At 33.6% G+C, this 60968-nt stretch overlaps 9 protein-coding genes across 11 annotated transcripts in view; 5 read left to right on the top strand and 4 right to left on the bottom strand.

Moving 5' to 3' along the window:
- The first annotated feature begins 6488 nt into the window (after window positions 1–6488).
- Window positions 6489–11296, top strand: LOC11416731 (probable lactoylglutathione lyase, chloroplastic). 2 transcript variants are annotated; one of them, XM_003630709.4, is made up of 9 exons: window positions 6489–6727; window positions 6869–7073; window positions 7175–7299; window positions 7960–8024; window positions 8232–8444; window positions 8542–8589; window positions 8822–8929; window positions 9160–9300; window positions 10978–11296. In XM_003630709.4, exons 1-9 carry the CDS (start codon window positions 6631–6633, stop codon window positions 11017–11019), a joined length of 1044 nt encoding a protein of 347 aa, XP_003630757.1. In that variant the 5' UTR covers window positions 6489–6630; the 3' UTR covers window positions 11020–11296. The 2 variants fall into 2 exon arrangements, with proteins under 2 accessions (XP_003630757.1, XP_024629553.1); XM_024773785.2 differs by having other exon boundaries at window positions 6502–6727; window positions 6866–7073.
- Window positions 11297–14082: 2786 nt separating this feature from the next.
- LOC11412377 (probable RNA methyltransferase At5g51130) lies at window positions 14083–17881 on the top strand. Its single transcript, XM_003630706.4, has 8 exons — window positions 14083–14365; window positions 14448–14562; window positions 15101–15148; window positions 15678–15951; window positions 16356–16443; window positions 16649–16714; window positions 17113–17181; window positions 17307–17881. Exons 1-8 carry the CDS (start codon window positions 14234–14236, stop codon window positions 17394–17396), a joined length of 882 nt encoding a protein of 293 aa, XP_003630754.1. The 5' UTR covers window positions 14083–14233; the 3' UTR covers window positions 17397–17881.
- A 2263-nt stretch (window positions 17882–20144) lies between these two features.
- LOC11412198 (casein kinase 1-like protein 3) lies at window positions 20145–26554 on the bottom strand. 2 transcript variants are annotated; one of them, XM_003630704.4, is made up of 17 exons: window positions 26356–26554; window positions 26226–26266; window positions 26007–26076; window positions 25770–25918; window positions 25578–25673; window positions 25292–25362; window positions 25081–25142; window positions 24935–24998; window positions 24748–24832; window positions 24527–24653; window positions 23702–23784; window positions 23500–23557; window positions 23092–23204; window positions 22770–22961; window positions 21863–22666; window positions 21422–21513; window positions 20145–21320 (listed from the first exon to the last, which is right to left on the bottom strand). In XM_003630704.4, the coding sequence occupies exons 1-14, from the start codon at window positions 26429–26431 to the stop codon at window positions 22782–22784; spliced, it is 1275 nt and encodes a 424-aa protein (XP_003630752.2). In that variant the 5' UTR covers window positions 26432–26554; the 3' UTR covers window positions 20145–21320; window positions 21422–21513; window positions 21863–22666; window positions 22770–22781. The 2 variants fall into 2 exon arrangements, with proteins under 2 accessions (XP_003630752.2, XP_024629044.1); XM_024773276.2 differs by having other exon boundaries at window positions 21422–22666.
- A 791-nt stretch (window positions 26555–27345) lies between these two features.
- LOC11408104 (transmembrane protein 234 homolog) lies at window positions 27346–28006 on the top strand. The gene has a single exon (XM_003630703.4). It carries the CDS (start codon window positions 27439–27441, stop codon window positions 27838–27840), a length of 402 nt encoding a protein of 133 aa, XP_003630751.1. The 5' UTR covers window positions 27346–27438; the 3' UTR covers window positions 27841–28006.
- Window positions 28007–28069: 63 nt separating this feature from the next.
- Window positions 28070–29737, bottom strand: LOC11407576 (probable xyloglucan endotransglucosylase/hydrolase protein 26). The gene is made up of 4 exons (XM_003630702.3): window positions 29413–29737; window positions 29065–29165; window positions 28747–28940; window positions 28070–28640 (listed from the first exon to the last, which is right to left on the bottom strand). The coding sequence occupies exons 1-4, from the start codon at window positions 29579–29581 to the stop codon at window positions 28232–28234; spliced, it is 873 nt and encodes a 290-aa protein (XP_003630750.2). The 5' UTR covers window positions 29582–29737; the 3' UTR covers window positions 28070–28231.
- Window positions 29738–31740: 2003 nt separating this feature from the next.
- On the bottom strand, window positions 31741–33851 carry LOC11406020 (aldehyde oxidase GLOX1). The gene is given in 3 exon segments (XM_024773157.2): window positions 31741–32922; window positions 33199–33355; window positions 33454–33851. Coding segments are annotated over 3 exon segments (1521 nt in total). The 5' UTR covers window positions 33653–33851; the 3' UTR covers window positions 31741–31757.
- Window positions 33852–36096: 2245 nt separating this feature from the next.
- LOC11406019 (protein SPEAR1) lies at window positions 36097–39239 on the bottom strand. Its single transcript, XM_024772289.2, has 7 exons — window positions 38898–39239; window positions 38699–38779; window positions 38400–38455; window positions 38203–38281; window positions 38003–38082; window positions 36570–36628; window positions 36097–36489 (listed from the first exon to the last, which is right to left on the bottom strand). The coding sequence occupies exons 1-7, from the start codon at window positions 39150–39152 to the stop codon at window positions 36323–36325; spliced, it is 777 nt and encodes a 258-aa protein (XP_024628057.2). The 5' UTR covers window positions 39153–39239; the 3' UTR covers window positions 36097–36322.
- Window positions 39240–53241: 14002 nt separating this feature from the next.
- On the top strand, window positions 53242–53607 carry LOC112417455 (uncharacterized). Its single transcript, XM_024773156.1, has one exon. The coding sequence runs from the start codon at window positions 53242–53244 to the stop codon at window positions 53605–53607; it is 366 nt and encodes a 121-aa protein (XP_024628924.1).
- A 5685-nt stretch (window positions 53608–59292) lies between these two features.
- LOC11412882 (sugar transport protein 14) overlaps window positions 59293–60968 on the top strand; it is a 3584-nt gene continuing 1908 nt past the window's right edge. Inside the window, exons 1-2 of the mRNA XM_003630698.4 lie at window positions 59293–59491; window positions 60705–60968. The exon at window positions 60705–60968 is cut by the window's right edge and continues 59 nt beyond it. Of these exons, the coding sequence (XP_003630746.1) occupies window positions 59350–59491; window positions 60705–60968 (406 nt within the window). The 5' untranslated portion in view covers window positions 59293–59349. The remainder of the gene's footprint in view (window positions 59492–60704) is intronic.

Here is a 60968-nt window from a genome sequence, read left to right as displayed (position 1 = left end):
TCCACTTTCAATAGACATGAGCTTTTGGAACAACTCATGTTGATCCAAATACTCATCTTCCCAAGTCACCGCATCTTCTTTCTTGTGATTGTGCCACTCTGTAGATGATGGAGGTAGTGGACAATCATTCTTCAAATAAATAAGCACGAAATGATTCGGAATTGCCCCAAGGCACAAGATGAGAGTTTTTTGATTACCCGGCGGTGGTGGCCCTCTTAGTGGGAAAAAAAGATTCTGAGTTTCCAACTTCAAGATTTGCCAACACGACTACACACCTTTTGTAATAATTAGCAACAATGTGTCCTGTAACACTCCTATTTCTATCAAAGCAATTAAACATGCAAATAATATATTTATTCAATAAATAGAGGTTACGCCACATTCAAAATTCAAAAACCAATAAGCATGTATATAAACCTCAACAGTTGCAGCGGAATATAAACCAGAGTAATCAAAATATGTACATGTCATGAATCAATAAATTACATCACATAGATGCATCTCAAAATCTAAAACAAAACGGGTAATCTCCAACAAAACAAATCCAAAAATAACCTAATCTAGACCGACACAACAAGTCAAGATCAGAGCCGAGTCAACACCGATACCGGAGAAAGCTTCCGATATCACCAAGCACAAACTCACCAAACACTACTCCTGCACAACGTCTATCCATCCATACAGACAGGTAGGCGGTTAAAACCACTGGGGGTAAGTATTACATTATCATAATCCAAATAACAGTTAACATGAATATTTCAATATAAACATCATGCATTTGATCAATAATAATCACACATTAATACTTACATCACACCCCAATATCCCACATCAATAATCATCAATCATATGAACAATTATCAATTCACAAATATTCATTCACAATCACCAATCACATTTATCATGAATAATCATTAATCACATTTCATGAACAGTCACCAATCACATATATCAATAAGACTCATGCCATGATATGCACCTATTGACACATATATGCATGTGGTACCAAATCTCCAAAAAGGGTCGTCGCCCAAATCCAGATCTCAAAAGATCTCTGCCAGGCCGAAGCCCTATAACTAGATCTCAAAAGATCTCTGCTAGGCCGGAGCCCAATAATGAATAAAACATCATTTCATCTCGACTATGATGCATGGACATGTATAAGGACTCGATAATGCGACAACAATCCACAATTTCAACCTCAATATATAGGACGACACCCAATTATATTGATTATCTCCACACATTGCATTATCAAGAAAACATGCCCACACACAATTAAATCATAGTATTCATCAACACACATCAACATGATTATCAATAATCAACAATGTCATTCAACATCAACTATCACATATAGTTTCACCATTCAAGCATTCCTTACATTCTAAGTAAGATAACATACATATCTCATGATAAACATCATATCCAAAATATAACCATTCAACATCTTCACTTAGTTATATATACATAGTCACCACAATTCTTAGGACAATTGGTTCAAGAAACGTTTTCGACTAAAAACCATGTCAAGTGGCTACCGGCCAACATTAACAAATCCCAAGACAAAAGACAAGTTGAAAACCTTCAAACAATCTTAATCGATCACATAATCATGAAGTTAAGTCGCCTTCGGGTCATTAATGTTAACCCAAGCACAACTTAGTTCATATGAAAATCCCATTTTTCACAACCTTTCACTTTCCCACCCGAGATATCACTTTCTACATGATTAAGATGTTTGACCACTCTTGCAAGTATTACCTAAGCCTATATGAACTGTAGGTTCAACTTGCAAGCTTCATTAGTTTACAAAAATTATTTTTCGACAAAGTTGAATTCCCAAAATTTCCCAAGTTAAGACTCATTTGAAGAAATTCAAGTTTAGGCAAGCAATCATTGTTCCAGTAGGTTTTACAGGATTAACAGTAGTTAAACATGCTTAGAGAATCATTTAAGAAAACTCGGATTGACCCCCAAAGACCCGGAACAAAAGATCAAAGTGACTGAAACTGGACATGTTCGCTTAAGCGACCACCTGGTTCGCTTAAGCGAACAAGTTACAGTAGCAACTCACTTTGTTCGCTTTCTGGTCGCTGACTGGTCACTCACCAGTTCGCTTAAGCGACCACATGTTTGCTTAAGCGAACGAGTTCCAGTAGCAACCAGAAATCTTCGCTTACTTGCTCGCTCACAGTTCGCTTAGGCGAACTGAACCCAGAAAAACTATGAGTGTTCGCTTACCAGGTCGCGTAAGTGAACCTCTAAGTGAACCTTCACAGGTTTGCAGAAAAAGTTATGGGTTTGGACCCCTTTTCACTCAAAATCCCCAAATTTGATCCCTCATTACCCAAATGTGTTTCCAGAACGAATTTATAGGTCAATATGACTAAAAAGACTCACAAAGACACAATCAAACTTGAAAACACTTACATTTGGACTAACTCGTCATTTTCACCAAAACACCAACAATTCAAATTCTCATCATCAATTCATGAATATGCATACCCAAGCAATTATTCATCAACCACAACATCAATTAACAACCATAGCATCAATTGAACAAGAATCAAATCTCAAATTAACAACAACTTAGCAAAATTCACCAATTGAGCACAATTTTCACAACTTATCATTTTTACATATTTGAACATGTAATTTCACCAACAATCATATAATTATCATCAATTCATGCATACAAACGTATCATCACAGTTGGAGCACGAATTTAGCATTAATTATCCATTATACAAAAATTCATACAACATTTGAAATTTCACAAAATGATGATGATTATGATAAAGACTAACCCCCTTACCTTAGATAAAGATTAATCCCAACTTAGGCTTCACTTTAGCTCCTAAGCTCACTCCAATCTTGATTCTTCAAGCTCTCCTTCTTCTCTTTAACCCTTGTTCTTCTCTTCTCCCACTTTCTCTCTCTAGAAAATATCTTATGAAATGAATGAATGATATTTTCCTAAGACAACTCATTAGGTATAACCCTTAATGGGCCTAACCTAATTTCTAGTGGGCTTAACCCATTTCTATTCAAACCAAAAAATATTTCTACACTCCAAACGATATTTAACTAATAACGGTAAAATGTCAATAACGGTCACTAAACGGTAAAATCTCAATTTACTCTAGTAACTTAATGAAATAACTATTCTCACTAAACACTAAAAGTAATTCCCACCAAAAATTATAATTTTACCCGTTCTCACAAAATGACCAAAATACCCTTAAGTCTAAAATGACTAAAATACCATTCTAACACGGAAACCCATGAAAATGCACCCAATGATGATTAATCACACACAAACACATATATACACATAATAAAAGTAATTAAAATAAATCTAGCTAAAAATCGGGCTGTTACATGTCCCATGTCCGGAAAAGTCAACCACTTATCAACAAGATGTGCACAACTTTTAGTATTTGCGGGAGGATGTAAGCCATTTAAAATGTAGTTATAACGATCCTCACCCGCAAATACTTCAACATAATCATCTCTATGATCTATCAACTTTTGAATAAGATGTGTACGGATCATATGATGATTTTTTTCGGTCAAGCCAATGAACTCCGCTATATCCCGGAATCCACAATGTCCATCGCCAATAACATCCACCACTTTTTCAATAAATGGAAGCATGAAGCGTGACATATAATCAATAGGCCTCATAACCGGGATACCCTTAGGCTTTGGATACCGAGAAGGTGGTGGAAGTGGATTAAGCGATGTTTTACCAAGACGAGCACCTTTTTTCCTTTTATATGACGATGTTGTTGGTGATGGTGACGGTTGACTATCCAGATTTTGGGAATCAACAACCTCCCACGAAGAAGGGATCCGACTAGTCGATGTAATTTTTCCTTTAGTCCTCGCAATGTCGACTTTTTTCTTGGCTCCCTTGGTTGGTACTTTTCGTCGTGGTGGAGACATCATGGTGGTTTAAGGAAATGCCAACTGCCGCAAACCCTCTTTGACTTCAAGATTCATTTGGAAAGGGAGTTTCTTGAGACGTTCTAGAATAGCCTTCAACTCAACCTTGACACAAAAACCAACTTCATTACTTTCTTCGCCCATACATAACCTATGCCAATGGTGGTATATCTCATCCAATAAAATTGGCTTCTCTTCAAGGAGCTTAGTAGCAATTTCGCATGCACATGGTAGCTCGTAAGATGTCCTTTGAACACAACCACAAATGTCATTGTCCATGCACAATGTTTCCCTACAACGTGTCTCTTCCAAAGCAATGTTGTCCAAAGCATATCTAGACACATGACCACCTAACCCGGAGTACAAAGTGACATCTTTGAATCTATGTTCCAACACGCTAACGCTCTGACCAAAGGTTGTTTGTATCGCAGTGAACTGAAGCAACAACATGTCATATATTTTCTTCCAACAAGTACCCAAATCACCCACACTATTGTCCAAATATTTCTTCAATAAAGCATGAGCCGATTCGACCCTATTGGTGGTCCTGCAACCAAGATGCATCACATGGTCTCTCCATGCCCTCACAATTTTTTCCTTCACTTCATTCAAGGTGGTCATGGCATAATTTTTGAAAAGTGGGAAATCACTACATGAATCTTGGAACTCCACTAATGCATTTGCATATAACTCTTGAGTGGGCGATTCAACCATAGCTTTCCATGCCCTCATTATCTTCTTGCCAACATCGCGATTACTCACCTCTTTCCCATCCTTTTTTCCCAAAGGATATTTACAATCTAAGACGCACCTTTGTTTAACATTTGCTTGCACATAAAAGTAACAATTCATTGCATAACTTTCTGGGAAAACATTTGCAACCGCTTTCATCAAAGACATATCCCTGTCGGTCACAATCACCTTAGACATATTTATCTTTGACGTAAGAAGTTTACGCAACATTTTTAAAACCCAAACAAAGTTTTCCTCTTTCTCATGTGTCACAAATCCAAACCCAACCGAATATGTCAAATCGGTCGAAGTGACCCCAACTACCTCAAACGTTGACATCCTGTACATGTTGGTTTTGTAGGTGGAGTCCATAACCAAAACCGTTGGAAAATTGTTAAACAACTTAACGGATGTTGGATGAGCCCAAAAGATATCTTCGATTGTAGTACTTTCACTTTGTGTTCTTGAGTAATAAGTATAGCTGTGCTCCTCCAACTTCGAGATTAGATATTGCAACGACTTCTTGTCAGCTCTATTTGCCTTCCATATTTGTTGACGTTCATTGTACACTTGCTTCACATTTGTCATGCAATGTGGTCTTTTGTTCTTCAAATGTATCAAAATATTTCTTGGAAGCATCTTGCTCTTGGTCAAGTCACGTACAATCTTCTTGTCGTCCTCCTTTAGTCTACCGGCAAGAATGTGTCCTTCTAAAGCCGACTCCATCGCATGGTTGTGAACTCCATTAAGAATGTTCAAACCCCATTCCTTTGTTTGCTTACTTTGATATCCACTAATCATGAACAAGCATCCACATTTTCTTGAGCCCGTTTTCGCATGCTTCGATTTTTTTTTTCCGGCACATTGTGAGCTCCACTTATTTCACACACTAGGCGGAACATTGGATTGATCAAGCTTGATCTTTGTGTAACAATTGTAAATCCCGCCTTATTTTCTTGACGACGCGCCCACTCAAGCAATTCTTCTCTATCTTTCGACTTAATGTCGTCCGAAAAAAACCTAGCCGTGTCAACCTCATGGGCTTGAAGTGGGAAAACACCGGAGCCGCCAACATACTTTGAAGCTTCAACATGGACGGAAGCTCCATCAATGTTTGGTTTCGCTTCAACCTTAGACAGTTTGACATCTCCGAAAAATTCGACAAAATTTGATTTTGTCTCTCCCGGAACATCTTCCGTGTTCTCTACCATTACTATAATTAAACAACATATAAATATGAATTAACAACTAACTAATACATAAACATCAATGCCATAATGAATTAAAACAAAAAACAAAAAGAATTTTTTTTTGAAAAACTGGCAGTAGCTGCCATTTTTTCGTTGTGAAAATTTTTCACAAGAGTTCCTCGGCACCTTACTACCGAGGTTTTCCTCGGCACTACACTACCGAAGTTTTCCATGACAGAGTTCTACGTAACTAACGTAGATACTCATAACAAAACCAAAAAATGAACGGATTAAAATGTTCAATACCTGTTTTTTTAGGTCAAAAGTGTGTTGATACCTCCTATGCTTCATGCTTGAATGATTTTGGATCAAGATTTGTTGAAAAAAATATTGGATTTGGGGATTGAATGGAGGTGGTATTGAAGTTGATGATGAAAATAGTATATAGGGAGAGCAGGTGACTGTTTCATCTGATGAGACATATTCCTCGGTAGTTAACTGTCGAGGATTTCCTCGGTAGTTAATTGCAGCCGATTTTTGAATTCCTCGGCCTTATGCAATGTGTTAATAGCAATTCTTAAAAAAAGAGTTAAGCACCTACCTAAGCTGTAAAGTTTTGTTTGGGTACTAAACTAAATAATATTCCATTCCTTTCTTTTGTTGTGCTCCTCATACATAGTTCATCATCCACAACACTTCCCTCACTCACTCACACTTCACAATCATCACCGACTCGACTCAACTCAACTCAACTGCTATGGTGAGAGTAATTCCCATCGCTAGTTCTTCAATTCTACCCACTCTTTCTCTCTTCAATCGCACTCCACGAATCTCTTTCTCTCATTTTTCCACCGGTAATTTCTCCCTCTCTCTCAATTTATTCTTAATTGCAACCTTTCTTTACTTCTCATAATCATATAGTTAGTTTTGTTTTCTGAACTAAAAATTCTGTTTTTTTTTTTTTTTTTTTTGGGATTTTTTTTATTACTTAGCAGCAGTTCCACAATCGCATAATTTTGGCTTGAAAGCTTGTAGATTATTCAAACAAAATGGAAACTCTCTGAAAGTGATGTCATCTGGGAACGTGTCATCATCAGTCACTGCTGCTTCACCAGAAAATGTACTGGAATGGGTCAAACAAGATAAAAGAAGAATGCTTCATGTTGTTTATCGTGTTGGTGACTTGGATAGAACTATTAAGTATATACTATAGTATTTTCATATTCAATTTATTATATTGGAATTCTAATTTAATCATCAATTTCTGCATATTTAGTTTACTATACTCTTTGTGATTTCAGATTTTATACTGAGTGTCTCGGAATGAAGCTGCTTAGAAAGCGTGACATACCGGAGGAAAGATATACTAATGCTTTTCTCGGATACGGACCTGAAGACTCACATTTTGTTATTGAACTCACATACAGTAAGGCTCGTTTTTTATACATATTTCAATAAGCATTTCTACAGAAATAAGGTCCTATTTGAATAAACAATTAAGTTAAGTGCTTATGTATGACCTATTTCGATAAATAAAAATAAAATGAAGTCAAACAGTTTTCATATCAGTTATATCTTGGTTTAATAAGCTGTCCTAAAGAGTTCATGAAAATAAGTTGAAAATAGCTAATGAACATGTCATAAGTTGTTTTCATAAGCTGTTACAACCAGTCTCACAAATGCTTATGTTAGTAGATAAGATCAAATAAGTCAATCCAAACAGGTCCTAAATGCTAAACCAGGTTTGATATATAACTTTGAGTTCTTTAAACAATGACTTTTTGTATAAGTTCAAATTAGCTTTTGCATCTCAATATTTTCAATAGCTCTCTCGTTTAACTTCTTCATTAACATATAGTATAAGCTTATAAATACTTTTTCTTTAATGAAGAACCATAAACTTAATTGGATTGAGAAGGTTCTGTAAGTTAAAAGCTAATCCAAATTGACGTATGGGTTTTGACTATGTTGACATTCCTCTTAAGATGTTAGAATTATTAAGAATTTAGACTTTATGAAGTAGGTTTTTCATGCTTGTGCAAAGAAAGCTTCTAATTAGTATTTATTTTTCATTTAACAATAACAGATTACGGAGTTGATAAATATGATATTGGAACTGCATTTGGCCATTTCGGCATTGCTGTTGATGATGTAAGTTTTCCAAACTTTATTATCACTAGTATCAGTCATTAACATCTTGACCTCTCATACAGTGTTCATTCCTGTTGAGTTGGTGGCCTTGATCCTCAATCTCACATGATGTGGAGGTTCTGTTTTGGTCATTATTTAGGATTTTCTTTCTATTGGCCTTTTGACAAACATGATGCTGGGATTTCTGTCTATATGATTCTTTATTAGATTACAAAAACAGTGGAACTAATAAGAGCTAAAGGTGGCAAAATAACTAGAGAGCCTGGTCCTGTCAAAGGAGGCAAAACAGTAATTGCATTTGTTGAAGATCCTGATGGTTACAAATTTGAACTTTTGGAAAGAGGTCCCACTCCTGAGCCATTGTGCCAAGTGATGCTTCGAGTAGGTGATCTTAACCGTTCAATTGAATTTTATGAGAAGGTGAGGATCAATCCTATTCTGTGTCAGCTCAAGCTTCAAAGTTTTTTTATTTTATGTACACAACATTAAATCAATTACGTGGTTACCTGCCATTTAGGCTTTTGGTATGGAGCTGCTTCGTACGCGAGATAATCCAGACAACAAGGTACTATTGCTCACCTTTTTTATATATTTTTCACTGCCGTCTGCCTTTTGCTTTTATGTTCTTTTGATGTATACTTGTTTTGAAATATTGGTACACTAAATATATTTTGCAAGTCTTAGGTTTCATCTTGCTTGCTTTGATGGACCAAAGTTTTTTTTCCCAAGAATTGACACTTCGGCATGTGCTTTGTGTACCTTCTCTCACGTAATATTTTTTTTTTTTTTTTGTGCAGTATACCATAGCAATGCTTGGTTATGGTCCAGAAGATAAAAGTACTGTTCTGGAGTTGACTTACAATTATGGAGTCACTGAATATGATAAAGGAAATGCTTATGCTCAGGTAAACAGAAGTTCCTCTTTTCTCTTGTTCTTTTTTGATGGAATCTTGTGAAGAGGTTTCCAGTGCTGTAGTTACGATATGAACGTTTTTTGTGCTAAAAGAAACTACAGCAGTTTTCATTTTAAAAATAATTGAAGTGCTTTTTACCATGAATATTTATTTCCGTAGTTTCTTGCCTCTATTTGAAGATGGTTTTTTTATCAGTTATATTTCATTTCCCCCCTTTACAGATTGCAATAGGTACAGATGATGTGTACAAAACTGCCGAAGCGATTAAACTATCCACGGGAAAGCTTACTCGGGAACCTGGACCATTGCCTGGTATCAATACAAAAATTACTGCATGCTTGGATCCTGATGGATGGAAGACGGTATGTCTCTTTGAACTTGTGATTTGATTTTTTAATGAACAATTCACTCAAAGGTTTAACCTGTGGAAGGGAAGGCTTGTGAATGGTTTTGTACCTAACAGATTGCCACATGCAAGAGGTTGAAGCTTATAATGCAAACTCATTTTCCTGTGTGTTGAAATTTTTTGTATATAAAAGAATGAGGATAACAAGGATCCAACTGTTAACTATTTGGCCATAAAGTTTCTGATACTATATTAAAGACACTCTTAAAATGTGAAGCTATTTGGATATAACGCATCAATAGACTTTTTTATTCTGAAAAGCCTTATTCTTCTTTACACAACAGACCCTATTTTTGTGTATTAAATTTTAACTATTGAGATCACACATCGGCTAGAGATGTGACCAAATTAGTCCTTGTTAGGCTTGAGCAGTCCTCGTCTTTTGAGTTAGCTTTTGAGGGTGAGTTAGGCCTAAAGTCCAAATTCTAAGATTGTATCAGATTCCATTCTAGATCTGCTCTTAGGCTACCCGTATCTGTCCATGCTCCAAGTGTGGGCTTTCCCTTTAAGCAAGCAGCTTGGCACTAATTTACGAGTCTTGTTGAGGAACTCTTTACGAGCCTTCTAGGTACATATATTTGTTTAGTGTGGGCTTGGCCAATTAAGGCTAGAAGCATACCCGTTTTGCGGAGTACCGATTTTGTCCATATATACTTTTCGGCTACTCCGTTGGTTCCACGTTGGTTCTACCTGTAAGCTCCACTTCATTCTAGCTCTCTCATAAACTGTCTCTCCATTATTCTTGATCTATAGTTCTTTTTCTTTATCCAAGGTGTTGGTGGATTTTTTAACGTGGCTCCTCCCTCTCAGGTTGTCCTTGCCTTTCTTCTTATTTTCTTTGGCATCCGACTCAATATGTGTTTTCCATTAAAATCAGACAACTCCTCCATCGTCACCTAAGAGCATAATTAATTTATTCCAAACACCCTTTCATCTATTTGTTTTCTTTGCTGCATGCTTGATTGTCATGCCCACTTATGTGCTTCTGTCTCCTCTTCATTGATATCAATTACCTGACTATTCAACATATGCTTTATTTTTCTTTCAACTTTGACTTTGAAATCTTCTTATTTTGGTACCATATGATATTCAAAATAATCAATTATCAACGTTGTAATATTTTGAGATTGTAGAACATATCACAATATCCATATTGGTCTTGTGACATAAAACTTCTCAATTATCGGTTCCTTTTTAAAATCCATAAATTGGATTTTGAGTGTTATTGTGCCAAGCGCACTAGTTAAAATTTGTTCGGTATGATTTGTCTCCCAAAGTTTTTACAGGTCGCATTATTAGTTTGTGTTGTACGTTTACATTCAGTTTATTGCCTCCCTTCTGTTTGCTTTGGTGTGTGGATTCCATCTTACATAAGAACATACAATATAATATTGACTGTTTTATTTTTTATTTTTCTGGGTATAATGCAAAAACAAGCCTTATTGATCCATTTTAGACAAATGTAAGGTTTCATCTGTAGAGTGTAAAGCATGCATGTTTCATTGTGTTATTATTTTTTTTTATTTAGTACTTCTATTTGTCAATTGGAAATCTAGCACTGTTCTGTTGTTTGTTCATTTTTAGTAATCAAGCATTTGTGACTAACTTGTTTTTTCCAATCTCTAATGTTCAGGTTTTTGTAGATAACATTGATTTTCTAAAGGAGTTGGAGTAGAAGAGTATTTAGGTAGGTCATCATCACAGCAATCTTGTAAGATCTGTATCAAACCTCTGCCAAAGAATTGGAATGTCCATATGAAGAAAAAATATTGAGAATGCATCACATCCAAATTCGATTTTGTAGAAAATGTAATAATGACTCTAGCGATGATGCTTGTAACAAATGCTAGAACAGCGTAGAGTGATTGAATTACAATGCTTATAAAAAAAAGTGGTTGAATTACAAATACAGTTATTTATTCAATATATTGTTTGATGGTCTATATACATAACAAGTTCGTTTTTTTGTATCTTACGTTATTTGATACGCATGCATATAATGAACAAACAATCTTGATTTTACAATAATAAATTTGTAGTGCAATATTTGTTTCATTACAACATAAGGATCAATGTTCAAAAAATACACATAGATCAAGTTTTTGTATATTTTTAAATTATTTTAAGATTTATAGTTAGATTACTTTAGTACTCCTCTTATTTATAAATGATTAATTATTAATCAGAGAGGAGGAAGAGGTTGGAGACGACAATGTTGGTTGTGATGCTTCGAGTTGTACTGTCGGGGTGGTTTATATCGGGCATAATTAATGAATAACATACACATTTATAACTTGACCGAAAAAAACAAAAAAACATACACATTTATAAACTGTTATGATGTTATTAAAAGGATGACAGTAGTGTCATGGTGGAATCAAGAGATTACACGGAAAGCTAATGCTTAACAGCAGTAATAATTTGTCTATGAAGGCAGAACATTGATATTCCGGATCCTGTACAAGCACAGCAATTTTTATCTTCTAGAACTAGAATGGGTGGCATGTTAAAATACACATTACATATCAGCTTAATATGTAGGCAGAAGTGCTGCAGATGTGTTGGATTGTGAAGAGTGAGTGTAAGAGCTGCTTGATAAAGGCTCAGTTTGGGGCAAGTCTAAGAGCATTTAACACTAGAAGATGTAGGTGCCATAAATGTAGGATAAATGGCATCTTTGATGCGAGATTAGACAATGGAGCTTCAGAATTAAGCACATCCACTGCTTGCCTAATTGTGTTGTAGGCCTCAAAAGTATAATCTGGAGGAGCACACCATGACCATAGGCCAATAATCATCAACCTTCCCATTTCATTTTCATCAAAATCTTCACACGGCCTTGAATCAGCTGCTTCTATTAGATTACTCATACCATAGAGTTCTCAAACCCATTCTACCAAAAGCACTTGTTCTTCGCTAGCTTTTACTCAAATTGGTTTTCTTGCACATGCTTGCTATCTCCAAAGCAGCAGCACGAAAACGGTACACATCAGACTCTGCTAGCCTTGCCTCTTGTAGCAGATTCAGAAGGCAGATATCCTCCTATTGTTCCTGCTAAAATTGTTGTTTGTGACCCTTTTCCATGATCCATCATCATTCTTGCTAATCCAAAGTCACCAAGCTTAGCATTGAAATTTGAATACAACATAACATTACTTGATTTTATATCCCTATGAATCCAACATTGAATGATTAATATGAATACTCGTTACAAAAATTAAATTTAAATATTTATAAATCCATTCAAACTAAACCGCATAAAATTGATATGATGATATTTATTCTTAGAAGTCATCAAATCAACTAAACCGCGAATATTTAAAAATTTTGATCGAATGACTTTTTTTCATCCAAATATAATTCAGTAATGACTGGTTTATTTTCTATCTGCAACATGATTATGATTTCCACCGCATGCTTGTGAAGCCACAACCTTCTGGCTCCATGAATCTTTATACTCAATCTTAGATGAGAATTGATGTTCCCACTTTTGGTTTGGCTGTGCCACACGAGTAAATTACTCAAATACCTCTCGGCACTTAACTGCCGAAGTTTTAGAAATACGGCTGCAGTTAACTACCGAGGAAAACTTCGGCAGTAAACTATCGAGGAAAACTGAAAACTTTGGCAGTTAACTGCCGAGGAAACCTCAAACCTGTTTTTTTTTTTTTTTGACGAAATCCATAAATTGTCATTAATAACAAACCTTTTTTTTTTTTTTTGACAAAAACCATAAATTATCTTTAATAATATTTATTGATTTTGAATGTTTCAATCATTATTTTGGTACGTTTTAAACAATTGCAGTATTATACTTATGTGTGTATATCTTAATAAGAATAACATTTAAATCAGTGTAAAAATTAAGCATTTGAATATTATTTTGCACATTACTTAAATACAAATAACAATAAAAAAATCGTTAAAATACAACGATTTTTTTTAAGGTATAATATGTTGTTATATTTTCTACATTAAAATAATTGTGTACAAAGATTTTTTTTTATTTAAGTAATTTGCAAAACAATATTCAAATACTTAATTTTTACACTTATTGAAATGTTTTTTGAGAACTTAAATGTTAAGCCTAAAACAAAGAAAAAGGAAATAAAAGAAGAAAATTTCGTGAAAGTTCTTTGGAAATAAAATAGGCAAAAAAAGAAGAAGATCAAATGAGTAATACAATTAAAATAATTGTGAATATTTCCGTAAAAAGGAAATAAAAGAAGAAAATTCCGTGAAAGTTCTTTGGAAATAAAATATTCACTATTGTTGAAGATCAAAGCAGTTATAACAAAAAAAAAAGATTTAAAGGAGTAATACAATTAAAATAAATAAGGAAGGCAAATCATTAAAATTAAAAATGAATTATTAAGAAAAATCAATCAAAAATGACCGCGGAATATTCTCAAAGAATTAAAAAAAAAAAAAAAAACCGATTTGAGGTTTCCTCGGCAGTTAACCGCCGAAGTTTTCAGTTTTCCTTGGTAGTTTACTGCCGAAGTTTTCCTCGGAAGTTAACTGCAACCATTCAGCAGTTAACTGCCGAGAGGCATTTGAGTAATTTACTCGTGTGACATAGTCAAACCAAATGTGGGAACAACAATTCTCTTCTTACATTCAGTGAAACAAACCATCAACTTCAGCGGTAAAAGTGCAAAAAGCGTGGGCCTCACAATAATTTTATCTCTCGCATCTTTTTCTTTCTCATATGTTTCCGTCGTTCCAAACGCAGCGTTAAGTAAGAAAAAAAAACACAAAAAGGGTTTTAGGATACACACTGTTTGGAACTGGTTCCTTGTTCCTCTTGCTGCTCAAGCTTTGCTGAAACCCTAACTCTAACCTCATAACATAGATTCCTCCAGTTAAGTTAGATTGTTGATTGAAAGATGGATGCGAAAAATGGAAGAAAGCGCGAACAAGTTGAAACCCTAAAGGAAAATCACAAGAACAACAACAACAATAAAAAGCGACAACAAGTTTTCCCATACGGAAACTACAAGAGTTATTACAACTATCGAGTAATAATCTTTTCTATTCACCCCTTTTGCTCTTTTAATCAAAAGCTTCAAACTTTACATGAATGAATCAATGTGGTTTCAGATTGCTGAAGGTGTGGATGAAGACCCTCGGTTGAAAGTGTTCAAAAAGGAATGGTTTCAAGGGAAGGATTGTCTTGATATTGGTTGCAACAGTGGGATAATCACCATACAAATTGGTATTTTTTTTAACCATGTTACGAAGTTCTACAATGTTATCCTAGTAATGTCTAATTTTCATGCATGATTGGGTTGATTTTATTGATTCTCTTAGTGTATGTTTGGTTTCAATTTTGGTAGGGCTAAAATTGATTCTAAAAGAGTATAATTGATTTTGACATGTTTGGATGTTTTAAAATAAATTTAATTTTGCTTGTAGAATTGATTCAAGTTGAATCTAGAGTGTGTAGTTATTGGCTTCTACTACTGATTTTAGCCGTGAATTTATTGTTTAGTTCACTTTTACCTAAATACATCCAAACACAGATCACTTTATACATTCAACTCACTTTTAGCTAGAACCAATTATACAAAATCAATTCTCGCTACCGCAGAACCGTTCTCCTTATGTTATAGAGAAATTACATTATGTATTAATCTTATAGTTCTATTTAATTGCAAAGCTCTAAAAGAAATAAATCTTAATTCCTATGTAATAATTTTCATGTCAAATGTAATTTCTATCATGATGATCTCGATTTACCTCTCTCCCAACAGCACTGAAGTTTAACTGCCGGAGCATTCTTGGAATCGACATTGATTCTGGTAAGATTCATATCTACTCTGATCTCTATTGCAGAAGGGTATTCTTCAATTTAAAAGTTAGCTTCTCTCTTTTTATGTTACTGTCTGATGAGGCCTATATATGTGCTAAAGGTAACATATTTCTGATTTGTGTGCTCAAAATGAGACATTAAATTTGCAAATGAATCTTTAAAATGCCGAAGAACAATAACTAGCTATATGTTACTTAAACCAACTCATGCTATTAGCAAAGTCTCCTTGTAAGCTGTAATACTACAAAGCTGTATGAACAGGTGGCTAGTATGCATTATACTATGCGAAAAATCAGGGTAGATTGACACACTCAACCTCAAAAAACACTTCATCTCATATTTAAGATGCACACTTATTTGTTCCGACTCTTGAACCCTATTGGATGCTTATCAGAATATGTAGTTTTCAATTCTTTTAATACTGCTAGTAATTTGGCAACAGAGTTGGTCCTCATTTTTAAAATCCCAAATTGTTTAGTTTCAATTGTTTATTCTTTTGCTTTTCTGTGTTATGCTAGATCGAGTGGAAGATGCAAATTGGAATTTGAGAAAAACCGATAGATTGAAATCTGCCAGGAATAAACCTTCAAAGGTCTCCAAACTCAAGGACAACAGCCATACAGACCATTCAGAGAACAGTGCCACTGTATCATCAAATGTTAATACAAAAGAGATTTCAAAAGAGCCTTCTTCTTTGAAGCAAATTGATCTGGTCAATATTGTTTCTTTTGAACGAGAAAATTTTGTTCACTGTCGGCACCCACCAGGAAAGCACTATGATACTATTCTTTGGTGAGTTGGTTTTGCCTTTTCTGCTTCACTAAGTAGAACCTTTTCTTTGGGGGCATTAAGCTCTTGAGGGGAGGAAGGCAGAAATTGGCATTCCTTTTGTTTGTCTTTATTATCTTTATGTTATTTTGGTCCCTTTCTGGCCCATTGTTCAAAAGTGTTTGTCTTTGATTATCTTTACGTTCTTCTTGGGCCATTTCTGGCCCATTTTTTGGGTTTATTTCTGCTAGATAGTTTATATCCCAATTGGTTATCTTGTTGTAGTTTTTCATTGTTAAACATGAGCGCAACTGCCTTTATGTTCACCCAGCATTTACTTCTTTTTCAATTACTAAGCTGCAGACAGAAAGAAATTCTTAAGTGTCATGTGACTTACCCTTTCTTTATATACTAACTATTATCTGCAGTCTTAGTGTATCAAAATGGATACATCTAAATTGGGGGGATGATGGCTTAATTACATTATTTGCGGAAACTTGGAAGCTGCTCCGACCAGTAAGTATCATCTCCTACCATCCTATGGTTTTTTTTCCTTCTCTTAGGTCTTAACCACGTAATATAAAAGTTCAGTTGAAAAAAGAAAAGGCCATGATATGAGACCTGTTCAAACTTGACTGATTTAACATTGCATGTATTCTCTAGTGGTAACAATTAGCTAAATATATTCCTTTTCTTACAATGTAATCTTTCTTCTGAACAGGGTGGCATTTTTGTGTTGGAACCTCAGCCATGGAAGTCGTATGAAAGCAACCGTAATGCCTCAGAGGTAACAATTAGCTTGCCTTCTTTTCTGTGATTATTGATTTTTTAGCTCAAAGGGTGTACTGAGATGTGGAAACCTTTACATGATATGGCGAGCTTACTGAGTTTACTTTATTCAGCTATCTTGGATTCGTTTGTTTTGTAAATGTTGTTCATGGTGTGGTTATGTAATCAATTTCGTGAAATTTGAACCTATTTTGTTTAGGGATTTGCTTTTGAACAAAGCAAATCTTACCTTTTAAATGGATATATGTTTTCTTCTATAATTTCATTTTATGTTGGTTGAGCAATTTATGCATTATCAATATGCTAATACTTGAACTTTGTTTTTTAATTTTTTTCATAATTATTTACGAAATATAAGGTAGGGCTGTATTGAGTCATTTTTTCCCCATTATGCAGATCACTGCTGCCAACTACCGTAATATTAAGTTTCGACCTGAAGAGTTTCAGGAAATACTGCTAGATAAGGTATGTATTAAATACTTCAGGAATTATATTTTGAAGTTTGTTCTATTAATAAGTATTCCTTTTGTTTTGCTAATTTATTACAATTTCATTCAAATGCTAATGGATGATAGTTAACTTACTTGTAGATTGGATTTAGAACAGTAGAAGCAATCACTTCAGATTTGACAGGCAGCACGACTGGTTTCAATAGACCAATTTTGATTTTTCAGAAATAACGTATGCTGAAAGACATATGATGAGTGAATGTGATTCTTCCCGGTAGAGAAGTGCCTGTTATATATTGAGATTGAGATCGGTTACTAATAGACCCCAAGCTTGCATGCAATGAAGCTGCTGCTCAAGAGGATGACTGGCATGTATGGAAGCAAATTTTTGGTTGAATGAAATTACAAATTATGTCTTGTGTGTTTTGCCGTGGATTCACCAAGAGAAATGTAATATATACGGTTATACCCTATGACATGCATGTGTAACCAATAGTTTAATACTGGCCAATGGCCAGCAATGAGTTGACTTGTTTTCTGCTAACTTAAGTATCATGTCTATTTGGTGGTTGGTGTCAATGAGTGAAAGCAGTTATATAATGCTCAACCAAATCCAAAGTTGTTTTACCTTGATACTACGTTAGTATCTAGGGATGGAAAGATATTAGGTTTCATTTGAATTGATGGAAAGGAAGAGCATGAAATTATTATTTGAATTGTTTATTTATTTTTGATTTTACTTAATATTTTCTTCTCTTTGATTTACTTTATATATGTAGTTTCAGTTTACTTACTATTCTTGTTATTATAGTCGAAGGGACAGATTCGATTTTTGTTGATGGTCCTGCCTTTTTTAGATGCTTTTTCTTTTGGTCTCATGTACTAATAATAATTAGTAAATGAAAATCTACTATCTTGTTCCCCCACTTTATGGTGGTTCTAGACTTGGAAAGTGCTATTTCACTATTACACAGACTCAATAAACATCTTTCAAATGCATGCACCCAATTGTGTCTGTCCCTGCGTTTGTATAACTAGACCTTCATGGTTTACTCTAGGTGAATGGATGGTAATGATATTTTCCCTCTCCTCTTCTGTCATCTTCTCAAAACATTATGTCTCAACTAATACTTCATCCGTTTCAAAATAAATTGTTTTATCTTTTCAATATAACCTTAAGGAAAAGATCATAAATAAAAGGAAAGTTAATGACATTGATATATGCTAATTATCATAAAAACACAAAATCTAAAAATAAAAATAAAAAAAGTCGGAGTGATGCACATATTAATAAGTAGAAATACAATTGATGGGGAAAAAAAAAATAAAATTACATTAAAAATTGATAGTGACTTTTTCCTTGAGATTTTTGTGTGCAAATGTGAATTTTACTACCAAATTAATATAGGGTATATCACTTGAATCAAACTACTTTGAAGTTTGCAACATATATCAATAACTTGCAAGAAGAATATAATATAGGGTGCAAAACCACAGAAGTCAAATATAGTAAAACAGCAGTGTCATGGGGCCATAATAACACTTCAAAAGAAGGATGCGACCTTACTCAAATTTCCAAAACCAGGGTCCAATTGAATTATTATCATAATTACCTCATAACTTTTGCTTTCTACGTTTTCTTCGTTTTATAACGGTCCTCATTATGACATTTCAGGACCAGTACTGCACTCAATCCTCGTATATATAAACACCTTTGTGTAATGTTCCTCCTCATTCAACATCAACAATGGATGTCAGAGAAAACTCAAAGGAACTGCAGCAACTGCAAACCTTTGCTAAACAAGAACAATACAACATCTACCCCATGAATTTCAATGTGCTAGAGAATACAAAAGGCAACACTAACAGATGTAATTCTGTATTCTTTGTACCAGGTGAAGGATATTCTGATGTCCCTACTCATGAGGAACATTCTTTTGAGAACTACTCAGACTCCGACTCGTCAAGCGAGGTAGATGGTGATGCATCTGATGATGACTCGAGTTTGGATGAGGTGCTGCATGATGGAAAAGCAAAGAACAAAATTGAACTGTTAGCTTCAATGGTTGGAGTTGATACCAAGGAACCAGCGGTTGTGTTGACTGAAGTAGTGAGAATTCTCAAGCTCTTAAAGAGAGTGAACCAGTATCCAATAAATATTAATACTTAAAATATCCATAGAACTTTACGAATTTAGCTCTTCTAATTTGAGTATAAGTGAGACAATCACGTATTGTTATTTCAACAAACTTGTGATTTGTTATGATCTACTTCTAATATCTACTTAAATGTGTTAACCAATGGTTGATAATATTTATTTTACCTGTTCTCCCACTATGATTTTATTGATTTTCTTCTTTATGTTTCTTCACTTTTTTTTATTAAATATAAGTTTGAGAATCTTTTTCAATTTGATGGTTTTCGCTTTCTTTCTTTCTTTCCAATTAAAATGTTTTCACTGCTTAGTACCGATGGAAAGGAAATAGCTTCCTGTGGATGAAAGAACTGTCCTAGAAATTCCTTCCTACATCATCAAGACCAGCGCCCAGATCTTTATTTTTTTAAAAACTCAGTTTCCGGTCTAAAAAAAATTTATCCGGTTCAAATGACTGATTAATCGAGGGAAAATTCCACGTCTACTAGCGGGGGCTTAATTGAAGCCATATCAAAATTCACATGGAAATTGTTAGCATTAGGAGAATTCGAACCTAAGATCTAGAAAGAAGCATATTTCAATGTCTCAAGTCTACGCCACTATGACAATCCAGAAGAGAATGTGAATAAATTCGATATCTAACTTGTCTTAAAATAAAAAAAATAAAAAAATCAGCATCAACTATCCGTAATCCGTTTTCATGAATTTAATTCTCAAGGTCTTCTAAAACTCGCAAAGATATTTAATTCTCTATGAACCAACTTTGACAAGCCTTAAGACTCATCTCAACTCTACTCCACAGCATTATAGTAATTTAAGACAGATTGGTAAAAATGGAATCTTAAAGGTGCAGAGTAACGATTCACAAACATTAACATACACGCAAAATTTATATTAGCATTTACTTTGACCATACGTTTCAAGAGGCACTGATTGACGTCTTTTGGTAATTTAAATTACTTTTCTATCTTTTACAGTCGTTGTATTCCAGTATCATAATGCCATCAGTATCACTCGTAACTTTTTTTTTTGTCATTTTTTGAATAAATATTGGTGAAAACAACCCTAGGTGCCAAATGCCTCCAAACGTACGGATGTGGAATGGTTTGAGAATAATAAAATCTTGCTCGGGAGGCTATCTTGAGAGGTCTGCACTTTAATTTATTTTTTTAGACCCATCCAGACCAGCACAAAACACTGATCAGAGATCATGTCTTTTCGTAACCTCAAGGATTGAATAATGGAAAAATATATGCTATCCATAAGACCTTGTCGAACCAACATTCATATCATAGGCAACTCATGTTCAAGCTTGTCACACCATGTGGAAATAGTTCTGAAGAAATTTGAAAAATCCGAACTGCAAGACTTTCTCAAGCAAACAGACATCAAATATCCAAAGCTCATCATACTCCATGAGACCAACCTTCAACTTCTCCAACAGATTCAAAACACTTCGAGATCACAATATAATGTGTGTCCGTCCATATGCAGGGATATGGGATTGTGGAACCATCAATTGGAAATTGATAAAATGTGAATTCAATGTTTTGGCCCCCACTATCAAAGGTATCGGATGGACAGCTTATATCAGCACAAAGAATTTTACAAATTTTTCAGATAGGGGATACTTTGCACGCTATTGCAACCAGTAAAAACAAATCAAGTCATTCCCCACTTATCAATTGCTGCTGCAATCCAAATGATTAACATTTGAGCCAGAAAGAATCCAAGAATCTTACACTGAAGCAACATAACTAGGTCCTTTCTCTCCAATTGAAATCAATGACTACTTTCGCACAACCATTGAAGTCATATTAACTCATAATCTCAGTTATACCAATATTAATATTTCCTTGGCCTATTCTCATCCAGAATGCTTACGCTGACTTATTCGTCAGAAGCAGCAGCATCATGGGTATGTTCCTTAGATAGTGGCATCCATAGAAGGCAAATTTCTGACATTTTTCATCCTTCAGTATTCGGTGGAAAAGGAAGCCCTGCAACAGTAAAAGTATGGACTGATAGCTGAGCATCACCAAATTTGTTGTACAAGTTAGTTATCACAAGAAAATGAAAATATACATCAGTTTATACAAACCTTGAATCACACATGAAACAAAACTAGAATCTACACTTTCATCCCTACAATGACATCACAAATTAACCTGGGCAAGTGTCAAATTTTGCTACCTACAAGTAAAGAAGTGCTTGTTCAGCATCAGTGTTATAGTAAAATAGAACACTTAAAACATGTTGATAAAAACATAAAGTACTTAACCAGCATCAGAATTATATTTGAAAAAAACATAAACCAACTTGATAAGATTAAAGACAATCTGAAGCAGAACTTATCAATAGAAATTTTGACATAGGCAGGACAGGTTTTTATTTCTTTTAATAAAAACTTCCAAGTTTTTAAACCAAAATGATGTCTTCTAAATGATGAGATACAGATCTTGATAATTAAGTCATCCCATCACCCAAATAAAAGACAATCATGATATCATGTGAGTGTGGCATTGATGCCACCAAGAACTACCTTCAATACCTCACAAGAAACCATTATTTCAGTGACCTTTCAACCATAATTGCCAGTGTAATTTCTAACCTGGTAAGTAACAAGAAAAAATGCAACTTACCATCATGAAAGACAGATGATGTGATTAAAGAAAATTAGTCTAAATGAGAACAATTGATATTGTGAAACTCCTTCAGTTTGGATCTCTCTTATTCTAATAAATTACGCCAGCTGTAAAAGTGCAAGTGTACTGTTCCTTATTTAGACAGCAAACATGAACAAGTAAAAGGAGGAACAAAGACTATCAAAAACTGTGATTAGATATTTTTTTTTAAAAAGATCCTCTAAAAAAAAAACTATAAATACATTTGCAATTAATAATATTGTCAATCAATTCAAAATATTTAAACCAAGCTGTGTTGGCACTTATCATATGGCACATGGATAATGATCATCAAGTAACATAACAGGAAAAGGGGCTCCTTCACACACTAATGTTACATGAAACGCGAATACACAATGCTGTGTGCCACATTTGACATCTATGTACAGCACCGGGACCCAAGCCTGGATAGTCTGTATTTCATACTTCGCAATTTTTTGTAGTCAGTCACCTAAGGAAAGAAGCAATGCGTAGACGCCTCAAATAGGAGCTATGCAATTTGCCAAACTTCCAGCACGGTCACAGTCTCCATGTCCATGAATACACCACTTTAATATTCTTGACCAAACACTCTGGGAAAGATGCGATCCAACCACGTGTGCAGCTTCACATATCTATTCTTCTGGGAATTTTCATACGATTCAAGCCTGGAAATAGAAATACTACAAAATACAAATAAATAAGGATAAGTGTAGTTACAAAACTCACAGCAGCAAGAACCAGGAGTTTTTCTAAAAAAATAAACAGCATGAACCAGAAAATTACCATGCTTGACATTCATTTGGAAGAAGATATGCGCTGCAGAGATGACATCCAGCTACTTGAAGGTCCAATTTTACTGGCTTGCCCATGTCCAGTGTTGGAAGGTTCAGCAGACAAGGCAGGGTTTAAGGGGTTCCTTTTTGAAGTACCAGCAGGGGAATAAGAAGCAGAGGCCATATTTGCTTCTCCAAAAATCTACCAAAAAGAGAATAATTACTAAATACCGATCTACTCAGTTTTAGACATAATGTTTGTGCGATCTCTGAACAGTAACTTCAATGTTGCATCACAGGAAGAATGAGTTTATTAAGGCAAGATGACTTACATTCTTGTCACGAGGATTGTCAGAACTCAAGTTTCTACCGGCTGGTGATTTAAACTGAACTTTAACACCAGAACCAGTAGCATTTCCTGATCTAATTCGCTCTTCCCCATGCCCTGGATATGCATGAAAATCTGACAATTAGGTCATGACAAACAAGATATTTTGTTTTAAAAAAAAAAAAAGATATTTCATAAAGTAGAAAACTAAATGTCATTCCATCCATCTTCTAAGACAATACTAAGATGCAAAAGGATCCGATTCAGCCAACCTTGCAGGTTGTCAACAAAACTTAATTTTGTTGCTTTTATAATGATTTTTTCTAGCGACCAACAGAAGTTATTATTTCTTGATAAGAAACATCTATAATTTATAAAATGACATAACCTATTTAAGACACTGCACACAAACCTTGATGATTGTCAACATCCATTGCGACTGCATGACGGTTACTTGCACCAGGAACTGGCTGTGGTAAAGACAATTTTAATATTATCAGAAGCAAGGGAAGATTCAAGTTGCAAAACCATTAGTAACCCCTCAGTCCCACAAAATAAATGACAAGGAAGGCTCAAAGATGTATGCACGGAGACTAAAAATCAAATATACTCACAGATAAGGAAGGCTGAACTAAATTCTTCTGTGATTGCTGATACTTTAAAATGGTCCAATCAAAAACGAAATCAAATTCATGGCCTGACATACATATAGGAAAAACAGAGGGAGGAAAAGTTATATTTGGTGTAGCGAAGATCAGAGGGAGGAAAACCATGCATGTGTTAAAATAATTAACAACTATGTATTAAATTTGAGTCCTCATTCTAGAGAAAATGAGGACTTCTCCTAATCTAACCTCCTCTCAATGTCCTTGCCACATGACCTCTTTGAAATCAAGAAGGATATTTTTTTATTCCTCTAAAATACTATTCCTTAAATTTAGCCAATCATAGGTTTTCAGTTACCAAAATCAAAACATTTTATACCCATATAATTAAAATATGGGAAATGCTAACTTGTGCCCTTAAGGCATAAGTTCAAAAGCTAAAGATAGAAGTTTTTCTTGGAACTTGTGTATTTAATGTTGTAAAAGTTTAATAATTTATAATTTCAATACAAAATTTATTTATTATTTCCTTTTTTAGTTTCTTAACTTGTGCCCTTAGGGCACAAGTTAGCATGACCCTTAAAATATTGGCAGATAAGTTAGCAAGTTACGTCTTCAGGTGTGTGAAATTTTTAGTTATAACTTGCTAGCTAACACCTACTCATTATTTCGCACATGTAAGTTAGCAAGGTATACCTTTGGGTGTATTCGACAAATTTGTGGTTATAAAAGTCGATAATAATGTCCATGCCCCCAAGAAAAAATTGCAAAAGCAATCAAACGATATGGTTCAATTCGTTTTTTATATTATTTGAAAAATGAAAACACAATCACCTTCACGAGCAAATAGGTCTCTAAATAAGCGCTTCAAGAATCCATAATCAGGCCGCTGATCAAATGTCAATGAGTGGCAGTAATGGAAGTATGAAGCAAACTCTACTGGATGAGATTTGCATAGTACCTTTTGGAAAGGGGAAAAAAAATTAGTATGCCAGTTATTTTACTTTATTCAGGGGAGAGGGGGTGCTTCACAGCACACATAAATGCATACTAACCTCGATAGGAGTTGATACCTTCTTCTGACATATTTTTTCATACTTCTGTTTCTTTGTTGCAGCCCTTAGACCTTGCCAAGGAAGGCTAAACAAAAATAGTTGCAAATTTAAAACTTAAAAGTTAGGACATGTCATTGTTGTCTTGAGAAACAACGGGTTCTGGACAAAATAGTTCGGAATGGCATACCTTCCTCTAAGGAAGTACAGAAGTACATATCCTAGTGATTCCAAATCATCCCGTCTACTTTGCTCTAAAAAATATATAGTGAATGAGAATGTGTAAACATTTATTCAAGTTGAAAGGTTAATATATTCTTCTAACTTAAGACTTACCAATCCCAAGATGAGTATTGCAACTTGCATATCGAGCAGTCCCTGTTAAGCTTTTGTTCTCCCTGTGGGTTACATTTGTTAGTCACAAAAACTAAGGTGGTGGGAATGTGAAAATAATTCATTGTCAGATGAGTGCAATTTACAAGATATAAATGTTGAAAATGAAAACAAAAATAAAAGAATGAACTAAAACTGGACATTGTAGAACTACCTGTAAGGGATGTGGCGATTGGTTGTAGATTCCCGATACCGTTTTGCTAGCCCAAAATCAATTATGTAAACCTGACAAGAACAGAAATAAATTAATGAGTTGGACCAAAATATGGTTTATGATAGAACTTGGTGTAATTTGATCCAAGTAGCCGACCCCGCTAAGTGGGATAAGGCTTGGTTGTTGTTGTTGCGACAAAAACAACATAATTACACACACAAGTGAGACCATAATAAATAGTTGATTGACGGGCAAGTTCAACTGCTAGCAATAACAAGATAGTTACCTGGTTGGCTTTCCGACCAAGTCCCATGAGGAAGTTATCGGGTTTAATATCCCTATGCAAATATCCTTTGGAATGCACATATTCTATTCTAGTAATCTGCACAAAAAGAGAGAGAAATTGAAGGAATTAGCATCAAATATATGGAATAAACATATAGTTTTGTGAAAAACATACAAGTCAGTAAGCATATACCATTTGATCAGCTAACATTAACACAGTCTTCAACGAAAACTTCCTTCCACAGTAAACAAAAAGATCTTCAAGACTAGGCCCAAGTAAATCAATCGCAAGCACGTTATCCTCCCTATCTATGCCAAACCATTTTAAGCCTGGAATGCCACCTGTCGACAAATAAAAAATCTCAATACCGCCCTAAAACAATGAAAAATTACAGAAAATAAAATATAAAAAAAGCTGCAAAATGCATACTTCCTCCTTGAAGAATATTGTAGAGCTTGGCCTCGTAAAGCAATTGTGGATGCTTTGTTTTACTATTCTCCTGCACCGAATTAGCAATGTAACGTTAAGTTTAGGTGGGATTAAGAAGCAAATTAGTAAAATAATAGATAATTGTATAATATATTAAAAGTAAAATTGGATTATGCAAATTAGAGAGTGGGTATTAGGAAAAGCGTAGCAGAAGCTTACGATTTTAACGGCGACGATTTCGAAGGTATCAATATGCGTAGCTGCAGAGAGAAATGAAAACGTTAAAGGAGTGATAAGAAGAAAGAATCGTTGTGAATGAAAAGAAGAACGGAATAGAGAGGATAGTCACCGAGGTAAATTTCACCGAAGGATCCACTTCCGATCTTGCGGCCGAGCTTGTAGCTGCCGCCAACGATGCGCTCCATGTTTAGAAGAAGGTTCCAGAATATACTGCAAGAGAGAGGGTTTCTTGTGAGTGCGCCTTCGGCAATGGACAATGAAGGAGAAACCAGAGCCACAAACCAGAGTATATTATACTGTAGAGACAAAGAGAAGCCCACGGGCCTTATACACAATAGGAGGGTATTTCCGTCATTTTATGTATTCACGAGGACTTTGTCTCTTTGATGACTTGTGTAACTGTACAACCTTTGTTTCACTCGTGTGTGTGTGTGTTCAGTGTTAACTTACTTGATTGTGTTTCACATAGGTTAAAAACAAAACTACTAACCAAGTGCTTGGACTTCGGTGGCAAGGAGCTCATTTCAAAGACGTATTTGGGAAATATCGGATTCAATTTCTAGGGGGAACAACGCTTTGCCAGTGTTCATACCTCTACTCACGAGCCGGATTAGTCGCTCACCCTTGATGGGTCGGAAAACGATGAAAAAAAAAAAACTACTGTTTCACATGACCATTAAGTCCCAACCAAATCAATAAAACCGATTAAATCCTAAATCAATAAAAAAAAAAATCAAATTCCCCTAAGAAAATAAAAAAAGAGTTCAACTTAACTCTAGTTGTCAATTGAGATAGGTACACCGATAAATTATATGTCTTATATAACTCGTTAAAAAAAAAAAATCAATTAACAGAAATATTGCATGTAATAAATAGAACTAAGGTTGGAATTTGGATATTTATTAAATTTATAGCATTAGACTGTTTGACCCAAAAAAAAAAAAAGATTTTGTATTGTAAAACTTACTCTCTTTAGTCCATATTTACAAGTAAAAATTGAATTTTTAGATTTATTCATTAATTAATATAAAAATTTATTCAATATATTATAGATCAATTCATCCAAATTTAACATTACTTGGACAATTCTATCACAAAAATAATTTTTTGTTTTTTGTTAAAGAATCTAAAAATCAATCTTATTATACACCTCTAAGTTTGACTGCAGAACTGAAGAATTGGAGGTGCAAAGATGGAGAAGATGATCGCAGTAGGCATAGTATGGGGCGCAACAAACGCTGTCATGCGCCGTGGTGCACTTCTCTGGGATGAAGCACTCAAATCCTCCAAACAACCACATCCTCCCTCAACAAATCTCTCCCAAAAAATCTCAATCTCTCTACGCAACTGGCTTAAGCTTCTCTCGATCTGGCAATACTCCATCCCCTTTCTCATCAACCTCTCCGCTTCCGCCACTTTCTTCTCCATTCTTTCTGACGCTCCTCTCTCCCTCGCCGTCCCCGTCACCAACGCCACCACCTTCGCCTCCACCGCTCTCTTTGCTACTCTCCTTGGTGAACAATCCAACCTCCCTCGCACTTTCTTTGGTACCGCTCTCATCATCATCGGCATTTGCTTATGTATCAATTCATAACTTCCTTTCTTTCTGTTTCATTTTTTTTTTATTGTAAAATGTTATGTGTAATTGGATTTACGAAATTCAAATTCAATTTTGTCATTTTTTTTTCTTCAAATTATTACAGGTGTGAGGTGTCGGCTTGTCAGTGTTAGTAGATTATATATCCATAGCTTAGGGTTCATATGTTTGATGTGAATGAGTATTTAGTTGAGTAATATGATAGAAGTGTACAACTAGCATCGTGTTCATGGAAATTTATTATCATTTCATTTATTATAAGATAATAGTAATTTGATTCAATTCAATACAAGAATGAAATCAGTAAATCACCAAGACTGTGACAAATTGCAAAGAAATGGCTATTTATGGCAAATGCTTAGATTAGAATTAGAACTAGAATTTAGGATTAGAATTGTGTTTTGAAGCATTCATGAGGGATGTGTCCGTTGAATCTTTTGTAATCTTTGCAATAGTCATAGGTCATGAAATTCTTCTTCACCCAATTCAACTGCCTTATCTTTCCATAACTAAGGTGTTTGTATACCGAAGATGTCCACCAATTTGCTTTGACATTAGAGGCACATTGATTAATGCTTGCTGCTCCATTCCACTTGCAAGCTCTTGCTCTGAAATGATGAAACCCTACTTTGAATGGTGCTTTGCTCCAATCGGTTTTCACGAGTCCGCCTCTTGTTGCCCAGTTATCTGCATTCCATAGGCTTGTATAAACCCTCATTCCTTGCTTGTTTGGATAAGCAATGCCTTCGTGTTCGTAGTTTCGGAAAACCCGTATTGGCATGCTATCAACATACCATCTGAGAATTAAGAGTGATGATAATCACATAGATCAGGCGATTAGATTTTAGATGGGTATTAACATTATAGTTCTTTGTTATGCTAATGAGGAAGTGAATAACTTACACAATTTCTGTGGGATTCCAGTGAATGGTGTAATTGTGAAAATCAGCAGTTGGGTCAAACCAGAGGTGAAATTGTTGCTCTCTGCTCCCTTTTCCTTGTGTAAATAGGTTAGTATTGACTGTGTATGGTTGTCCTGTACTGTTACCTAAGAACTCAAAATCTATCTCATCATGTTGGCTTCCTGTCGAAGATAACTGTGCGGATTTTATGTTAGATTTTACTGTTCTGGAGTACATTTAAATTTTGTCTCTTTTTGGGGGTGATTTATAAAAGAGATTATGGTTGTGTTTATAGTTCTTGTTGGTCAAGTGAACTTACATAGTAGGCTGTGACTATTCCTGCGGAATTACCAGGTATCAGCTTTATTAACATTTCAATACTTCCAAATAAGAAAGATCTCTTTGAGCGAGCAGCTGATCCTGAAATTCAAAGGCAACAACCATGTAATATTTCCAGATTAGCCAATAAACTGATGAATACATTATACATTTCTCTCAGTTTAGTCACTTTACTGCAGTTTGCATAATGTTTAGTCAGATTGCAAATGTTCAATTGCAACATTTTGAAAAGGACAATAATTTTTTAATTTCACAACTCTTATATCTTACTAGAATACAGAAACCTGTTGAAACCAAAACTGATGCATGGTAAATATAATTTTTTCACCTGAGGTTTTATCTAAGACTAGGTGAAGATCTTCACCCACAATTGATGCATGTTGAGCACCCCAGGTGAGGTACATGCTTTTTGAAAAGTTGGCATTCACCTGGATTATGTTGGTTATCATCAATGCACAGATAAAAAAAGCTACCAACATTTTTTCAAATTTGATCATGTGTACTCGAATGATTACTTTCACCTACGCGGTTTTTATGAAGTTAAAACTTGGACGATATATCATTGGTTGCCTTGGTGTTGTGTTTATATAGTTAATTGGTCTGTATTATATTGACCTCTTCATGGGATTTATCGTCATGACATTATTACTTCTAAAACGGAGAGCCTAAAGAATTTATTTCAGGATTCATAAATAAGTTGGCTCCTGATTGGGTACATCAAGTGTCTGGTTCCATTTTGTTATTTCATTTTTTAAAATTGGCACCTAGTTACCTCTCATCCATGGGGGTATTTTGATTCGTGCGCGTAAGGCTCATGGGAAGCTGGTGTGGTGATCCCATGAACATCATTTCTTGCACGAGACTATTAGGGTGTGTTTGTTTCCTAAGAAAGAATAAGGAAAGATTGTGATGGGATGGAAAGTTGATGGAAAGATCCACTTTCTCTAGTTTGGAACAACAACAAAAATGCAAGGAAAGAAAGTTTCAGACTGGGACCCACGTAAAAATGCTTTCTGCTCACTTATGCAAAGAAAGTGAAGATGGAACATGTTATTTCATGAAAAGACAAAAATACCCATAAAATCATTGTTTTTTAATCTATAATTAGTAAGTCTTATGAAAAATACCAAGTTACCAACGGACCAAATTACCAATGCGCCATCATAAACATTATTTCTTTTCTTTCAAAAAAATAAATAAACGTTAGGGTTCTTTATTTATTTATTTATTTATTTATTTATTTGAGGAAGTTAGTTATTTATTTCTATTGATGAGAGCATATTTTATATTTTTATTCTAATGTAGTATTTCATCTTTGGATAGGGTTAGTTTTGTCACTTTAAAAAATATACATCTTTCTTTCTTTTCACTTTCACTCATACCAAACACTCAAACAATCATCCCACTTTCCATTCACTTTCCTCTTACTTTCTTTCCTTTAACAATCTTTCCTCTCACTTTCTTTTGTGATCCAAACAAAGCCTTAGGGTGTAGTGCAATGAGACAAGAATATGGGAGAAACTTTTCTCACTCTCCATGTTTTTATAAAGGTGATGACTATATTAACCATCAATCAAATATGGAAAGAGTTACATAGGTTGAATTGACACTTATAAAAATTATTCATTTGTCTTTTACTATTTATGTTAGGGAAAAAATAAATTATTTTAATTGGTGTCAACTCAACATGGATAACTCTACCTATATAGTATTGATGGGTAAATAAGAAATAAATTGCCCTTTAAAAAATTATATAATTTGGGTATTTTTGGTTGACACCGCTGTACAAAAATTACATTATTTTTGATGTGTATATTGAAGTGATGTTGGGTGGATAAAATTTTCTAAACACAATTGTTGTTTGAATAAATAGTCAATTTAATCCTTAAACTATAACCCTCTCGTCAATTTGGTCTCTAAACTATTAAAATCAATTAAAAGATCCATAAACTATACTCTAACCTATTATTTTGGTTTTTATGGAGGGACAAAATTGATGGGTGGAAGTATAGTTTAAAAACCTTTAAGTTGTCTCAAGTATACCCTTTTTCATCATTCACCTTGTATACCGTATCAAGAGTTTTAATACTTTCATAAGTTGTCATATTTTTGAGATACTTGAAAGATTTTTTATTGTAATTGTTCACGACAACAAATAATATTTGTAGAACTATTTTGTGAGAATTTTTGAACAACTCTTTCTTACTTACATTATGTTCTTATTATATCTCTTCTTTTCTCTGTTGTTTTTGGCCAATAAAAAAAATGAAGGTTGTCATTTCCAAAAGGTATCACACAATAGTTATACAAATATCATTATTGATTCACAACACACATTTAAGCAAGTGGGTGATTTGAATGGGATACAAAATACAATAAAACTCATATACATCAATACATTTTTACAAGTATTCAGTCAGGTCCAAATTGATAAGTAGAGACCTATTGAACAATAATGAGCAGTGATTATTCATCTAAAAGGTGTAACTATATATCATATAAGAACGTTTTTTTTTCATAAGCATTCTTTGTATAGTTAACCAATAACACACTTGAAAATATGTTCTTATCTTTTCAAGTTTACAGATTTGCTTTAAAAATGAATAGAATTACAAAAAAGAAGATAAAAGAATAATAATAATGAATGACCGATAAATAGAGGTTATTCTACTTCTACTCGATGCGCACCCATGTTCCTGTGCTAGGTATGCCACGGTGGACAACAAAGAGCAAGTAGTATCCTGGAGGAGCAATGGCCCCAGATGGTGGCGCCGCCATCCTAACGGTGTAACTTCCAGGTTCTTGTGCAACGAGCTCATCGATCTTGAGAATTATAAGCCTCTGACCCATGGAGAAACCATGAGTAGTGAAAGGTGGTGCATACATTGTCACCTTTATATCATTAGCTGTCAACCCAGCCCCATCTTCCACTGAAAAATTTGTTTCAAATGTATTTCCATACTTTAACTCTTTTTTAGTTGCACCTTGATTAATTTGTGGCCTATACTTATTAAAAGCCTCGTCCAAATAAGGAGGAGAGAATGCTTCAACTCTAGTCTCAGTTGGATACTTATCATTATCTTTATAAGTTTCATGTGTGTTGCTTCCACTAACCCAAATCTTACCATTAGGAAGCACAGCCGAAGTTGAATGATACATTCTTGCAATTTGAGTAGGCATCATCGCCTTAAACCTCAAACCCTTAGGCTTATCTGGATTATACAACACAGGTGTGTAATTTGGCTGGTCAGCATCCCACCATGCAGATGTACCGTATTGTGCACCATTGATGAACAATAGTTCTCCATTTGGGAGGATAAGAGCATCTCCCATGGTTCTCCTTGATGGCATCATTTCAGAATCCCATTTAGGGTTAGGTTCGGTGACTGTTAACCTATTGCAATCTTGAAGAGCTGGAAGGAATATTTTCTTTTGTTCCGCTAACACGAAAGCATTATGGAGGTTTCCGCCACAAACGATGACTTCTGCCTTGGTGGTTTCAGCATTGAGGTCTATTGGGAGGAGAGCCGACTGACCGGAGGCCGGGTAGTTACGCGAGCCGCCAGGTAAAACAGGAAAGGTACGTACTACTTTGTTGGTGGTGGGGTTCAAAAGGAGGGAACGGTTGTTTGCAAAGATGAAGAGGTTTCCGTCTGGGACAAGATGGACAAAAGGGTACAAGTTGTTCTCGTCTAAGTCAGATGTTTCGTATAGGAATGGAAAAAGGTTAGGTTTTCCACTTTTTTGTCCTTCTTGTGGGATGAATTCGTAGCTAAATGATCTCCGTCCTCCTATCACCATGAATTCTCCATTTGGAAGAAGTTGTTGAGTTCCATACCTATTAATTCATTATAATCAAATTAGATCAACTGTTTGAATAAAACATCTGATCAATTAAGCTTTTATTATATAAATTATTTCTATAAGCGTTTCATATAAGTCATAATTTACTTTCATAAGCTGTCCTTAAAAGTTTATGGTAAAAATATTTTATGTACATGCCATGAACCATTTCTATAAGTTCTTCTAAACAGTAATTCAAAAGCACTTTTGTTTCAAATGGCATATATATTAAGAGAAAATATATCACAAATTTCATAGTTGAGTTGCATACCATCTATTTTCAGACAATGTCCCGTCATATTCTCTCCATTCACAGTTTTGGCAACCGCCACCATAGTATCTGATTGATTTTTCCCCCTCCATGAAACCACCAGTACTCACGAGTGTACCGTCAGGTGCAAGTCCGCCGGAGGAACACCAGGGATCTCCTCCGATCATCTAATGATATTTAGCAAATTTATTATAATTCTTTTTTTTTTCATGTTAATGAAAATGGTAAGAATATATACAGTAATAATGATGGTACAAACCTTGAGTGGTCTAACTTGATTTGTTTCAATATCGTATTCAGCTGAATGAGCAAAACAATCAACTTTATCTTCTTGTGTCCTCAACTCTTTGTATGGCACACATGGCACCCCATCTGGAAATTTGATTCTTGACACACGATAAATCAGAGCATCTATGATGATTATCTTATTTGTAGGCAACAAATTAATATGCATAGCCGATACTCCAGAATCCGGTGAAATTAGGTCCCAACGACCAATAGAAGCTAATTCGAAATCAACTTTTTTGGCCACCTCTTCTACAGGCTTAAGAATATCTTCTTCTACAGGCTTAAGATCTTTAAAAGTGGGAGCGTCATTGTCCCCGTAGTTGTTATTACCATCATCACCATTATCATATAACGGTGAATTGTTGTCGCCGTAGTTGTTATTATTATCATCACCATTATCATATGGGACTGTGAATATGCTATTCTTAAAAATCTTGTGATGATCTTTTGATTTTTTAATTTTCTTTTTAGTTTTATGTTTGGCATCCACGGCAAGGAACAAAAGAGCGAGAATGAAAACAACCTTGTAAAAATTTGTCATTGTGGATGATGAGAAACCTAAAACAAAGGAAGGATTTTGGACCCAGACACTCTTTAACGAGGCTTGTAAATTACAAGCCTCTGTTTAAGGTGTCTGTTCTTTAAAAAAGGTTCTATCAAAATAATGTATCTTGATAGGTTTTAATAGCCGTAGGGTAGAGAAATTTATGCATTTGCCAATATAGCAAATGGTTTCGACCTTTTTTTAGTGGGGACGCGCTTAGAAACCGTTGAGCTATACTGTTAAGGGATGGACGACAATATAGCAAAGCACCAAGACTATTTTGCGAGTTGTACTAAAAACAGAAAAATCCAACTTCAAATGTGTGTGTAATAATCATTTTCGGGACATCATTTGTTAAGTGGCAAAATATGTTTAAATTTTTACCAAAATACATTATGTGAGTCATAATAATTATGTATATGACTGTATTACATCAATTGCTATTAAAAAAAAGGAATTAAAAAACAATAAAGATATGATTACATATATAATGCTAGTAGTGCAACTTGTGCAAGAATGAGGATGAGATGCCATGCATATTTATGAAATTATATAAATCCTTTAGACTTTTTAATAAAATTTTATTTTCAAACTATTGTTTATAAGATGTATTTTTTTTTCTTTTTCAAAACATGCTATTGATGCAAAGTAACCATTAGTTTTTATAGATGATACCTATTCTATGTCAAGGAATTTGGTTGGCCATTTTCAGTAGGGTCTTGCCTTCAAAATGCATTTTTTTCATCCATTATCATAAAAAATTTCACAAAATAGTTGTACAAATATCATTTCTATTAAAATAAGAAAACTAGCACAAGATGTGCAAAGCTACTCCAACCAGTGGCGGAGCCGGAGCCACTTGGGGACAGGGGGCTGGCCATGGCCTACCCATTAATTACTGGAAATTACTATTTTACCCTTGCCTTAACATAAAAATTACAATCATGTCACCCTCAATTTTTTTTCCTAAAACAGGTAAACTTTTCTCCTCCCTGGATGTGATTGCGACACTGCTTTCCTCCATTCCATTTATTTGAAACTGTTTTATTAAACCATATAAATTGGTTAAAAGTGCTTCATTAAGAGTCTTAACATTATAATTATGAAAGTCTTTGTACTTCATTAACATAGTTAGAAGTATCTTAAATTGGTTGTTACTAGATACAAACTATAATTATGAGTTATATTATATATATCATTTTGATAATTTTTTTTTCTTCTTTGCATCAGAAAAGTTAAGACGAAAGTTGAAGAATTGATTCCTTTTTTAAGAGGAAGGTTGATGATATCGAAAGAGATGAAGAAGTTATAATTTCTTCATCCGAACCTGAACCCAATAGAAAACGAGCACCGTCCTTCAAAGCTTAATAGAGTAAACCCGGATGACTTTGAGAATTCTTTAGGATGTGATCCTGGAAAGTGTATTCTAATTTGGTAATATCCACCAAATCAAATAAATGCAATACGAAGAGCGTATCTAAAATGGGGTCCTTATCAAATGCATTTAGAAAATTATCCCTTGTTCGACAGAGATGTTTGAGGTAGGAACAATATTACATCAACACTCATTTGAGTTTAGTTTGATTCGGCCATCCCAAATTTTTTTGTCTGACTCCGCCTCTGACTCCAACACCATCAAACAAACAGCATACAACTTGTCTCCACATTTCCACATTGCAAGCTTGACAGATACATAATTAATATAAATCACAAAGGTCCAATATAAATACAAGACCACCCCTAACTGCATAACATGATCAACTCCTGCAGCTCCACGCCTCCACCCAATGAAGAAAACGGAAACCATACTAATGTAATCAAAGAACCAGCCTTAAAAGCAAACACTGATCATATGAGCACATAAACCGCCCCACAACACTTCAGTTCAGCTCCCTGCGAACACTACATACGCACAAGAACTGATATGAGCAAAACAGAACCAGCCACTACCAACATCAAAAGCAGTCGACGATCATATACCACGGATACAAACAAGTGGATTCAACCACCAATCGGACCATCGAAAGTTTGTGTTCAATCCCTCCCTCCCTACACATAAACCAAGACCAAGATAGGCTCTTGATATGGTCAACCACCTCTAAATAATTTGCAACCTTCCTGTTAAAAATAACATTATTTCGCTCCAACCACATGCACCAAGCCGTTGTTAACCACACTAAATGCGATACTTTTTTTACTTTTCTTACCTTTGCAAATTGGATTGAATTAATGAAAGTTGTTTACTACATCACCATCCCAAACCTTCAGCCCCCACTCCCAACCAATTAAAAATCAAGCTCCACGCTTCCAACGTCTCTGAGCAAGTTGCAAACAAATGGCTAGATGTTTCAATTTCTCTAAAGCAGCACACACACAACATTGTCGGTGAACATCTCTTATTACTTCCCTTCTCCGCAATTCCACTCTAGTTGGCAGCCTGCTCCAAATCTGCGAAGCTGCTGCCACAATAATCTTCATCATATTCAGCATCACGGAACAAATTTGACAGCACCAAATAGAATTTTTTTTCACCAAGAACCCTGCTCCTTCGTCGGGCAGCCAGCAGAAGGTATCAGAAACAGATGGTCGCGGCTGCACCTGCAGAATTTCCTACTGCAAAACAGATGGTCCGGTTGCAAATTTTTGGACCAATTCCATCTCCAAATCCACATATTATCTCACCAACATCCCATGTCGGACACCTTAACATCTCTGTTAGAAACCGCACTGAATAAATGAGGGAATCACACACAGAATGGTTGTTCTCTGATCCACCAATCTTTCAAAAAGAGATATTTTCCCCGTTTTCTACTACTTTTTTAACAACATCGGAAAACTAATTTAATTCCAATTCATCCTTTTTAAGCATTAATCACAAGTCTCGCCACCACATAATCTAAATACGAGTATTGAAGAATATATGGAGTCCAAATATCATTGTTGTATTATGTAAGGCATTTTACGTTATTAAAATTAGTATATATCCATATATAGAATTTCCTGCTTATAAAAAAAAGTAGTATAAATTTCACGTGAAGAATATGAAATGATTCTAAAGTGTGTGTGTGTTCGCTACCATGAATTTTCGCAAACTGTACACAAATCTCTTTTTAGTGTACTTGAGAATCCTCCAAGTGAATAGTGTCCAATTGTGAGGTGAGTTAGAGGCCAAATATGGACGATCTCATGGACTTATCTCAAAACCCAACAATGGAATCAGCTGATGGTTCACAGGGTTGGACCGGATACTTATGTTGAAAGTCTTTTTGACATTGGTGATTAGACTGTGTATTGTGTTGAGCACAACAACGATGGTAAAAGTGTACGTGGATGAAAAAACTTATGTTTGAGGGAGGGGGGGCATATACCTATATGAATGGACGGATGACTCATACTTAAAGTTAAATGGGAGATTGTTGTGCCAAGTATAAAGCCATGATCTCCGGACTCCCCTCAAGACCCGGCACCACTGTTAAAAGTTAGTTCATAAAATGAGTGTGCCAAACCATATATACATCCAAAAGTTTGAGAATTTAATTTGACAATGTGAGACTCTAACAACAACTTCAATGTTCATTATAACGCCTAACAAAATAAAAGTTTCCTCTATTAGTCTCATGCACTTGAGAAAAGAAGAAATGTTTCAGAAATAAGTTTTGTAGAATTTTTCAGAAGTATAAAATTCCTACTCCTATTAGCTACCATTTTTCACAGAACCAATTTTAATTGCTTGTAAATACACTATAAATGAATAACAAATTAGTCAAATTTCTGAGCTAGTTAGTTCAATGAAATAGATAGCGATGCCAAATATATCCAAGGAGATTTTTTTTGCATAATCGATTTATATATTCAAAATAAAGATTGGTACGCCATTAATGTTGTGTTTCATTAATTTGTCGAGCTTTTACAATTCTGAATTTGTAAAAAGCAGTAAAATATGAGAATCATCAATAAAGAGATAATCTGAGCTCCAAATCTAGCTCTTGAGTGTCACTTGATTCTGAACCCATGGAACTACTCCTCTTCTTCATATCTATGTTTTGAGAGTCCTACATATTTATGGAGTGACAGAAACAGTCAATTTTAAATTTACAGTTTTATATTATACACTGATAAATAAGTATACATAATTTTATGCATGTTATATAAAAAAAATTGAAAATGCTTACATATAAATTTAGAAAGGGTTGAGTTATGTTAGTTTGAGATGGATACTGGTTCTCCGAGATCACATTGCCATGTTGCCATCTGATTTAAGAAAACACTCACATATCAGAACAAATTCATACATAATCATGACAATTAAATAACATAAAATAAGAAGAAGAAAAATTTCATATATGTCAAGGATCTGAAGTGAATTTACCTTGGGTAAGAATCTCCATATGTGATATTTGTTCTTTCATATTCAGGTAGACCCATCTGCATTATTTCAGGATTAATTCTTGTATTATGTAACACATTATTATACTTCAATGAATTTTGGATAGTGCAATTTACTCTTAACTAGTAACATAAACAGTGAGGAGTGAAAATGTAAGTGAGGAACATATTCACCCATAAATCAAAAAATTAAGAATATGATTGATAAAATATCTTTCAAGTAATGTGTGTGAGACCAATTGGTATGTAATAAAATTATAAGCCTGGTTAAATTAGACATACCATATTACTATGTGGTTGGAAGGCATATGAATTAGGTGAGTAGGATGATGAATATGACATTTGTATTGCTTTTTGATCTTCCTGCATTATTTGATAGACAAAAACTACTAATCAATTGAATTTCACTATTCAAGAATAGTAAATAAAAAAAATTGGTAGCTTAGCTTTTAGCAAAAATGAAGGAGTAAGATAAATTTACATTGTAATTGAAATGAGAATGAGATGGTTGGTTGTAATTATAAGGAGTAGGTGGATGATGATAAGGGGGTGGCAATTGAGTATGTAATCTGATTTTCTCCAACTGAGCAACACCAAGTCCTCTTTGAGGTTGCTTTGGCTTATCTGAATTACTCTTCTTCCCTTTTCTTGATGAAGTATATGAAGAAGAAGAAGAAGATCCATTTCCTCTTTCATATCCAAGGTTTGGTTCTCCAAAATAATTACTACTATCCATTCTTTTTGGAGGGTGTTGGAAGAACTGCTTTCACTGGATGATGATGATAGGGAAATGAGAGATCCCCTCCACAAGTGATGTTTATATATATATATATATATATATATATATATATATATATATATAAGTTGATGCCACCTTGCTGGATTGATCAGATTCTGCATGTATAGATTTCAATGTTATATTATATATATATATATATATGCTCTCTCTCTCTCTTCAACTATATGTTCTTGCCTAAGTATAATATAAATCTCTCAACTTATGTATTTGATTATTATATATCAATCATGTTTACATTATTATTTATTATAGTTTTTTCTACCCAACTATCATATACTATATATATACTTTTGGAGACTATATGCTGTATGCAAATCAATTCTCTCTCATTTAATATGTTAATTTGTAGGTTAAATTATAAGTTGTAAGACGATGTATGGTCTTACTGAATCGGCACCGATTATAATTAAGAATTTAAATTCTTTACAATCGATTTTATGATGCAACCGACCGTAGATCGTTAAATCAAAATATAAAATATGAAAAATATTTTATATTTTGATCGAAAGATGTGCAGCTAACCAAAAATAAAGGATCCAATACCAATATAAAACATTTGACATAGATGATGTAAGAACTTTTACCTGTGCTGTTATTTGATTAGTGAATAAGAATAAAATGGTAAAAAAAGATTTAAGTAAAAGGTAAAATTGTTACACTGTCTATAGATAATCTAACAAATAATTAATAATTTACAATAAAAATTACGTATAATCTAACAATTAAAGAATTTTCAATTAAGTCAAATGAAATTGAATTCCTAAATTCAATTTAAAATTGTAGATGCCAATGTTAAAAATAATTTAATAAAACAGTATTCAAAGTATATTCTTACCATCGAAAATACTTTTAGCGCTTATTTGTTTCGTAGCACTTGCGCAGTATGACTCAATACTATTTTTATTATTAACTTATGGATCTTGTTAACGAGTGTTCTCGAGTGCCTAGGACACTCGTTAACACTTCCCTTAACTTATCAATGATATTTTTTTTAGGGGATTAACAATACTTTAAGAAACTTATTTTTCTTTTTTTAAAACGTATTTAACACTTTATTTTTTCTCTAACTTTATTTTTTCTCTTTTAAGTTGTAGTGTGTATGGGCGTCCAAATAACATTTTGCTTAATTTATCATGATTGTTGTTTTTATATATGATCATCAATCTTCCTTGAGCTATGGTGATTATTTTAGTTTAGCTGCATTGATTGATGTAAGGTAACAAAGCTTGATGTGGGTTCCACTTTGCATGTGGTTTCCTAGCACACGGTCAATTTGTCCCAGCTGATCGATAATAATAAACTTGCCTACAAAAATTAAATAACGTTTAAGCTGAAATGACATAGCTGTAAATTCTATAATTAAACAATTTATTCAGAAAAGGAAGTAGAATAAAAACTAGAAAGGACACTTTTTAGATTAAAAAGAAAGAGTCCAATGCCTTTTTTAACTAATTAAAACGACCCACAACCACAAGGTTGATTAAAATAAAAGGAGTGATTGACCAAAAAATTGCGATAATTAAAGCAATCTATACATGATTATAATAATAAAAACAATAATAATAATGTGGTTGTAATAAATAAATAAGTGGATGAGAGATCAAATCTAATTGAGCTGTTTCACGCATGATTTGTGGGTCATATTTTATGAGTTGTTTGTGAGGTGGAAAGGGAAAATTCTCCAATTTGTTGGCGAGACATGTGATGATCTTAACCCATTCAAATTAATTAACTAATCTCAACTAAAATTATGTCGTTAGCTTCAGGAGATGATGCATATATTCAAAGTATTTATAGTTACAAATAGTATATACAATAGCTAACTTTACATAATTTGGGATTTGCTTCCTTTTTTTCTTCAGTACTCTGTATTCTTAAACTTTCATTCTTTTCTATCATTTTCCCTTTTTTTCTTCTGCCTCCTACCACTAATTCTTCAGTCTTTCATGTCTTAATTAAGTTTTTCCTAGCCGTTATTGTTAGGACCCTGAATGAGAAAAGGCACGTTGATCTAAATTTTTACATTATCTAAATCACTTCAAGATTTTTTACATTGTTTAAGGTGACAATTAATCAATTATAGTTGAAAAAACTATTACACTCTGTCATAAACAATATACTTTACTTGAAGTTAAATCACTTCCATAATTTCTAAATGTTGATAATAGGTCTAAAAATTTATGGTGCAACTTCCATATTGATAAAAATAGAAAGTTTTTCAACCACCGACATAATCTCAATGCACACCTTACACCAATATCTACTAATGCTCAATCATATGTTAAATCAACATCTTGTGTACTTTTGATTGTATCAACATCTCATTGATTAGAATTGTCCACAAAGCAAAATTGATCATTATATCAAATTTCTCTAACTCAAACTTTACCGTGGAACTTTAGATTAGAGATGTATCAATATTGTAAATTGTGCACCTATAAAGGTTTTTGGGAAAGAGAAATAGAGTCTTTTTAAACCAGTTAGAACTTTTCTAAAACAACACTTTCACAATATCATCCTGATTTTGAGCTCTGCAACCACATAGCATGCTAAAACGTAATAAAGAAAACCGTGATAGAGAAAATAAATAAACGCAATTAGAACATAATAATATAATGTGAAAACTCTAAATCCAAAGGGAAAAAAACTATGATTATTGTCTAATGAAATGACGGTCTATAAAATAACATATGTGAAAATTGTTACAATACACACTCTTCAAAATAAATGTCTAACTTCATCTAACGACATTCTAAGATAAGAATATAAGAGAAAATAAAAATATTAAATACAAATTTAAAGTGTTTTTGACATGTTCATCTTGAAACTAAAAAATATAGAATTAAATATGTTTTTAGTCCTTGTATTTTGCGCTCTTTTAAAGAATATATGGTCTTGGACTCTTGATCTCCCTCTTCTTTTCCAATACCAACGATGGGAAATTTTTCCAACATGTATCATTTCAATCAATATCAATACTTGTAACACTATCTTTATTCCTCTTATAAGAAGGAAAAAATTTCATCAAGACCGGTTAATGCAAGTCATTAATGTAGTGATTTTAAAGTTTTTTTTTTTAAAGTGATAAAGTTTTTTTTATCCATATGAATCAACGCGGTACACTAAATATACTAACATTTATGCACACCGTATATCAATCACTTGTCCTCTATGTGTCTCAAGTAAAACTTAAACACATATTTTACACGAGTAAAGATCCTCTTCCTTTATCAAATTAAATTGAATATACATTTGGTAAGATAATGTATTAACAAGATAGATTACACGAGATAATTTGAAACTATTGATATGATATTTTACTATTGATATGATATTTTACCATTTGTCAAACACATATTTTACACGAGGAAAGATCCTCTCCATTTATTTATTACTTGTTATATGAGCTCCATTAACGGATGCAATTTTTTAAAACTATTGATATGCTATTTGAACATAATCTATTTTTAATATTTGAGCAGAACTTCTAATTTTATTGAGCCGACGCTGATTACACGAGATAGATAAATCGAAGTAACCTTACTTAAATCTATACGTTTAAAATTAAATTTAAAATGATGCATTTTAAAAACTAACAAACTAAAATTTGATGCATTTTTAAGCTTAATAAGCCTTTATAACATAAAACAACGCAAATATAAATATCAAATATTGATTAATAATATTTTAGTAATTAAATCACTTAGTAGTAAAATTTATAATATATGATCTAATTAATATCATTAATGTTTTTTTTTGGTAGTGATATCATTAATGTTTTTTACGTGTATTATTCATGTTAAACTATTAATTAAATTATAATTATAATTTTGAGACCTAAGAAATGTGGGTCCAAATGACTGCCTCAATTCTCCACCCAGCCCTACCAAGAATAGTACAAATTCAATCCAACAACATGATTTTTTTTTATTTTTTTATTTTTTTATCAATTGTCCTATATAAAAATAATTTTTCATAAAGATAAAAGGAAGCAAAAGAGACGTAAGGAATATATACACACGCATATGGTATTTCCAATAGATTTCTGCACACATGCAAACCATTACATTGCAGGCAGGTGCATTATTCATTCCACACGATTTTCTTGATCTATTTTATTGTATACATTATGCACACGGGGACTTGAGCTTGCATTCTCGTCATGGATGACATGGTCACTTAAAACTTAAAATGTTGACATTTGACACTCATAATTGAAGATTATATCTCCTTCTATCTCTCATAGATCTAGTTTGTTAAATTTTGTGATATGATGAGTTCAACTACTCCCTCCAGTCCTATTTATAAAAAATATTTGATTTTTTTGATTCATTGCATAAATGATGTTTTTTTGTCTTCATTCTAGACAAGATATATTAATTACTCAATGAATCTAAAAAGTCAAAATTTTCTTATAAATAGGACCGGATGGAGTATTTATTATGTTTAATGAGAGATCAATACCCTCGGTCGTTGTTTAATTATTTAAACGGCATTATTATGAGTTGAACATAAGGTGAAAACCTAATTTGTAAACATAGACGATGATGAGGGTAGTTCAGTCTGTCATTGTTGTTCTCTCATCGGTTGTCTCGTAAATTTTCAAATGTATACATATTCTTGATCCATGTCTATATAATAATAATTGATATTGTAAATGTATATCATGTGAAGTTATTGTGTGTTTCTCCGATCGTATTGTTCGAGTTAGTATAATTGAACCTAAATCTCAATCACTTCTTGCATGACATACATCAGAGTTGAACGTGAATAATTGTTAATTTGGTAAAAGCAAAAGTATTGGATCAAAATTACGTATAGACATACATAACCTATTATAAGATGGGCGTTTCTACGGTACACCTCACAAATTGAGGTGTACCGATACTCTGCTTCATAAATTATAAATTAATGATCATTTTATGAAATAAGTTGTTATTTGTCATTATTTATATTTTAAAAAACACCATCTCATGAGAAAAAAAAACATCATTTCATTGTTTATATGAATTATATTAAATTTTTAACATTTTCATATAAAAAATAATCAATATTCTTCATTATGAGCAATAAAAATTCAAAAAAAGTAAATTTTATTTCATCGACGCTTTTGGTAAATAAGATTTAATTATTATAGTTGTCAATGATAGAAAATAATTATTTTTTCTTCAAAAAACAATCAATTTAATTATTAATTTAAAGTTTGGTGTACCGGTACACTCAAAATGTTGGGTGTACCATAGAATTTGCCTTATAAGATACATTCAGTAATTAGTAGTACATTCATAATTGTACCCAAAAAAAATAAGTACACTCATTACGAGTATAATAGGAGTGTGTACACAATGATTATATAGTAATGCGCTCTAATAAAAATATCACTCATCATAAATAGCATGTATTTGCGCTTGTCCAATCTATCATCGGTGGAGAGAAATTTGTCTGAACCTAAATCGTATGTGTGTTCATTTCGGCTGACATGTACTCCCTCCGTCCCTTATTATAAGTCGTCTTTTTTTAAAAAAATTTGTCCCAAAATTTAAGTCGTTTTATAATATCTATACCTCATTAATTAAATTTTTCCCAATTTACCCTTAACAGAAATTTTGAGCATTAACAATGAATAGTCGTTTTATATTCATGCACTTTTGACTATGGAGTAAAAACAATGAATAATCGTTTTGAGCATTAACAGAAATTGGCTACTTTTCAAAATTAGTTTTATTTTCCAAAGCACATACTCATTTTAAATAATTTTCAATTCTCTTTGCCACCGTCCCATTCATTAATAACAATGGTGCTATATTGTTAGTTCCCAAAATAAATATTGGTGGGAAAATATGGAGGGAACATTGAAATATCCAATTTTTATTCATCGGTTCTATTGTGGAACTAAAAAAAAAAAAAAAAAAAAAAAGGTTAGCATCAAAATTGAAGAAAATATAGCAACTTTTCATATGTCTATTGGTTACCGTTCCAATAATTGCATATGGAGTAATTGGGAGAGTAATTTTAGAGATAGTGGATTATAAATGTGAAGTAAAGTAGAGAGAAGAATTTTGAAATGATAAAATTTTAAATAGGGGTAATTTAGGAAATTTATTTAAAAGAACCTACAACTTTATTGTTACTAACCACCTTTTCTTAATCTTGATGATATAGTTATTTGCGACTTATAATAAGGGACGGAGGGAGTAATTTATTTGTAGGGATGTTTGTTTTAAGTTTAGTAGATTTTTTTTTAAATTTTTTTTAGATAGATGAAATGACAAAGCCATTATAAACTCACACATAAATGAAGGTGACAGAGTTCGAACCCGATCATGGTGTCTGGCCTAACAATTTTGGCATTTTGCAGTTGAGTTAGGACTTGTAGACAAATTTAGTAGATTTATTCATTTTTATGATTGTTAATTTTTCTTTTCCCGATTAATTGCTGCATATATATGGGTATGTCCATTTCGAAAAACAGATTTTATCATAGATTATAAAATCTAGAATTTTTGAAGTCACTCTATACCTTCATCTCATTCTAGATTTTAATCGAATCATCTTTTCATATTTTAGTCTATTTCCATCTTCATCATCTTTATGGTTGCTCATACTAAAACCCAATTTTTTTTAAAAAAATCAACAAATATTATTCACGACGAGCAATACAAAACAATGTACCACTCATGAGCTTAGCTCAGTTGGTTGGAACAATACATAAAATATGCAACGTACGAGGTTCAAACCCCAACCACTAAAAAAAACACTGTATTACTCGCGGATAGAAAACAAAGAGAGGACAAATACAAATGGTTCCGTATATATGTGGAGCACCAAAACCCAAATTTCATTATAGATCCAAAATTAAAATCCATAACTTTCAAAGTCACTTTATCTCTCCCTTCTCTGCTATCTTTGCGAATCAAGTAACACACACCTAATTGAAATTTTCACCTATCACATAATTGATTAACATATCCAATTGAGAAAACCATCAATTTTTACTAATACAAGATGAAGATGGTAAAGGAATTAGGTTTCCCATGAAGGAAAATAAACATTTTTTCCTCCTACTACAAATATGAACGTTCTGACATTTCTCTAATAGATTGGTTCGTTCATCACAATAATGTGATGCTTTTTCCTTCAATTATTAGGTTTTTTATTTTATTTTGGAAACCCAAATTTTCTAATGTCATTTTTCAATTTTGACGTTGAATTTGCAATTTAAGATTATTTTTTTAAATATTTTTATCTTATATATATCAAAAATTACTTATACATATTAATAGAAGGCAAGCGGGGAACAACATACATTCCCCCGTTAAGCCTTTTCGGATTGTTATTGTTGGAAATATTGTTCGAAACATAAAATAGGTTCCTTAAAAAAAAGAAGTCCGTTGGAGATGCTCATATAGCCTGGATCTCTATATCGCTTAAAGATGCTTAAGAAATATTTTGATTCCCACGGAATCCATGTTTTGCTTAGGTGGGGGGATTTTCTTAGAATATAAAACTACAATAAGTCTCCAAGGATCATATGAATATAAACAACTAGCTAGGATTATGAATTGGACCTTGGAAACAACAAGGAAATGATCTTAACCACATGCGGGGAGGAACTTCAAAATTCAACACTAGCTTGCCTTGGATATAGACCTTATTATTATAAAAATGTTATTAAGTGCATAAGGTGGCACTATATATCAATGTGATTGGTTCTCCTTTATTGTCTCTGCTCTAGTATGAGTATATATATACTAATCAATCAAGAAAACCGACATCCCCAAGTGCTGTTAGTATCTATATTGGATTTGATTCTGATCATACCAGGCATGATTAAGTTAGTATCTCATCATCTTGAATTAATTTGTTATATGTGCATTGTATTGATTAAAGTATACTGTCTGCTTAGTATTTATATGATAAAGGAAGCCTTTAAGGTATTTCCACCTAACCAGTGGAGGATAGTATGTCAGAATAAGATCCTATTTTATGTTATTATTTTTCATACAAAGCTTGGACAGCAATTTACTCACGGTGGGGAATTGATAATAGGTATATTAAGTTATGTCCTGTGAATTCCAACTTTTTGTCAATACGAACAAGAATAGGTGACAATTAGGGTACCCATGGAAGAATGGTGGGTAATTTACCCTAATCAATACACATTAGCCACATAAGCACATTTTTAAGTGGTATCCATGAACTATCTTGACCCCACCAACAAATTGCTCATTTTCATTGGTTGGTGGGTAAATTACCCACCATTCTTCAAAGGTAATCTAGAAAAAACCACGAGAATAAAGATGTGAGATAAGTACCAAAGGCAATCAACAACATTTTGTGTCACATTGTGAATTTGGAGATCATCTTCTTTTCTTTTTCTCCTTTGTTTTTTATTTTCTTTTTGGGCGATTATGATAATGGTTTCAACGTTACTCATTCATACTATATTCAAAGTTGTTTTGTGATTGTGGAACTAATATGATAGTCAATAACGACCTTCATATAAGTAGTCTCACGTCAATTTATACTTCAGATCTTATTGTCCCGTCTTCTTTTATCTTCCTGTACTACATACATATTTACCTTGAAATTGAATTGTTTTTAATAATTTTGTAGTAGTTCTTCGCAGGATTGATATTATGGTATGCGATCCGATAGCGATGTTAACTATAAGTGGGTTATGAATTCCTATTGAATTAATAAATTTTGTTGTCAATTTTAAATTATACTATTTTAAATTGTGTTCAATCACATTTAAATTATACTATCTCTATAAATCGAATCTACACCTATTCTGATACCGGATCATTTTAGATTATATAATTTGAAGTCAATATATTATAGTACGGATTATGAAATCCAAAAATCCTCCAATCCCACACAAAAGTAACACCATGATAAATACCCCCTTTCTCACTCGAAAATTTGAGAAAAGTCAGAACCCCCTAAAATTGTTAAACGTTAGTCAATTTGCCATCTTTATTAGTCAACATGACATGATGGTCGACGTCTACGTGCACTGCCACATGGTCTGACATGTCATGCCACGTCATACGGGCTAATTAATTCCTGTTTTTTTAAATTGAAAAAAAATGGATTTTTTTCGTTCCTATGAGCAAATATCTCTCAAATTTCACACTTACGCGCAAAATACCTATTGAAATTGACAAAAATCAAGTAAATTGGTCCAAGTGGCGTACAATTTTTCTTTTGCTTTAAAGGATTTTGTGTAAGGATTTAATCCTTATGAGTAGCAGTAAATTGGAGAAGAATGATATAGACTGTATCGAATGTACTTGAAGGAATTACAATGAAAAGGAAAATTGTGTGTGTCAGATGTTATGGTATAGTAGCATGATCCACATTAAGCAATACTTTCTTAACTTTTCCATCATCTGCACCAGCAAGCATTCCTTTCTTAGTAGCATAATTCAACAATATGATGCAAGTTCATAGTTTCTTTATTGGAATTCATTAAGAAAGCTATATACAAGTTCATAGTTCTTATACATAAGCTAAGTACAATAGTTATGAATCCAGTTGCAACTCAATGTCCGAAGTACATCAGATTTATGATACCATAGTTTTGGCTCCTCAACTTTACCTACATGATACACCTATAAAAAAACAACTCATAGATTCCAAGGACAGGCACCGTCCAACACAACAAACATATCCTTTAAAAAAATCATAACAAACATATGATAATCCCTAACATATGACACATAATATTTTCCTTTCAATTGTAATTCTTGTGAGGACATTTCTTCAAAAAAAAATTCTTGCGAGTACATTCAATACAATCTAAATCATTCTTCTCCAATTTGTTGCTACTCATAAGGATCAAACCCTTACACCAAATCCTTTACACTGTGTTTGGTTGCAGTGAAATAAGGGAGAGAGAAATTGGAGAGAGATATCAAACTTCTCCTGTTTGATTAGCTGAGAAATAAGGAAGAGAGAAAGAATTATGGTGGGCCCCACCACTAGTTGTATTCTTCTTTTTATGCTTTCGTTCTACACATACAGCAGCATTCTTTTTTCACACACAAAATATGTTTTTTTTTTTACTGTGAGTGATACACATAAATTGTTTTTTTTTTGTTTTTCTAAAGGAGAGTGACACACATAAATAGTTGTTACCTTGTATTAATTAATTAATTAATTAAAAATTGATTAACAAAATAAATTAACAAAGACCGTTTGAATAATTTAATTAATTTGATTATATTTTAGATTACTAAATAAAAAATCGATGACTGAATTAATTACTGAAATTTGTTATAAAAAAAAAGGTTGATATGTTTTTTAATGAAGGGGTATTTTAATATTTTCAAAAATAATTAACACTTCTCTCTCTTCTATTTCTCTTCTCTCTCTCTCTTAAACTAAACAATACCTCAAATCTAGTCTATTTCTCTTATCTTTCTCTCTTACTATATTCTCTCTCCCTTATTTCTCTCTTTTCAATTTCTTCTCACAACCAAACACACCATTAAAGCACAAGAAAATTGTTCGCCACATGGACCAATTTGCTTGATTTTCGTCAATTTTATGGAACATTTTGCACATAAGTGTAAAATTTGAGGAGTACTTGCTCATATGTGCGAAAAAAAATCCATATTTTAAAATAAAAAATAAAAAATTACCCCTATAATGTGACAATGACATGTCAGGCCACGTGACAGTACCACAAAGACAATCAACATCCACATTATGTTTAGTGTTTTTTTAAAAAAGCAAAGGGAAATTTATTTATTAGAATAAAAAGCAACTAAGAGCATATGCTAGGGTTTGGTAGGGTAGAAATAGGGAAGAGAGAGTGAAGGAAGAGAGAAATTGAAGAGAGATGGTGAATTTCTCCTACTTGGTTGTGAAGAGAAATAAGGGAGAGAGACTAAAAAGTTGTGGGTCCCACACAAAATTCTTTCTCCTCATAACCGAAAAGAAATAGAAGAGAGAAGGGATGTTTTTTTTAGTTCCTATTATACCCTCATTTATCTTTTCATTCAATTGATTTAGTATGCCTTTATTATACTGTTTTTTTTTTTCTTTCTCAAAGACCACTTTGTTTCATTCATTCATTCAAAAAAAAAAAACTTTATTTCATATGAAGTATATTTTTTTATTTTAATGTTAATGCATAGTATGTGCTATTTCGCATGTGTACGTAGCTGCTGTTTAATATTTCATAAAACATTTACCAAATATTACACATTTTTTTTTTAGAAAATACTACACTTTTATTGGAAAAAATACTTAAACTTATATAAAAATATATATTTACGTTCCTTTTAAAATATGTAGTTAAAATAATTAATGAATTTAAACAAAAGAATTAAATTAGTTTGAATGAAAATGTTATTTTAACATAGGGGCATTATAGTACTTTTAAATATAAACAACACTTCTCTCTTCTCTATTTCTCTCTTATACCAAACAATCCATCGAATCTACCCTATTTCTCACCTTTTTCTCTCTTCTCAAACTCTCTCTTACCTACTTCTCTCTTCACAACTTCTCTTCTAAACCAAACACACCCTAAAAGAAATAGAGAAGAGAGAAATAGGGGGGAGAGAAGTTGAGAAGAGATAGCGACTTTCTTTTGTTTGTTTCAGGAGAGAAATTGAAGAGAGAAAAATTGAAGAGATCGCCTCTCACGTTTTAATATTTTTTGACTATAGCTATTTAATTTTTTTTTTTTTTTTTTTGTGCTGCTGCTATGTTAGTTATTTAGTTAAAAGCTAATAACATTATTTTTCTTCGGAATAACAATTATTTCAAAACTCAAAAGATTCACAGTTTTTTTTTACACTAGATAAAGAGCGATAACAATATATTTACTTTTATAAAAAAAATAATAGATTTACAAAAAAATAAGGGTTAATATGTCTTTACCCCCTGTAATTTGAGTGAGTTCCGGTTTACCCACCTGTAAAAATAAAAGTTTAGATTCCAACCCTATAATATGAAGATTCTTCACAAAACACCCCTATAATAATAAGATTCTCCACAAAACACCCCTGACCCCGTCCAGACGCTGATGTGGCATGCCACTGTGTAATTATTTTAATTTTAATTTTTTTTTAAAACCTGACACATGTGTAATGGACGCTGACTGTATAATTATTTTTATTTTTTATGATTTTTAAAGGGTACATGTGGCATTTGTGATTTAAAAAAATAATAAAAAACGAAAAAAAAACATAAAAAATTAAATAAATTCTGGAAAAATTAATAAAAATGAAAAATATTCAGAAAAATAAAAAAAATAACGAAAAAATTAATTAAAATAAAAAATATGATTAAACAAATTTAAAAAAATCTGGAAAATTTAATAAAATAAAAATGAAAAAGAATCTGGTAAAATGAAAAAATTTTGAAAAAATTAATAAAAATTTAAAAAGTTCTAGAAAATTTTTAAAAAAAAAAAATCTGGAAAAAGTTAAAAATATGAGAAAAATATATATATTTCTGGAAAATTTAGGAACTTATTATATTTCGAAATTCATGAATAAAATAAGAAAATACATTTTATTTTTTTTTTTTAAAAAGTTCAGATTTTTCTTTCGAAATTAAAAAGTTTGTTTTTATTTTATTTTTTATACAAAAAATAAAAATATTGGAAAATATTTCAATAATTAAAAAAACATAACATTAGATCATGAAGAATATAATTAAGGGTTTCTTATTCAATAGTATAACATGACTTATATACCGGTGTCAATCAAAATCCATTGTATCTTGTTATTCATCTAGATTATATTTTCGAATAAAATAAAATTCTAGAAATAAATTTTCATAATCAAAATAACTATATAATATTATATTTTCGATTTTTTTTATAATTTTAATTTAATTCAGAATTTTGATATATATAAATTTTTTCCAGAATTTTTTTTTTTTTTAACTTTTTCCAGATTTTTTTTTTATTTTTGTGATTTTTTTCTTAAATTTTCTATATTTTTTCATAATTGTAATAAAAAAAAATAATAATAATAATACAGTCATCACGCCACATAATCAGCTATGCACAGTCATCATGCCACATCAGCTCGCCACGTCAGCAATTCTGCACAGTCACATAGGTCAGGGCTAAAATCAAATAATCTTATTTTACAGGGTTGGAATCTAAACTTTTTTTTTTACAGGGGGTAAACCGGAACTCGCCTAAATTACAGGGGGTAAATACATATTAACCCAAAAAATAAATTTAAATTTCACAGAAAGATATTTTTTAAAGATGAAGTATAATTAAGATTATATATATTTTTGTGAAGGGGCTTATTTGTCAATTCAAAATGTTATTACATTTCTCTCTTCTCTAATTCTCTTCTATCTCTCATCTACCAAACAATACCTCAAATCTATCACATTTCTCACATCTTTCTCTCTTCTCAATCTCTCTCTTTACAATTTCTCTTGAGAACCAAACACACCCTTAATGACAGACGATAAAGAATGCCAGATCTCCAAAGAAACTCAATAAATTAAAAGGGCTGATAAAAGAAACTGAACAAGCAGCAGGTAAGAGAGAATAACATGCAAATCAGGATTTCCCTCCAAACCAACGATAAAAGATGCAAGCAAAGACACCTTCTAAAAATTCGGAGACACACGAACTAGGATATTAAGATGCAACCAATAAAACATACACAATGAACACGACCTCACAGATCTGTTGCCCTTGTGAATGCACCCAGCCACAACGAGATTCAAGAGGGATCCTCTGCTAAAACATTAAAAATTGCCACAGATTTGGCAATCCAAAATAGAAGCACAATAATCGATCCTTAATAAAATCTAATAGCAAGAGCTACTATGACCAAATGGACCTAAAGAGTGTTAAAAAAACAAAAATAATTCATTCCCCAATTTATTTATTTTTTATTTTATTTTATAGTAAATAGGAAAACACATACAACAACCGGTTGCTGAAGGTTTTCTCTCCGTTGTTGTGAGAGTTTTTGTGTTTCTCTTCTTGTAAGAGTTTGTAGTGCTGGTATTCTTTCCAAGCGTGACTACGATGACATGGATGAATTTGGAAGAATTATCATTGAGTGATGATAAGAGATTGAGTTTCGACATTGAGGAAGAAGAGAGTTCCGAACATGATCCCCACCTATGTTTGGTTGGACGTTTTCTCGTTAACCGTCCTATTCGACTTAAGGAGATGAAGATACGAATGTATGAGGTGTGGCGACCGGTGAAGGGGGTGGCGGTGAAGGAAGCGCAACCAAGATTGTTCTTGTTTCAATTCTTTCACAAATTGGATATGGAGGAGATACTAAATGGCGGTCCGTGGACATATGACAGTCACTCTTTGGTTTTGGAAAAGTTGCGAATAGGGGTGCCGTTGAAGGATATACAGTTGAACTACATGAATCTTTGAATTAGGGTTTACAATTTGCCAACTGGTATGATGAAGGAGAAAGTCGGAACGGGGTTAGGGAACTATATTGGAGAGTTTTTGACATATGATGGAAATAACAATTCTAGCTTCTGGCATGAGTATATGAGGCTGAAGGTGAGATTTTATATTACACAACCATTGAAGTTAGGGAAAAGATCAAGGCGAATGGGGGAGAATGATGTGTGGTAAATTTCAAGTATGAGAAGTTAGGAACCTTCTGTTTTGTGTGTGGGGTGCTAGGACATAACGAGAACAAGTGTGAGGTTAGGTTCTCTCAGCCAGATGCTACGATTCCAAAACGGTGGTCAAACACTATTAGGGCAGATCCTTGGAAGCCGGGGGGGAGAGCATCATCAAAGTGGTTGCGAAAAATTTGGACAACCTGAGTTCAGTAGGCAGCAGGCATCTCCGACTTCTATGGAGAGGATGACCACGTGTCAGGTACTGATGGGTAAGCAGACTGGGTCTGCGCTTGTGTCAGGTGGAGTCAGCAATGGTGTGAACGAGTTAAGTACTAGTGAGAAGGATAATAATGCAAACATGGAATATCAACTTTAAAGAAAGCGTATGCGAGAGTACAGACAACATGTTGAGGATTCCACAAATCAGACAAACCAACATTTTTTATCGGCACGTCCTAGCAGCCAGGACTGCCGGGACCAATGATTATTTTGAGTTGGAACTGCCGTGGACTGGGCAGCCCGAGTGCAGTTCCAAATCTTCGAAACCTGGCCCGGGGACACAAACCAGACATTCTTTTCTTATCTGAAACGTTGGCTAATACATGAAGTATGGAAAATATTCGTGTAATGTTGGGATATGATTCATGCTTAGCAGTTGATGTGGAAGGCAGGAGCAGAGGACTGACAGTGTTTTGGAAAGATGATTCTAATTGTGTGTTAAACTACTCTCGAAATTTCATCAATCTGATTGTGGAGGATAGAGAAGCTGGTGACTGGAGATTAACTTGTTATTATGGCTTTCCTGAACGTGCCCGTCGTCGTGATGCTTGGGATTTACTTCGGGAGTTGCGGGATATGAAATCTCTTTCGTGGTGTATCATAGGGGACTTTAATGACTTGTTGTCGCAACAAGACAAAGCTGGTATTCATCCCTCACCCTAATTGGTTGTGTATAGGTTTTCTGGAAGCGGTTGATGATTGTGCATTATCTGATATTAAATTGGATGGTCACCCATTTACGTGGATCAAGAGTCCAGGTACCAATCGAGTATTGGAAGAAAGATTGGATATGGCTATGGGAAACCCTGAATGGCTGCAACGTTTTCCAGAAGTCAAACTTACAAACCTGCTTACTTCTCATTCAGATCACACTCCAATACTACTTGATATTGTCCCTTCAGTTCGTCAGATGCATAATTATTCTTTTAAATTTGAAAACAGCTGGCTTTTAGAGGAGGTTGTGGTGGATGGATGGGGTGGTACTACGGGGTTGGAGCTCGGTGATAGAGTTGTGAATTGTTCTACGAAGTTGCAAAGTTGGGGTAGGAGGAAGAGAGTTCGGTTTAAAGAAGAAATTAACCAATGTGTTCGTATTTTAGAGGAACTCCGTGCCAGCCAAATGGTAGGATGCATACACAATACGTCGCAACCCGGGAGAAACATGCTTGACTACTTGTACAGGAGGAGGCCTTTTGGAAGCAAAGAGTGAAAATGCATTGGTTGAAGGAAGGGGATATAAATACTAAGTTCTTTCATACATCAGCGATAGCCCGTGGCAAAGTGAAGAAGGTTAGTAAGCTCCGCACGGATGATGGGATAACAGATACGACACAGGAGGATATGTGTAACGTGGCACAAAGTTATTTTGAGCAATTATTTTCTGCGAATGCGGGAGTCCATGAACCGGTGTTGGACTTGATGAACAAGTGTGTTTCAATAGATGATAATATAATTCTTACATCACCTATTACAAAGCAAGAATTGCGTCAAGCCCTTTTTCAGATGCAACCGGACAAGTCCCCAGGTCCAAATGGCTTTAATCAGGCATTTTATCAGAGATTCTGGTATGTGTGTGGTGATGATATTTTTCAGGCAGTGGTTTCTTGGTTGGATCGCGGTTAATTTCCTTCAAACCTACAGAAACAAATATTTGTTTGATCCCGAAGTGCGAAAACCCGGATAATATGAAGGATCTTAGGCCTATATCTCTTTGCAATGTTTTGTACAAGATGGTGTTGAAGTTGCTCACTAATAGACTGAAACGTTGTTTGGATAAATGTGTGTTAGAGGAGCAGTCAACTTTTTTCAAGAGTCGCTCCATACTGGATAACGCGTTAATCGCTACCGAGATAATTCACTCAATGAAGAGGAAGACAAAGGGATGGAGAGGAGAATTGGCTCTCAAGATTGATATTAGCAAGGCGTATGATAGAGTAGATTGGGGGTTTCTTCGTGGTGTGCTTATGCGAATGGGATTCAGTGAGAAATGGATACAGTGGATGATGATGTGTGTTAGTTCTGTCACTTATTCGGTGCTTACGAACTTTGACAGGGTGGGTCCTATTGTACCCGGTCGAGGGTTGCGTCAGGGTGACCCGTTATCACCATATTTATTCATATTGGTGGCTGAGGGTCTCTCGACTCTGATACATAAGATAGTTAATAGCGGTGATATTCATGGGGTACAAGTATGTCGCGGTGCACCAGTAGTGTCCCATCTGTTGTTTGCAGACGATTGTTTCTTGTTTTGCAGGACCAATGTGGCGGAAGCACATCATTTACTCACTATTCTTAAAACTTATGAGGCATCATCTGGACAAGAAATTAACTTATCAAAGTCTGAGGTGTTTTTCTGTCGCAATATGAGTAGGGCAGCTCAAGAGGATTTGTCACGCATTATTGGCGTTCGGCATGTGATGGGTACCGGAAAGTATTTTGGATTACCTTCGATGATTTGTAGAGATAAGAGGTCTGTCTTTTCTTTTATCAAGGATCGTATATGGAGTCGAATCAATGCGTGGAGGGGACGAGCATTATCAAAGGCGGGAAAGGAAGTTATGATCAAATCTGTTTTACAATCTATTCCTTCATATATAATGAGTATTTACCTTCTGCCGAATTCAGTTATAGATGATATTGAGAAGATGATCAATGCATTTTGGTGGGGAAGGAGTAATAACCGAGGGATTAAATGGATGGCTTGGGAACGAGTGGCATGGCCCCAAAGAGTTTGGTGGAATGGGGTTTCGAAATTTCAAAGCTTTTAATCTCGCTATGGTAGCCAAGCAAGGATGGAGTTTTTTGTCTAAACCTGAATCTCTGGTTGCTAGAATTTTTAAATCGAGGTACTTTCCCCAGTCTTCATTTTTGGGTGCTAAACTCGATAATAACCCGAGCTTTGCTTGGCGGAGTATTTGGACTTCGCGTCAGCTACTTTTACATGGTTTTAGGTGGACAATTGGACATGGGAAGCATGTCAGCGTTATGAATGATCCATGGGTTCGAGGTGTTCACGGCAGCTGGATTCAATCCCACAAAGCCAAGGTGTGCATAGTTTGTGTGTGTCTGATTTGATAGCTAACGAGGAACGAGTTTGGGACATTAATAAGATTGAATCTCTATTTTCAAGCTATTCTCGACACACCACTGTTTGCGGAAGTTCATAATGATAGAATAGTGTGGATGATGGAACGCAACGGGAGGTATACTGTTAAGACTGGTTATAAACTGGCTATGATGGAGTTGTTACACACTGATCGGTTCCATGTTGAAGGAGAATGACATAGAATCTGGAAGGTGAATTCCCCTCATAAAGCACATAATTTATTATGGAGGATTTGCAGGGGTGTGTTTCGACGCATCTCCGACTACGATCACGTCATGTACAATGTGAGGTGATTTGTTCTTGGTGTGATACGGTTGTTGAGGATGATTGGCATGCTTTTGTGGGTTGTACGGTGGCGCGTGAAAGTTGGTATTGGGCAGGACTTTCGTCTGTGCTGCATACGCGAGTTGGAAATGAGAGCAGTTTGGCAGATTTTGTTTTTGACATATGTTGTTCAGAAAGCCGAGACATTTCTGGTCGGGTGGTTTTACTTCTTTGGCAAATTTGTGCTGCAAGTAATGATATCATTTGAAATGATGCTCATCATACTTCAAGAAGCATTGGAAGGATGGCATGTTTAAACAGAGGAATTTTCTAACCATTAATTATTTTAGTGCATTTTTGTTGGTGCATGTTTTGCAGGTATACGTAATACGTGTAGTTGTAAGTTGTAACAGACTCTAAGTTCAGCTGTGAATACATCTACTTCAATAAAAACGGCGAGTACACTATCTATTGATTTTTCTTCTCAGTTTTAATCATCAATCTCTATCTTAGAAATAGTAAAGTCACCAAAGTTGCAAAATAGTAAAAACAAAAAATCTCTTTCAACTACTGTCTTGATAATTTCCTTAAAAAAAAACTGTCTTGATAATTGTTAATATGATAAGAATAAAATTAGAAATAGAAAAAAAATGACACCAAAATATTTTATCTAACATAATTGTAAGACAACAGTTGACTATTTAAAGTAAAGAAATTAAAAAATGAATGTATAATTGTTGGCCAACATAACAGCCACCAAGTTAGACAATACTGAACTTTTAATTCACAACCAAACATGGACGACAACCATATATGATGATAGGTAAGATTGGATATTTAATTTCTAAGTCAAATCTGACTGTAATTTTCTTTGTCTTTATCCAAAATTCAATATAACCCACTCCACATCATACATTACATATCTATCAGATTAGCCGTTGAATGCAAGTTACTACCAAATTTTTATTAATTTTCATTCACAAAAAATATTTTTATTTATCCAAACGTAGTTGTAGGACTTTTCTATTGTTTGTTTTTTTTTAATCACAAGAAAACAGTGTCGAACCTACCTAGTGTTTTTTTTTAAGTGGTTTTGTGACGGGTATTTTATATTTGTTTCATAATATTTTTGGCGAATAAGTTAAGATAAGATGACTTTATTATATTTTATGAAAGAGAAATGATAAATAAGATGGACATTAATCTTGTGTATATCTTTTTTCAATTTCAATCTCTTCAAGATTTCCTAACTTTTTGGAGAGAAAATCTGCATGATTTTCGTTCTATCCTTTTCCTATACTACTTTCTTTCTCCTTTTAACTAGGATTTGTTTTTTCTCTATCTGTTTCATAAAACACTTTAAATACATTAAAATCACCATAATTATAGATGAGAGATATACACAAAATTATTGTAACTTGTATGTTACATTTACCTAATCATAGTCGCAGTTCACACCCTTTTATCCATATCTTTCCCTAATATCAATCTCTTTGAGATTTCCTACCTTTATAGAGTAAAAATCTTTGTGATTTTCTCTTTATCTCTTACCTATTATTGTGACTTTCGCATCTTAGATCTATCTAATCTAAGTTGCGGGTCACATCCTTTATACTTTTTTTGGTAAAGGGATTGGATCAATTTCCTCATTTTGCTCCAATTTAATCTCATTTTAGCTAGTAATAATTAGATTGGATGAAATTGAGATTTGCTGACGTGTATACACTAGTATATTTTTTTTTGAACAAGTGTGTACACTTGGAGTTGACTAATTGGCAGATTAACTATTATTAGTCATTTGAAAGCAAAGATTCCTTCCTTATATTAATGTGAGTTCATTTTGTTTTGTTCAGAGACAAATAGACAGACAGACACAAAAAAGAGAGAGTAATGGCTGGTGGAGGATTGACAAATGGAGGTCCAGGCAAAAGAGCTCATCTCTATGAGCACAAATTCACTGCTTATTTTGCCTTTACCTGTGTTGTTGGAGCTCTTGGTGGTTCTCTTTTTGGTTATGATCTTGGTGTTTCAGGTATATTAATTCTTCCTTCAATTCAATTCAACTGGTGTTTTTATGAATATGAGTCAAAAAATATATCTTCAACACTGGTATAATTAAACTCTTTAGATTCAATTTTTGTTTTGTTAATGTCCATTTTCATTTTACAGTCAACCCAAAGATCCAAAGTGTCTAATGACATACTTTTCCTTCAATTCAGTTGAATGTTTTGGTATGGATGAGTTTGTCAGAATCACGGTGAGCCAGTGTGATTTTGGCGAACTCATTGATAAGAAACATAACTCAATTGGTTTTTATTTCTTATGACCGGATCATCTTGTTTACTTGTCATATCACTTGCATAAGCTCATTTGATTCAATTTTTAATATGTTAATGTTGAATTTTATTTTACAGTCTCAAAGATCCAAATTATCTAATGATATCCTTTCTTGTTAATGTACAAATTTTCATTTTGTCAATGTCCATGTTCTTGTTTTTGACAAAAAAGCGCGTATTCTTGTTGTGTGTCATCATCATTGTATTACTGTATACTATGATAATAGATAATAGTACACCACAAATATTTGTATAATTTGGTGAATAAATTACATATTTTAAGGTTCACATGACGTGTTGAATTCATGACCTGTTCTGAAAATGGACAAATAGCCAAGTGCTGCAGACGTACAAGAGAAAAGAAAAAAGGCATTTTTAACTATTTGAGAAAGAGAAAATGAAATTTATTATTACTCTTAGGTCCACTTTTCTGGTTGTTTTGGGATATTCCTTGTTTTGTGCATATCCATAAAATGAATTTTGCACTTTATTTTGAACATGAAACAAACACGGCTTCTGTTTATTAATTAATTTTTTGTTGATTATTGTTATTATTAGAAAATTTCTCAAAGTTCTTTCCATATAGGATATTGGTTGCATCCCACTTGTATGTTCCCAAATTATATGTTTGACATATGCATTATCATATGACAAACTAACTTTGGAAGAAGAAAAATGACTCTAATTTGTATCCCATCTCAAGACTCATGAGCTTAGTCTGTTATAAAATGTAAATCTTCAACAGAATATGTGAAATTTTAATGTAATTTTCTAATGTAGCAGTGGACTTACAGTATAAGGTTATTTATTGCTTATGGCTAACTTAATTCAGTAATGATATTCAATTATTCATGTTCATATTGATATTGATGTAAAAAATCACCAGAAATTTACTCGGTATTTTGTCAGGTGGGGTGACTTCAATGGATGATTTCTTAGAGAAATTCTTCCCGGACGTGTACAGAAAGAAGCACGCACATCTGAAAGAAACTGACTATTGTAAATATGACAACCAAGTGCTGACACTTTTTACATCATCTCTTTATTTCTCAGCACTTGTTATGACTTTTTTTGCTTCCTACCTAACAAGAAACAAGGGGAGAAAGGCCACTATCATAGTAGGAGCCCTTAGCTTTCTTATTGGAGCAATTCTCAATGCAGCGGCACAGAACA

This window comes from Medicago truncatula, chromosome 8 (assembly GCF_003473485.1).
Source record: "Medicago truncatula cultivar Jemalong A17 chromosome 8, MtrunA17r5.0-ANR, whole genome shotgun sequence".
NCBI lineage: Eukaryota > Viridiplantae > Streptophyta > Magnoliopsida > Fabales > Fabaceae > Medicago > Medicago truncatula.
Note: the sequence above shows the minus strand (reverse complement) of the source record. Positions and strands in the feature narration are given on the sequence as shown.

What these genes read in the sequence shown, in the direction of transcription:
- LOC11416731 (XM_024773785.2), top strand. Translation starts at nt 6,631, where the DNA reads ATGGTGAGAGTAATTCCCATCGCTAGTTCTTCAATTCTACCCACTCTT. An exon ending in TCGGCATTGCTGTTGATGAT is followed by an intron (nt 8,025 to 8,231) that starts GTAAGTTTTCCA and finishes ATTCTTTATTAG; the next exon opens with ATTACAAAAACAGTGGAACT. An exon ending in GAGATAATCCAGACAACAAG is followed by an intron (nt 8,590 to 8,821) that starts GTACTATTGCTC and finishes TTTTTTGTGCAG; the next exon opens with TATACCATAGCAATGCTTGG.
- LOC11412377 (XM_003630706.4), top strand. Translation starts at nt 14,234, where the DNA reads ATGGATGCGAAAAATGGAAGAAAGCGCGAACAAGTTGAAACCCTAAAG. An exon ending in AGAGTTATTACAACTATCGA is followed by an intron (nt 14,366 to 14,447) that starts GTAATAATCTTT and finishes ATGTGGTTTCAG; the next exon opens with ATTGCTGAAGGTGTGGATGA. An exon ending in GCAACCGTAATGCCTCAGAG is followed by an intron (nt 16,715 to 17,112) that starts GTAACAATTAGC and finishes CCCATTATGCAG; the next exon opens with ATCACTGCTGCCAACTACCG.
- LOC11412198 (XM_024773276.2), bottom strand. Translation starts at nt 26,431, where the DNA reads ATGGAGCGCATCGTTGGCGGCAGCTACAAGCTCGGCCGCAAGATCGGA. An exon ending in AATCGCCACATCCCTTACAG is followed by an intron (nt 25,143 to 25,291) that starts GTAGTTCTACAA and finishes TGTAACCCACAG; the next exon opens with GGAGAACAAAAGCTTAACAG. An exon ending in ACAATCCTCGTGACAAGAAT is followed by an intron (nt 22,962 to 23,091) that starts GTAAGTCATCTT and finishes TCTTTTTGGTAG; the next exon opens with ATTTTTGGAGAAGCAAATAT.
- LOC11408104 (XM_003630703.4), top strand. Translation starts at nt 27,439, where the DNA reads ATGGAGAAGATGATCGCAGTAGGCATAGTATGGGGCGCAACAAACGCT.
- LOC11407576 (XM_003630702.3), bottom strand. Translation starts at nt 29,581, where the DNA reads ATGATCAAATTTGAAAAAATGTTGGTAGCTTTTTTTATCTGTGCATTG. An exon ending in GAATAGTCACAGCCTACTAT is followed by an intron (nt 28,941 to 29,064) that starts GTAAGTTCACTT and finishes AAATCCGCACAG; the next exon opens with TTATCTTCGACAGGAAGCCA. An exon ending in TGGAATCCCACAGAAATTGT is followed by an intron (nt 28,641 to 28,746) that starts GTAAGTTATTCA and finishes CTTAATTCTCAG; the next exon opens with ATGGTATGTTGATAGCATGC.
- LOC11406019 (XM_024772289.2), bottom strand. Translation starts at nt 39,152, where the DNA reads ATGGATAGTAGTAATTATTTTGGAGAACCAAACCTTGGATATGAAAGA. An exon ending in ATTCTCATTTCAATTACAAT is followed by an intron (nt 38,780 to 38,897) that starts GTAAATTTATCT and finishes CAAATAATGCAG; the next exon opens with GAAGATCAAAAAGCAATACA. An exon ending in TCCAACCACATAGTAATATG is followed by an intron (nt 38,456 to 38,698) that starts GTATGTCTAATT and finishes GAAATAATGCAG; the next exon opens with ATGGGTCTACCTGAATATGA.
- LOC112417455 (XM_024773156.1), top strand. Translation starts at nt 53,242, where the DNA reads ATGACATGGATGAATTTGGAAGAATTATCATTGAGTGATGATAAGAGA.